The sequence below is a fragment of the Schistocerca gregaria genome, chromosome 3 (assembly GCF_023897955.1).
Source record: "Schistocerca gregaria isolate iqSchGreg1 chromosome 3, iqSchGreg1.2, whole genome shotgun sequence".
Taxonomy (NCBI): domain Eukaryota; kingdom Metazoa; phylum Arthropoda; class Insecta; order Orthoptera; family Acrididae; genus Schistocerca; species Schistocerca gregaria.
Genome location: NC_064922.1, coordinates 37,602,049 through 37,674,137, shown reverse-complemented (window position 1 = coordinate 37,674,137; position 72,089 = coordinate 37,602,049). Strand labels below are relative to the sequence as shown.

Here is a 72,089-nt window from a genome sequence, read left to right as displayed (position 1 = left end):
GCGGATGAAAATCAGTAGTGGGCCCCAAGACCCTTCTGATGAAGGGTAAGCAAAATGTGATGGCACCAGGCCATGTAATAGGCCTTTAGAAGGTCAAAAAACACTGCAACTAAATGGTGGCGCTGGGAAAAAGCCTGCCGAACTGCAGATTCCAAGTGAAGTAAAATGATTGGATGATTGGAAACCGTCCCTCTTGGAAGCCACACTGGTAAGGGGACAATAGATCTCGAGACTGGAGGACCGAATTGAGCCGACGGGCTACCATCCATTAAAGTAACTTACAAACAACATTGGTCAGACTAATTGGCCAATAGCTGTCTACAAATAGGGGGTTCTTAACAGGCTTAAGGGCAGGAACCACGATGCTATCCCTCCACAGAGAAGGGAAGTCGCCCTGGAGCGGATACAGTTAAACAGCTGGAGAAGATGTTGTCATTGTGGAGCACTGAGGTGTTGAAGCAGTTCGTTATGAATGGAATCTGGGCCAGGGGCCGTATCATGAGAAGAAGATAGAACAGAAAGAAATTCCTATTCAGTAAAAGGTTTGTTTTAAGATTCTGACTCACAAGGGGTAAAACATAAGATGAAAGCTTCAGCCACCAGTTTCTGGTGAAGGAAAGCAGCTGGATAGGAGGCTGATGCCAGTGCAAAATGGGTCGCAAGGTAGTCTGCACAAGCTAATGGGTCCGTACAAAGGCCATCTGGGAGGTGAAGGCCTGTGAGGGTGGACTGCCAATGGCAACCTTGGAGAGAGCGAAGTGTAGCCCATACTCGTAACAGAGGGACAGTACTACCAAGGAAAGAAACGAATCGTTCCCAACATATCCACTTGCTCTGTTTGATTCAATAACGTGCTTTAGCGCAGAGGCGTTTAAAGGTAGTAAGTCTGGCTACGGATGGGTGCCCCTTAAGGTGTTGCAAAGCTCGACAGCGATCACGGATTGCAATGGCAATGGCTGTACTCCACCATGGGACTTGCCGGCGACTTAATGGCCCAGATGAACGCGGGACAGCAGGGCTAGCAGCGCGAACAATCGCGTCAGACACGTCATGTAGGACGTCATCAATACAGCCCGACAAAGAGGGAGAAAACAAGACCTGTTTAGTTTATAGAGGGCAATCGGTGCGTTGGAAACACCAACAAGGTAACGTGTCATTTGGGGAGCGGGAAGGGAGAGAGATAATCAACTGGAAATGGTCACTATCACAAAGGTCGTCGTTTGGCGACCAGTGAAATGAATGGAGGAGAGAGTGCAAAGAAAAGAGAAAGATCAATGGCATAAAAGGTATCATGACCGGCACTGACATGAGTAGGAGAGCCATCATCAAGAAGGCACAAGTCGTGGTCTGCAATAAACTGGTCTATGAGAAGACCTCGTCTAGATGGAAAGGCACTGCCTCACAAGGGATGATGAGCATTAAAATCCCCAAAAAGGAAGAAGGGAAGACGATGTTGCTGAAGGAGGGCAGTTAAGGCAGCAGGTGTAAGAGTCCTGTCAGGAGGGAGGTAAAGATTGGAAACCGTGACCTCAGAGTCTAGGTGTACCCTAACAGCAACAGCTTCCAATATAGTTTGAAGAGGAATCCACCTGCTAGCAATGTCTGTATGGACCAACGTACAAACGCCACCAGAAGCCCGTGAGGGTCCGACCCGATTTCGACAGAAAACACTGAACCGACAGAGGGTCTGTGAGTGATCATCAGTAAAATGAGATTCCTGTAGAACCACACAAGGTGCAGAGTAAGACGAAATAAGGGATTTCAATTCTTGAAGGTGATGGTAGTATCCATTACAGTTCCATTGGATAACCACTGAACAATGATTTCAATGGAGGTTGAACAGGCTAAAGCCAGTCATACCACCCAGTCACCATCTGTCACCGACAAGGAGGGGGCGACATCCATGAACGACAGAATCCGGATGGGACCTCTGCTGATTGGTTGGTTGGGTGTGGGATTGAAGGGACCAGACTGCTAAGGTCATCGGTCCCTTGTTCCACGATAAAATCACACGAAATAAAAACTGTCAGTCGTTAAAAACGGAGAACTGAGACAAGGGACGACACAATACGAGAAAGACAGACAAAGACCAGACAAACGGAACTAAAATCACACCGAGTGTGAAGGTGGTTGGCCGACCATGAAAATAAGGAAAAGCCAACCACCAAATGACATTAAAACCCACAGTTTAAAACCACAGGCGAAAGGCCCAAGTCAATACAGGAAAGAAAAGGACAAACACTCAAATCATACGATAAACCCCCCCCCCCCCCCCCCCCCGAATAAAACTCAACACGAGGACCTCTGCTGACACCAGAGGCTCTTTGTCTCGGACTTTTGTTTCTTCTTTTCTCTTTGAGATCTAGGAGGGCCGTGTGGCATAAAGGAGCAAGCTGCTGCAATATCGCGAACAGAAAGACCGGGCAACCTGGGGGCCGACAGACCGCGGCTCTCGCGGTCGTCACGATGCAGCAGACCTTTGGCCTGGAAGGTGCTGGGAAGGGGCATCCTGAATAGGCGCCCTTGACCGGCAGACGCCGAAGGAGTGGGACACTTTTCCGGCTGGAGAGGGGAGCACCGCCCAGAGAAGAAAGTGCTGGAGCTGCAGGGGAGGGGGGAGGCGAGGGGTCCGAGATGGGGGTGAGGAAGGGGTGAAGATGAAACCAAAGCATAACTAGATGTCATGGACACAGGCTGAAGACCTGGATACTTCTTACGGGCCTCTGTGTAGGTTAAACAATCGAGGGACTTATACTCCTGTATCATCTTTTCCTTCTTATATACTGGGCAATCGGGTGAACGTGGAGAATGACTACCATGACAATTTACACACACAGGAGGGGGAACACATGGAGTGGACGTCCACAGTCACCACAGAGAGGGGCCTGTGAACAGCAGGAAGACGTGTCCAAAACGCAAGCTCATAGGTGGTGGGAAGTACGGCTTCACATCACATCGATAAAACATAATCTTAACTTTTGCAGGCAGGGTATCCCCTTCAGGGTCCAAGATAAAGGCACCAGTATCAATACGACTGTCTTTAGAACCCTTCTGAACACGCCGAACAATCTGAACACCCCGCCATCCGAGATTGTCCCGAAGTTCCTCATCAGTTTGAAGGATGAGGACCATGTGAAAAATACACATTGATCCAAGATGGGTACAGGCACAAAGGGCCATAGATTGGGCAAGTGAAGCAATTTTGATCAGCAACAAACCCGACCTCATCTCGATCAGGGAGTCCACTTCACCAAAATTGTCTTCCATGTGTTACACAAAAAATAAAGTTGGTATTGGTGAAAGTATCCCCATCAGTCCTGGTGCAAACTGGATAACGGGGGAAGTGCGTCGCCAGTAGCCAACGGGCCTGACCCTCTTCCCAGGGGGTAGTCATGGAAGGGAAGGCCGAAGGGGGCAAGAGAAGAAGCACTTTAAGAATCAGTTCTACGCTGAGAGACAGCTGCAGAAGAACAGCCAGAGTTCTGGACCCATATGCATTTCATTTGCATAGCGTCCGCCCTGATACCACCAACTCAGATCAGGGGCTCTCCTCACAGGTGCCACCTAACCACAGCAAGGGCCATCTGGCATGGCCGACATTGCCAGGAGTTCCGATGCTCCAGCAGGACGAGCAAACACTCCAAGGCATGCATTAGGAGGTCACAGCTCAGGTATCAGAAGTGTAATCCCTGTGTGTTCAGGGGTCTCAACCAAAAGGGTACATAGCGACCCCACCACATGGGCTGGCTACCGTGCTGGCTATGCAACCTAGTATCAGACAACGACGTAAAGGAGAAGGTGGAATGTACTAGGAGGGCGCAGATCGGAGACACTAGGTAAGGTGCTCTTCCCCAAATGGTTCACACTATGGAGCAAAAATTTAGGAATGGGGGTCAAACCCCAGAGGGGGACCAGGGAATGCCAATAGGAGGAGCTGATTATGCAACAAAGCCAAATTGTAAAACCAACAGAACCAGGAGGTTAGCAGGGGCCAACTTAAGCAAGGACGCCAAGAGAGGGAGAGGAGAGGGCGAGGGGAAAGAAACAAGGAGGGGAAAGGAGGGGAAGGGAAAGGAAATGCAGCCCTGGAGAGAAAGAAGGCTGCAATAGCTCAGGGCCCCTTGCTCGCCACACACGTATCCACAAAAAAGTTGTGGACCCCATAGGGGGGCAAGAAAACTGTCTGGGTCATTACAAGGTCATAGTCGACCTTTTTCATGACCCTATGGACAGCTGTCACGCTCTGCTCAGCGAGGAAAGACTGAATCTCCTCGTCAATCAATCCATCAAGTGATCTAGTAGATACCACACCACGAGATGAATTCAAAGTGCAGTGAGCCCCCACCTGGACAGGGAACGTGTACAGGAGTGTGTCGCGAAGGAGTTTTTGTGCCTGAAAGGCGCTCTCAGTTTCCAACAACAAGGTACAGTTACGCATCCTGGTGCAAGACTTGTCAGATCCACCTATGACATCTACGCAATTATGAATAACGAAGGGGTTGACAGATGAAAAATCTTTTCCATCCTCAGATCTAGAAACTACGAGAAACTTTGGGGCAGGCGGCAGTACTTTTGTCACTGGTGGCCAGTCATGTTTCCGTTTTTATGGCAGAAGTCGAGAGAGGAGAAGGAGAAGAAGAAGAATTCATTGCGGATGAATCCTCTATGATTGCCACCATCTCAGATGGCGTGCTCCTTCCTTGTTGGGACCCTCCCAGAGGGTGCTCCTGCCTTAGGTGAATGTTTACACCTCAGGTCACACTTCCCGAGAAACGGACTGAGGGAACAATCGGCATAGTCAGAAGGTGTCAGCTCAGGCGATCATCCCTACCCGGGCCTGGCCTTTACCAGGGGGTACGTGTGAACCTTACGTGCCTACCCAGGGCGCGGAATTACGCATTACGCCGTCACCAGCTATGCGTGTGAATGCGTGGGTCGGCCTTCAGGCACACACAGGGAGGAAAGAAGAATAGAAAAAAAGGGAGAGAGGGAGAGAAAGGACAGACAGTTTTAAACGCTGAGCTGGAGACAATAGGGCGGACAAAAAGGTAAGGAGGAGGCAGGGAGGGAGGAGAATTCGAGGATGAGGAAGAGGAGGAGGAGAAGAAGTCGAGGAAGGGAAGGGCAAGTCGAGGAAGAGGAGGAGGAGGAGGAGGAGGAGGAGGAGGAGGAGGAGGAGGAGGAGGTGATGATGAGGAGGAGAAGGAGGAGAAGGCGAGAAATAGGAGGAGGAGGAGGAGGAGGAGGAGGAGGAGGAGGAGGAGAATGCAAGGAAAAAAGGAAGGAATACAGTGATGGAGGGAGAAGGACAAAGGAAGGAAAAACAAAGGAAGGAAAAACAAAGGAATGAAAAGGAATGGAAGGAAAAAGAAATGAAAGAAAAACAAAGAAAGGGAGGAAGAAACCAGAATAATCCAAAAACAAAAATGACATCAAATGTAAGTCGTTGAACCGTTCGTCTCCGGACACAGTCGCAAACTACCCCTTGAGGGGGAGGGACTCCTTTTAGTCTCCTCTTACGACAGGCAGGAATACCTTGGGCCTATTCTGACCCCAAACCCGCTGGGGTTGAACGAAGCGTAGCTCCAAAATTCGGTATGGAAGAAATGCAATCCTTAGTCGTACTTTATGTGGGTCGCAGGAGTGAAATAAGTAGCTTTTTAATCTTCAGGGCATTGTAGCCTGAATAGCATGCAACACGTGACAAGAACTTGTCAGAACGTCGTATAGGTCTCAGTATTAAAAAGATGTAAACGCCAGATGGCAAATACAGTCGTGTAATTTCCCGTTTTACGTTAGCCAGAACTGCACCCTCAGATTGTCGGATTTTATTAGACCCTAATCACACCTCTGCTGGTGTTGAAAATCATCTTCCGTTATCCGAAAGTGAGTCACGTACGAGTCTTCGGTACAATATATTCTCGATGATTCGTGGTAACCTTTAACAGCAAGATTACAGTTAATGTTTTGCCGAATTTATTTGATGTTGTGCTCACCTACAGACTGAAAAATGAAGAAACACACACATCTGAAACCCCTTCATGCAACCATCACACTACCGACATAGCCCCAGTTGGTAGCAGTAATAATAATAGCTATGCAACTTTTGTCCACTTATCACAGCCCAAGACATATCCACTAAAGCAACTAACCGTGAGATGCAGCATCCCTCTCTAACAGATTCTTTGACGTTAAAAAGTAAAGTTACACTTACAATTCCCGATAATGATTTATCCTACGGGTGGTTTCCGACAAAGCTGAGATTTCAATCTATTGATACCAAAATATATCCCGATGACTTTTCATTCACAAAATGGCACAAACGCCTTTTACCGATCTGTTTCTTGCAGTCTGCTTCGTATAATGTCGGCCGATATGCCAATAAAAACATATGAATTTCAGCAATTATCCGAAATGTGCACGATCGTGCGGTAACATCGGCTACCCTGTGACCGCGCACGTAGCGACTTACTGGTTTGGAAAGATCTTCGGTCGATGTAAAATGCACAGATACCGTCGTCGACGTGACCGCAGCCTTACAGGAATGTCTTACTGCACGAAGTCTTTAGCAGGCATACAGGCCACCGAGCTTCCCATATTGCTGACCCATTTTCTGCCATTTGGTAAAATTATCTTTTTCCATACTGAATTCACTCTTCCCTCTAGCCTCTTAGCACTTCCACGCGCTCGTTGCCATGTCTACGTGATTCCTCTTCGTTGCTGCTATCGCTGCACAGACCCTCTCCCGCGAGAAGGGAATTTTGGTATCCTGTCAGTACGACATATGGTCAATCTGTCGACCCAGTGACTCAAACCCCCAGTGACACAAAAGCCAACAGCACAGTGTCAACAGAGCTCACATCTGTCCACTTACTCACTTACGAACTAGAGTTTCAGTTGGCAAACCAACTCTTCAGGGCACCAAACGGGCGATCCAGGTAGTTCGTATGTGGGTCTACGTGCGAGATGCGCCTATTTTCTCACAGCAGGGCCACGAAAGATTGGAAAACTTCACCGCATCGATCCCGGATCCTGTAACGGTCTGTTCCAAATCGTGACTGCTGTACACACTATTCTGATAACCTCTTCGGCAAAGTGTGTTCGCTCTGTCGTGTAACGCATCCTGTTCTTATCGGTGACGATGTCCACAAGTAACTTACTGTTATGAAGAGTTTGTAGCACTTGTTCAGCTCTCCACGAGTGCCTGAGTTCATTATCAAGCAAAGGTAGCCAAGTATTGCGACACAAAACAGATTCTCCATTTGTTCCAGAATTGTTAACAGGGAGGATGGAAGTTCATGTTCCTTGTTACAACGAATAGTCTTAGAACGATGTCCGAATTTCAGTATTTTTCCGCTGTTGCCTTCTAATATCAGCATTCCGCCTTCTGTTCTCTACGTAAGTGAATTTCATTTCGTTCGATTCCCAGAGACCGATGATACGCTGTTCTTGCTCTCTAAACTGGTTTCCTTATCTTTCGAATTTGTCACTGTCTTACACCGTTGTTGCCGTAGATACCGACACAAAGCGACCTAAGTCTGTGTTGTGAAGTTGTGGGACCTTTTGTCTCTCAGCATCGTCGAGCAATTTTGTTACTGAAATGTTATGCCCCGTCCTTCGCGTTTTATGAACATTGGCTGCATAACACTTGTGATTACCCTTTCCGGTAATATTCAGTATTCCTCTTCCATAATTTCGATGTACTTTCTGACTGCCAAAACGAACAGGTTTTCCACTCGATCACAGAGCTGCATGTTTTGCTTTAGCTGCTTCCGCTACTGCTGTCGTGCGTGTAGAAGCAAACTGTTGATCACAGCCCACTGAAACTCGCGTCGCGCCAGTAAAGGGTAAACTGTGGCACCCACCGACCTCCAACGGATTGCAAAAATAAATTAATTCTTTTCCGAAACTGTTACTCCCTTCACCGCCGCACCTCCCCCTCACAAAAAGTATAAAGGTAAAAGTTTCACCACCTCTACATCTCGAATGTTGGCTTCCTAAAATTCCTCGTCATGTTATATTAATTTGTACTTCAGTGTTACTGGCTATTAGCCAAAATGTTTCCTCACGTTATCGACGTGTACCACTGAAGCTGAGTAGACAAGTATGTCGTACGACACAGGTTAGGAGACGAGACGTGGTAAACGGCGAGTATCGAGAAAAACCAACTCCTCCTAAAAGCTTAAATGCTTCTGCATTTCCATAGCATATTTTAAATGAATTAAGAAAAGGTGTTAGAGAGTAGTTGTCGTATCGCTATCATGCACAGTCGTCTAATTATAAATACCACTATAACGTAGCAAATTATTACTAGTTGTCATCTTGTAATGATTGCGTCGCCAATAGGAATTCAGTATTCGCCGCGCCTTTGATTAGGCTTTGCGCCTTAGATCTAGGAGACGATATAGTCGCCTTGGAGCCGTATTCCGGTTAACGTTTGTTAAATCTCAAGAATCAAATTTGTAGTTGAAAATTATTAAATTCGCGCAGTTGATCGGTTCTCTCATTGCTGACGAAAAGCGACTGCAGTGCTGAGTATTTTGTGGAAGTTCGAGTTTTGTGAGTGGCTTGATGTAGGAGATATTCGTGTGCGAACCTTTCAACATGAATTCCGCTTGGCATGTTTCTTGCAGATTGCTACACATTATGTTGACCACTTCTCTATAAGACGCCTACTGAAAACAATGCATTGACTCAAGTAGTCGTGGGTCAGCGACTTTTTCGGACTCAGAAAACTGCCATCAAGCCCGTATTTAATATCCGGACTTTATTTACGCCATATCGCTGATTTTCCGTTAAAAGTTCACACCTGAAAGCAGCCCAAGATATTTATTCCGACCCGATATTTTCAGTGTTATGGAGACAAAACAACTAGAAAGAAATTTTAGACTCTCCTGAACGAGACATGCAAGAAACCCGAACGCTCGGTAGTTTAACTTTCGGTTTCTGCCCATGGACTGGAGTTGTGGCTTTTTCGTGGTGGGCACTTAGCCGAATTTTCGCCAACGCTATTTCTGTTGGCTAATCCAGTATCTACCAACACACAGTGAGTGTGCAGAAAACCTGAAGACTATAGAGGTAGGTGGACGTTCTCCAAAGGACAGTGAGAGCAACACGCGCCGCCACTTTTTTTCTTTTTTTTTTTCCCCGCACCTTGGTAGACGTTTCACGCAGGACCACGCAGCCAGCATCACACAGAATGACGCAACCGTATTCCGCAGCACGCTGCAACACGTTTCTGCACCCAAGGAAACGTGTCTTAGCACGAGAGGCGGATGTCACAGGCGAGCAACTGTCACCGCGCACACTTCACCTTTCCCAAGACGGCAGAATAATGCGCACCGACCGGTACTTCGGAATAACTTCTGTAACATACATAATATTTTCTGGCTGTTCTCTACTTTGAAAAACACTAATTCATTATCAGTTTAGTACAACAGACTAAAATGGTTAATTTATCATCAAATTACGATTACATTTCTACGTCTAAATGTTTCCACACTGTTGACTTGCGCTTCGTTAATACACGTAATGTGAAATCAAAGACGTCACTTCATCTGCGTTACAAAATTTCTTCTGCAAAATTACAATAGCAAAGGAATACGCAGCAGTGAAGACAACGATTCATACAGAAAACCCGATACCACTGGCTGCGCGCTTGCACGGAAGTTTAAAGGTAACATCCTGAAAATGAGGATTTCGGAAATATTCCGGGAATGAAATTTACGTTAAGCAAGAGAATTCTTTCAACCTGTAAAGAGAGGCCACCTAGCTCCGAACGATATATGTGTCAACTAAGTATGAGTTGAACTCTACAAATATTCAACGCGAGTTATTGAGCCTTTAATATTGTAAAGGCGTCTCTTTTGATTTCGACGGCACGAGAGCAATTAGCCTACATCTAAGCCCTCGATGGCAATGTGAACACAAATTCTCTACCTAAACTACAAGCAATGAAATGGTTTTTAACAATAAAGCAATGTAATCCTACGTAACAACGTCATACTTTCATTTTCCGCTATCAGCTCTTACTGCAAACACTTCAGAAACACTAAACGCTAAAAAATTTTCGGTTCTTTTCATTTAACCTCTATGCTGTGCTACATTTGCAGATTTTACACGGACGAGGAACTCCGATGAAACTTGCGTAACATATGGATAAAATTTTCCGTTGCTTGTGTATAATACGAGAGCGTAATACACATCCAAATGGTCTAAAAATATTCATTCTTGTCAACCACTTACTACAGGTTTCCTCCATTTAGGTTGGTTGGTTTGAAAGAGGGGGGAAGGGACCAAACTGTGAGGTCATCGGTCTCTCGTTCCCAACAAAATTGTTACACAAGGGAAATAAAAGAGATGTACAGCACGGTAACAGGAGAATGGAGGAACCAGGAGAAGAACAGGACAATCAACACTACCATGGACAAAACAGGAAAAGAAAGCCACAGAGGAGCAAGAAACAAGATAGAACAGATAAAAACATGAGCAGATGATCGTGGCTGACCCACCACGAGAACAAAAAGGAAAAAGCTAGCCACTCTGCGACACATGAAAACATCCACCACACAAGCTTTAGAGCTGAAACTTACAAAGAATGATAAAACCCACCCTCACGAATAAAACTTAAACCTAAATTAGCCAATGAGGCTTTTTCAGTTGAAATTAATGGCAACTAGTCCGGCAGCAAACCCGAAGAGATTTTCAAGACTTATTACGCCGGGAAAGCCTACGAAGTCACAACTAGTCCGGTAGCTGAAGAGTCCGTCACAGGGCAGCCAAAGGAGGACAGCTCACCAAGATATGGGCCACCGTCAGCCGGGCGCCACACCGAAACTGACTGAGGTGGGTAATCACGGTGCAGGAGGCAGCCATGTGTCACACAAGCGTGGCCAATGCGGAGCTGGCAGAGAACCGCAGAGTCCATACGAGAGGCCCACATGGAGGATTGCCACACATTCGAAGTCTCCTTAGTGGCACGCAGTTTGTTGTGCATGCTGAGGTTATGCCTTTTCGTCTCCCAAGCCGAAAAACCTTGCGGCGTAGTACAGCAAGCTTGTCAGTTGCAGAGAAGCCGATCTCCATGAGTGGTTTCCACGTAGCCTGTTGGCCAATCTCTCAGCAAGTTTGATGCCTGGGATTCCGAAGTCACCAGGGGTCCAGAGAAACACCAATGAACGACCGAACCGTTCCAGGGCGTAGATGAACTCCTAGATGATCGCTACCAACGGATGACGAGGAGAGCACTGGTCGATACCTTGTAGGCTGCTCAAGGAGTTGGCACACAGAAACGACTCCCCAGAGCATGAACACATCAGCTCAAAAGCTCAAGATACAGCCAACAGCTCCGCCGTGGAAGAACTGCAGCCATCGGGAAGGAATGCTGTTCATTATGTCCTCCATGGACATACGCGACGCTGACGAGAGCATCAGCCATCGAGCCATCAGCGTAAACCAATTTGTCGCCTCAGTACGTGTCAAGAATAGAGATGAAGTGACAGTGGAGAGCCGCAAGGTTAATGGAGTCGTTAGGGCCACGTGAAAGGTTTAGACAAAGCTGTGGCTGAGGCTTACAACATGGAGATGTACGTGAATGGACCTCGAGGAGAGGTAGAACAGGCAAGGACTCCAGACAGAAGCAATCGAATGCAAACCGTAATCATTAACCCCCTGATCTGGGTTGCTGTTGTGGGGGCTGGAATGCCGTGGAGAGGATAATTTGTATACTCAGGAGAACTACAAATGTGTGCAATGTAACTGGCGAGCAATTTTGCACGTCTAATTTATAATGGAGGGATCCCAGCCTTCACCAGTACACTGGTCACCGGACTCATCCTACACGCTCCTGTCGCTAATCGAACCCCACAGTGGTGCACAGGGTCGAGTAAATTCAGCACTGAGGGCACTGCCGAACCCTAAATCACACTCCCATAGTCAATTCGTGATTGGACAAGGGCTCCGTAGAGCCACAGCAGCGTAGATCTATCTGCACCCCAGTTGGTGTTGCTCAGGCGTCGGCGGGCATTGAGGTGCTGCCAGCACTTCTGCTTAAGCTGACGAAGATGAGGAAGCCAAGTCAATCGAGCAACGAAAACCAGTCCTAAGAATGTGTGTGTCTCCACTACAGTGAGTGGATCGTCATGAAGGTAAAGTTCTGGGTCCAGATGAATGGTACGACGCCGACAGAAGTGTATGACACACGACTTTGCGTCTGGAAACTGGAGGCTGTGGGCTATAGCCCATGCCTGCACCTTGAGGATGGCTCCCTGTAGGTGATGCTCAGCAACACCAGTACTGGAGCAGCAGTACTAAATGCAGAAGTCGTCTGCATTCAGGGAAGGTGAGATGGAGAGTCCAACAAACAGCTGCTCGTAGATCGTTAAAGGCCACTAAAAATAGAGACACTAAATATAGAGACACTCAATACAGAGCACTGTGGAACTCCATTCTCCTGGATATGGGTCGTACTATGGAAGGCACCAACTCGGACATGGAGTGACAAGAAGTTTCCGATGAACATCCAGAGTGGCCCCAGAGACACTACTCATACAATGTGACAAGGATGTGATATCGCCAGGTCGTGTCATATGGTTTTCGTAAATCAATGGAGACAGCAATCAGGTGTTGGCGTCATGAAAAGGCCGTTTGGATGGTAAACTCTAGGGACACAAGGTTAGCAGTGGTAGAGCGACCCTGGCAGAAACCACCCCGACATGGAGCCAGTAGGCCATGTGACTAAAGGGACCCAACAAAACCGCCCACATACCATACATTCCAGCAGCTTATGAAGAACGTTGGTGAGGCTAATGGGCCGACAGCTAACCATGTCAAGCGAGTTTTTACCGGGTGTGAGCACTGGAATGATGTTGTTCCTTGCATTTGCAATGGAAAGACGCCACTGCTCGAGATCCGGTTGAACATGACGAGATGATATCGCTTGTAGTCAGATGAGAGACATTTAAGTATCTGGCTGTGGATCCGATCATGTCCAGGAGCTCTGTCAGGGCAATATGCAATTGCACTGAGGACCTCCCACTTTAATTGCGGCTGGACGAGAACATCACCTCAGTCAATACACGCCACAGTGAACCCTATAACGCCGCATTTATAGTGTGTGAAAGGCTGGGGGTAATTTTCCAGGGTAGAGTGCTCGGCAGAGTGCTCGGCAGAGTGCTCGGCAGAGTGCTCGGCAGAGTGCTCGGCAGAGTGCTCGGCAGAGTGCTCGGCAGAGTGCTCGGCAGAGTGCTCGGCAGAGTGTTCGGCAATCGCGTTTGTGTCTGTAGATAACACGCCATTTACGCTAACACCAGTAACACTTGTTAAGGTCTGGTACCCAAAAAGATGATTGATCTTTGCCCAGACGTGGGAAGGTGACGTATGGCGTCTAATGGTCGAGATGTATCTCATCCAACTTTCCTGCTTCCGTCGCTTGATAAGTTGCCGAACGCGGGCACAGAGCTATTTAAAGGCTACTGTATGAGGTGCTCCATGGCAGGGTGCTGCTTATGCCACTGTAGAGATCTCCGGCGCTCCTTAATTACTTCAGCATCTTCCGGCGACCACCAAGGGACTGCCTTACGCCTTGAGCACCATGAAGAACGAGGGATTGAGTTTTCTACTGCAGAAACAATTGCTGTAGTAACTTGCTCAACCATCACTTAAATGTAACTGTGTGGGGGAAATTAAACGGTGACAGCAGAGGTGAAAGATTCCCATTCCGCCTTGTTTAAAGCCAATCTGGGCAGCTGTCCATGAGCATGATACTGGGGCAGTGACAGAAAGATGGGGAAGTGGTCACTACCACACAGGTCGTCACGTGTTCTCCAGTGGGTTGATGGGAGAAGTCTTGGGGTTTGAAGTGACAAATCGATGGCTGAGTAACTACCACGAGCCACACTGAAATGTGTAGCAGTCCCAGTATTTAAGAGGCGGAGGTCGAACTGAGACAAAGATTCGACATCTCTGTCTTGGCAAATAAGCACAATGACAACCCACAAGGGGTTATGGTTGATTAACTCCCTAAACCTTTGCCACTTTTCGGAGATTTTACCAATCAGTGCAGCTAATACATCTAGGGGTTCGACACCATCTGGAGGAAGGTATATATTGCACAGTAAGATCCTCCATCGTCCTTATTCTGATAGCCACAGCTTCAAGGGGGATTTGAAGGGGCACAGGTTCACTACAGACAGTTTAGGACATAAACGAAAACTCCACCTGACACCCTATTATAGCCGCTACAGTTACTGTAATATCTGTTTAGCCATGGAGGGCTGAGGGTCCGCATTGTCAAAAACCAGCTTTCCTGGAGGGCAATACAGATAGCAGGTGTAAAGCCCAACTGTTGCCGTAGCTCATCCAGGTGGTGGAATAAGGTCTGTAATTCCACTATAGAATGACGTCATCGTGACACTGTGAAGGCATGGAACATTCAATGAAGTGGTTTATGCCTCAGGCAATAAGCCGGTGGCAGCATGTGACTCTGAGCAGTCTATAACCGTCATGTCTGTGTGTGTGTGTGTGTGTGTGTGTGTGTGTGTGTGTGTGTGTGTGTGTGTGTGTGTGTGTGTGCATGGGATGGTGATTTATGCATTTACTGAGGACCTATATCCCGCCAGACCCTCCCACACCCACACACACACACACACACACACACACACACACACACACACACACACACACACACACACACACACAGCTTGGTCCTAATGGTTTTATTTTTGGATTTCTCTCACTGCACCTTGGGTTTCCCTGGCTGGGAGAACTTCACTGATTCAGTCTCCAGGACTGAGAATGAGCGTGAAGCCCTTCTACAAGCTGCTTTTGGGCTCTTCAGTCACTGGCAGGTGTCAAATTTCCCACTAGGAGAAACCTGGGAAGGGGACCCCTTCCTAGCGAGAGAAGCGAGGAAGACTTCTGTTCCCTTCCAAGATGGAGAAGCATATGTCCCCGATGGTTGGAGGAGTGTTGCTTCCAAAGTAGGTGGTGCAGGAGCAATAGGGAGGGAAATGCCCTCCACCATCAAGGAACATCTTTCGGCACTGAGAGGTGGCTATGATTGGCAGAGCTGATCGTATTACGCCGATGTTACAACAGTCGTGGTACAATGTCACAGGCACAGGATGCAGGCATTCAAATTTTCTCTTCGCCCCAGTGTAGGTCATTCTGTCCAGTGTGTTTTAGTCCATGATTTTCCTTTCTTTCTGGAGAATCCTGCAGTGTAGTGAGCAAGGCGAATGGTGCTCTCCACAGTTTGACAGATTGGAGGCGGGGCACATGTAGTATTGGGATGTGAAGGGCATCCAGAATCTTGACATGTGACGCTGGATGTACAGCTGTATATGTCCTAACTTGCAGCTCTTAACGCACCGCATCGTGTGAGGAACATTGGGCTTTACAACACAGCAACACAGTATTAGACCGTCACGTTGACCTTCTCTGTCAATGTATCACCCTCGAAGGCCAAGACGAAAGCAGCGGTGGCAACCTGATTATACCTCGGACCCCAGTGGACACGCTGGACGAAATGAACACCGCGCCGCTCCAAATTTGCGCGCAGCTCATCGTCAGACTGCAAAATAAGGTCCCTGTGAAATATGATACCCTCGACCATATGTAAGTTCTTGTGGTTACAGAAACATCCCCAGCTTGTCATAAGCGAGTAAATACCTTGACTGGGCATACATGGGGAGTTAATGGCACAGGCATCAGGGGGTGTGGTCAGAGGGCTACAACTGACAGGGTATATAGCGGCCCCACTACAATGGGCAAGCTACCGTGCTGGATGTCAGGTGCAACCAAGCGAACAAGTCCATTATAATCGTCGGTATAGAAAACGATACTGCACAGTTTATGGAAAAATACGCACCCAGGAGGGTGGCCTCGCCCAACAGTAGGAGAATGAGCAGAAGTGCAGATCCACGTCGACAAAGGATACGGTAAGTCTGAGCACATGAATGCTATACTCCATGTAAGGCGTCCTTCCTAAATTGGCTCGCTCTTCGGGAAAATTTTGAAAAATTAAGGTCAATTCATAGAGTGGACCACCACATATAGGCCAAAACGTGAGACTCCTTTTAGTCGCCTCTTACGACAGGCGGAAATACCTCGGGTCTATTCCAACCCCTGGACCTGTAGTGCGGGGGGGGGTCTCCATTTACCTCGAAGTTTTGGTTTTTATGCTAACTACGACTAAAGGTGTGTAAATATGGCGCGAACGGGACTGGGCTGCACTGAAAATCGTTCTGCTAAGGCCCCTCCACACGCATTATTATATCTGTCGGCCGACCGACCAACGGACCAATTTCGTAACCGCTTGCACAACGCAATCACGGTGCCTCATGTGATTTGTTCGTATGATAAATATCTACCCGATTCCGGTTGGTTTTACAAAGGAAAAGAAACTGGAGTTTGCCAGCATTTATCTAGGATTTTCTGGCCTTGTTACTCAAAGCCAAGGCAAAGATGCGACTAATTGCAGGAATGAAATTTAACTACGTTGTTACTTAGACGGTAGCTAATGATATTCGTAATTATTTAAGAACTGCTGAGCATCAAACCGTTTTTAACCAAAAATGAATTCATCATAGGTTGTAAGCTCCGAGGAGAAACATCTCGCTACATTACGATTTCTAGCCAATGGTAGGGTTTGAGCGCACCTCAAATTCAGGGCTGTTGTATCCCCACAATTGACTAAAATGATTCATTTCCCTGCAAAGCGATTTATACATGACTGAAGAAGTACAGCACGGTTAAGCAAAATAAAAGACGTTGACATAAACGTTATCAATTCCAATAAACAATGCGAAAGTAACTTACATACTTCGTAAGACAAATTACTACAGCAATTGTTATAAACAAATGCAAAAAGTATTTAACAGCTATACATTCATCAGGATATAATACTTATTAATACACCCTCACACCTTTTTATAAAGTTCTATCCTGCAGCCCTTTTTCCTGGGCGTAGACCGGTGACGAGAGATATGGAATCCTGTCGATTTGATTTCGGAGTTCTCTTCTCTACAGCCAACACAGTGATGCTTGACAGTGTCATTTGTCATTGTGTTGTGGAAGTAGGCTTTAACGCGTTTCAACGTACTCACGCTTGTTTTGCAAGACACGGTGGTTCGTGGAATTGCAAGAAGCAACGACAGTCATTACACTCCTCCGGAGAACACGTTTTTTAAATCAATTGTTTACAATGGACTGAAGGATGTCATGAAGCTCCAGACATTTATCCTCACTGCTGTAAATAAAGTTTCTTCTCTTCAGTTTCTCATTGTCAAAAGATACATTTTAAGTAGCTTTTCAACATTACGTATAGGGAAATTGTTTCACGGTAGTCCTGGAATCTAGTTTCCGTGTTTACTATTACTGTGTCGATTACCTCTAATACTAGCCTTCTCCATTTCTAAATACATATTTCTGTTTCGTTACACTAGTTCAAATACTCCTGCTGAAATTGTAAGGCTCTTTCTTACCTTCCACTTTGCGTTTCATACATATTAGTCTCTCACTAGCCTTAATGCAGTTTTCTATTTCAGGCTTACAGATTTACTTTGCAAAATGTAGAACAAGATACTGGTATGCTGGAAAATCTATTTGTACACCTGCAGTAGAAAAAGAGAAGTCTGGTGATCAAGTATACAATTTAGCCCAATTGGTCGATGTAAAGAAATATAATCCCAGTCTTGCTTGTATTTCACATTCAATGCTGCTCATGTCCGTGTAGTGAAGAAAAATGGTTTTAACAGCGTGTGAATGAAAATACCTTGTTTCGCAAGGACCTTATAATTTAAATCCCCCTTCCCCCTGAAGTTAACTTGTTTTACCGCAGCGGCTAAGATTCGTGAAATACTGGTTTGCTATAAAAAATTTTAATTGCGTAATTTTTAGAAGCACAGAGGATGGTCCAACTGATGTGCACAGCAGTGGATACAGACTGCACGAGGGTGTGCCTCTTTCACTATAGGATGTACACAATTTTTCCGTGTTATTGCACTACAGCCGTCTTATGTTTGCGATACTAGTTTGTTTTTATCAATATTCTAACTGCTTAGCACTTGCAGCTAAACAGTGGCTATGCCTTGTGCACACCAGTTTTTAGCTAAGTCATAAAACCACATCCATCTCATATTTCTCCTTATTTGCAAAACGAAAAATTACTAATAGCTTACTTCAGACATCCGTTATTTCGTTTGCTTGTACTGACAAAGGACTTAATTTCACTTGAAACTTGCTCTAGAGGATTATTTTAACTTCACTTGAAATCTGTTCTTTAACAACATCCATAATACAAGTTGTTAAATGATTGTCAGAAAGTGGCTTCAAGTACTCCATGATGCTAAATAATCTTTCGTGAGTGTTCGTATCCAGCGAAGAATTTCAGAAGTTCTAAAAATTTTATTCACTCATGCCTCAGATTCCTCACGAGTTCGGAGACAACTTTTGCCATGCTGAAAAGCAGATAGTCGTAATGCATCTATTCCGCTTCTGTTTCTGTAACCTTCTCGTTGTGTTTCAATGTTCCAATCGTGCTGCTTGTGAAAGAGCATGGACAATTCTTACTGTGCTTAGCTGATTGTATTTAACAGTTGCTGTAACATGTGAAATTGAACCTTGGTCCTTTTTAGCATTCGAAATAAAATTTTGATGCCTCTTCGCCTAGTCCCCACTTACGCGATCAACCGTCAACCATTCCAAATAACACAAAGTAAGAACAAAAGTTGTTCCTTACAACGCTGCCACTTTACCACCGTTTTGAATTTTACTATTGTGTTTGAAAGCTTCTTACAAATTTTCCCTAAAATTTGATAGACAAACTGCGTCAGCTTTCTTTCTTACACTCTTGCAAACACCACAATTGCATTGTGTGTGTATTTGGAAGAAAAGCGGTAGAGAAACAGTAAACACTTGAATGAAGCCCTAGGTATTACGTCAAGATAGTAAAAGAATTCAGCAAAATTTGTTACGAGAGCTACAAGAGGAGGAATTCAAGTCTTAACATATAAATTACTTATGAATGGATGAGATTATTTCAGTATTTGCTCAGTAAAGTGGATTCTCATGTTACAAAACAGAATGTCTTCTGGACATACAGCATTTCTAAGAATAAACTGTGTCACTGCGATTTCTTGATACATGAGAGCTACTCTGGTTTATGACACGGCACATTAATATCACATTGTAATCAAACAAAATAATTTCAGAAACGTGTCAAGCGATTTATAAACCGATGAAGGTGGAATATGTGAAGGTAAATAAACGTTTAGTACACTTTATGGGGACTATAAGAACAATTTTTAATTTTAAATAGTGTTACCACAACGGCAAAATTAATACAAAGTTCGAAACAGATGAAGCGCTTTTTAATTTTTCGCATCCAGAATCTAAAAACAGACAAAGTAGAAAGGAAAGCTAAGAAAGAATTTTTGAGTGTGACCACATCCTCTATTCCGGCTTGCTGCATGTATGTTTCCAGATGTAGGGATGGATGGCTGTAGCTGTGATTGTGGACATGAAGTCGAGTGCAGTGTATTCCACCTCCTATCAACACACAAATGATAGCATGAATTATGCCCCTTGCCCCCCCCCCCTCCCACCCATAGCCCAAGCTACTTTATTTTTAAAAATTCGACGAAACTTACTTTGAAGCCATATTTACAAACACACTCCAGACACGTCCAACAGCTGTAGAGACGCCAGCGCTCGAAGGTGAAAAGAAAGCCTCACGCCACAAGCCCGAAGTGCGGCACTCAATGTTACGAGCGTTAATGGGTAACATCGTGTGACAGATACCACGTGTAATCTACTCTAGCGCCCTTCGTACCAGCAATCGACGTGGATCACTTCTGGATATTAGACAGACTCACAATCTACAAGTCGACAGAGAACTCTCAGGGCGGACTTTCCAGCAATTCGCTGGGATAGGGAAAACAGTTTCAGTTAAGCTATCAAGGAAATTTAATAAACGCGATATTCCACTTCAGCGAGAAAGATGGCACACTAGCGTCCACTGTAACGTTTCTTTCCTTATGGGTAGTTAAAAGTGAGAGAAATATTCAAATAAATGAAAAAAAAAAATAATCTGCGCATAATTATGAGTTTAACCCCACCGTGGCATCATATTTGTAAAGTGTCCTTCCTGTGGCAGTATCCGTACGCGCATATATATATATAATTAACCTTTGTAATCTACTGGACCATTACTATTATTTACCCTCTATGCCAACACTGTTACATTATTTCAATGTATGAGATCGTGGTGTTAATGAACACCATCGTCAACCGCTGTTTTAAGGCTCGTTGACTGCACGACACTGCTGTCAATGATCTACTGGTCTTCCTGAAAACAGGCCTTCAGGTCCGACCTATGGAGAATAATTGCTTATCGCAATGTGCCGCTTAAGTATGTCGTTCATCTTGCTTTCAAATAACGTGACCACAATTTCGTGATACATCTACCTAAAAAGTATAAAATCATTTAAGTAGTTCAGTGCGGTAGTATTAAAAGGTTCACTACAATAACTGCAGAGACCGATATTTATGAATGATAATCTTATTATTCCATAAAAAAAATAAGACGTAGGAATTTCGGCAACCCTCCTCTTAGTACATCGAATGTCAAAACAGAAGTGAATCATAAGAAGAGAAAGTCTTCGTTTCTTTACAAAATCACTTGGTTTTTTCGAAAACTTAATTTGTTTTTCCTACAGAGGTCTCCTTTTACGTTTCATACATACAAGCTCTGAGTTCTCATCAACATCTGTTACTAAATCAATTGCTTTATATATATTATTCGTGACACAAGAGTTTTTAATATTGGATAGTTCCTCTTTTTTTTTTTTTTAGATACACTTCAGTAACCTTCTGAATTCTGGAAGCTACTGTATAACAGTATCTCATTCTAGCATTCAGGTAAAATTGGAGTGGTTACTTGACTAGACTACACACCAATTCCTTCCTTCACACATACTTGCAAGTTAACAAAAAATGACTATTTTGGGCAAAACGTTTGTGCCTTCGTTCCAGAAGTGTGGAAATATTTTGTCCTTGTTCCGGACTGATATATTGGTTTGATCACAAAGTTGTTGAGAAAATCGGACCTAAAAAACCAATCTGAACATTTGGACTTACTTAATTTCAATGTGTCTGATTACTTGAATTGTACTGCTTCTTACAGTCTATTACATCAACTTAGAAACTTCTTCTGTGTTCTACTATGGTGCTTTTAGTGTTTCCGCATACCGCAGCACGCAACATAGTTTTGCAGACGATAAGTGAAACTGTTTCATAGAGAAGAGAGGACAAAGAGACGATCTGGCTTTAAGTCGATTCGATAGCATAAGACCAAAACGGGCGGATTTCTCAGGTTTTTACTACATATGAACACTTTTCACGCTCTCCCGTGCAACGTGGCTGGTAGACCTCCCTTCATGCAAAATCGTAAGGTCTTAGCTCATGTCCAAGGCACAAAAGCCGGCTTAAAACTCGATAATCGATAACTAAAGCTTGAATTGTACTGCTTCTTACTGGCTATTACATCAACTTAGAAGCTTCGTCTGTGTTCTACTATGGTGCTTTCAGTGCCTCCGGATACCGCAGCACGCAACATAGCTTTGCCAACGATAAGTGTAACCGTTTCAGGCCAGACAATCGTGTGGTTCCTGAAGAGTAGTTGCAGGGGCAACAGTCTGGATGATTGACTGATCTGGCCTTGTAACATTAACCAAAACGGCGTTGCTGTGCTGGTACTGCGAACGGCTGAAAGCAAGGGGAAATTGCAGCCGCAATTTTTCCCGAATGCATGCAGCTTTACTGTATGGTTAAATGATGATGGCGTCCTCTTGGGAAAACAGTCCGGAGGTAAAATAGTCCTCCATTCGGATCTCCGGGCGGGGACTACTCAAAAGGACGTCGTTATCAGGAGAAAGAAAACTGGCATTCTACGGATCGGAGCGTGGAATGTTAGATCCCTTAATCGGGCAGGTAGGTTAGAAAATTTAAAAACGGAAATGGATAGGTTAAAGTTAGATATAGTGGGAATTAGTGAAGTTCGGTGGCAGGAAAAACAAGACTTTTGGTCAGGTGAATACAGGGTTATAAATACAAAATCAAATAGGGGTAATGCAGGAATAGGTTTAATAATGAATAGGAAAATAGGAATGCGGGTAAGCTACTACAAACAGCATAGTGAACGCATTACTGTGGCCAAGATAGACACAAAGCCCATGCCTACGACAGTAGTACATGTTTATATGCCAACTAGCTCTGCAGATGATGAAGAAATTGAAGAAATGTATGATGAGATAAAAGAAATTATTCAGGTAGTGAAGGGAGACGAAAATTTGATAGTCATGGGTGACTGGAATTCGTCAGTAGGACAAAGGAGAGAAGGAAACATAGTAGGTGATTATGGATTGGGGCTAAGAAATGAAAGAGGAAGCCGTCTGGTAGAATTTTGCACAGAGCTTAACTTAATCATAGCTAACACTTGGTTCAAGAATCATAAAAGAAGGTTGTATACATGGAAGTATCCTGGAGATACTAAAAGGTATCAGATAGATTATATAATGGTAAGACAGAGATTTAGGAATCAGGTTTTAAATTCTAGGACATTTCCAGGGGCAGATGTGGACTCTGACCACAATCTATTGGTTATGACCTGTAGGTTAAAACTGAAGAAACTGCAAAAAGGTGGGAATTTAAGGACATGGGATCTGGATAAGCTGAAAGAACCAGAGGTTGTACAGAGTTTCAAGGAGAGCATAAGGGAACAATTGGCAGCAATGGGGGAAAGAAACATAGTTGAAGAAGAATGGGTAGCTCTGAGGGATGAAGTAGTGAAGGCAGCACAGGATAAAGTAGGTAAAAATACGAGGGTTGCTAGAAATCCTTGGGTAACAGAAGAAATATTGATTTTAATTGATGAAAGGAGAAAATATAAAAATGCAGTAAATGAAGCAGGCAAAAAGGAATACAAACATCTAAAAAATGAGATCGACAGGAAGTGCAAAATGGCTAAGCAGGGATGGCTGGAGGACAAATGTAAGGATGTAGAAGCTTATCTAACTAGGGGTAAGATAGATACTGCCTACAGGAAAATTAAAGAGACCTTTGGAGAGAAGAGAACCACGTGTATGAATATCAAGAGCTCATATGGCAATCCAGTTCTAAGCAAAGAAGGGAAGGCAGAAAGGTGGAAGGAGTATATAGAAGGTTTATACAAGGGCGATGTTCTTGAGGACAATATTATGGAAATGGAAGAGGATGTAGATGAAGACGAAATGAGACGTAAGATACTGCGTGAAGAGTTTGACAGAGCACTGAAAGACCTGAGTCGAAACAAGGACCCCGGAGTAGACAACATTCCATTAGAACTACTGACGGCCTTGGGAGAGCCAGTCATGACAAAACTCTACCAGCTGGTGAGCAAGATGTATGAGACAGGTGAAATACCCTCAGACTTCAAGAAGAATATAATAATTCCAATCCCAAAGAAAGCAGGTGCTGACAGATGTGAAAATTTCCGAACTAATCAGTTTAATAAGTCACAGCTGCAAAATACTAACGCGAATTCTTTACAGACGAATGGAAAAACTGGTAGATGCGGACCTCGGGGAGGATCAGTTTGGATTCCGTCGAAATGTTGGAACACGTGAGGCAATACTGACCTTACGACTTATCTTAGAAGAAAAATTAAGAAAAGGCAAACCTACGTTTCTAGCATTTGTAGACTTAGAGAAAGCTTTTGACAATGTTGACTGGAATACTCTTTTTCAAATTCTAAAGGTGGCAGGGGTAAAATACAGGGAGCGAAAGGCTATTTAAAAATTGTACAGAAACTAGATGGTAGTCATAAGAGTCGAGGGGCATGAAAGGGAAGCAGTGGTTGTGAAAGGAGTGAGACAGGGTTGTAGCCTCTCCCCGATGTTATTCAATCTGTATATTGAGCAAGCAGTAAAGGAAACAAAAGAAAAATTTGGAGTAGGTATTAAAATTCATGGAGAGGAAATAAAAACTTTGAGGTTCGCCGATGACATTGTAATTCTGTCAGAGACGGCAAAGGACTTGGAAGAGCAGTTGAACGGAATGAACAGTGTCTTGAAAGGAGGATATAAGATGAACATCAACAAAAGCAAAACGAGGACAATGGAATGTAGTCAAATTAAATCGGGTGATGCTGAGGGAATTAGATTAGGAAATGAGATACTTAAAGTAGTAAAGGAGTTTTGCTCTTTAGGAAGTAAAATAACTGATGATGGTCGAAGTAGAGAGGATATAAAATGCAGACTGGCAATGGCAAGGAAAGCGTTTCTCAAGAGAAATTTGTTAACATCGAATATAGATTTATGTATCAGGAAGTCGTTTATGAAAGTATTTGTTTGGAGTGTAGCCATGTATGGAAGTGAAACATGGACGATAACTAGTTTGGACAAGAAGAGAATCGAAGCTTTCGAAATGTGGTGCTACAGAAGATTGCTGAAGATTAGATGGGTAAATCACGTAATTAATGAGGAGGTATTGAATAGGATTGGGGAGAAGAGAAGTTTGTGGCACAACTTGACTAGAAGAAGGGATCGGTTGGTAGGACATGTTTTGAGGCATCAAGGGATCACAAATTTAGCATTGGAGGGCAGCGTGGAGGGTAAAAAATCGTAGAGGGAGACCAAGACATGAATACACCAAGCAGATTCAGAAGGATGTAGGTTGCAGTAGGTACTGGAAGATGAAGCAGCTTGCACAGGATAGAGTAGCATGGAGAGCTGCATCAAACCAGTCTCAGGACTGAAGACAACAACAAGTGTATCCGTGTCATAGAGAAGAGCGGCCGAAGAGACGATCTGGCATTAAGTCGATTCTATAGCAAATGACACAAAAGGGCGGATTTCTCAGGTTTTTACTACATATAAACACTTTTCACGCTCTCCCGTGCAACGTGGCTGGTAGACCTCCCTTGATGCAAAATCGTAAGGCCTTAGCTCATGTCCAAGACAGCAAAGCCGGCTTGGAAGTCAATAATCGATAACTGAAACTTGAATTGTACTGCTTCTTACTGGCTATTACATCAACTTAGAAGCTTCGTCTGTGTTCTACTATGGTGCTTTCAGTGTCTCCGGATACCGCAGCACGCAACATAGCTTTGCAGACGATAAGTGTAACCGTTTCGTAGAGAAGAGCGGCCAAAGAGACGATCTGGCTTTAAGTCGATTCGATAGCATAAGACAAAAACGGGCGGATTTTACAGTTTTTAGTACATATGAACACTTTTCACATTCTCCCGTGCAACGCGGCTGCTTGACCTCCTTTCATGCAAAATCTTAAGGTCCTAGCTCATGTCCAAGGCACCACAGCCGGCTAAAAAGTCCATAATCGTTAACTAAAACTTGATTTGTACTGCTTCTTACTGGGTATCACATCAACTTAGGAGCTTCTTTTGTGTCAAATTATTATTTTCAAATCAACAGCTCATTGCATGCACTCCTTACTAGAAACATGAATAATCTCCACAAAAATTTGGAAGTTAATTACTTTGGTGCAAGAAAGTCTCGATCATTCAGGAAAACGAATTTTCAATAACTTGTCAGCAGCCATACAAGTTCTACTACTGTCAAAATTCAGTTTAAGAGCAGCCTAAAGGATTTATTTAACCATCTCCTCCGACACCATTAATGTATTGAATTTTTTAGTAGAACTAGGGCGTGCGCGATTGAGAGTGAGTGAGGAGTGAGTGAGGAGTGCGTGAGTTAGAAAAAGAGAGAGAGAGAGAGAGAGAGAGAGAGAGAGAGAGAGAGAGAGAGAGAGAGAGAGAGTGGGGGGGGGGGGAGGGTGTCAAATAATACGAGTACGATCAGAAGTACGTTTAAATTTTCATCCCTCATTTCACGTCGATGATCAGTCCACTTGCGATCTGTGGAAGGTAAATTAGCATATTAGTTTCCCACTGAGCATCTCCTCATTATGGATCATTTGCAACAGAAACTACATATAGTCTAATCTAACCGTCTTGTCTGTCCTATCTCTGTTGAAGGGTACACATGAGACAGATGCCTTCTTATTGTTGTTGTTGTGGTCTTCAGTCCAGAGACTGGTTTGATGCAGCTCTCCATGCTACTGTATCATGTGCAAGCGCCATCTCCCAATACCCACTGCAACCTACATCCTTCTGAATCTGCTAGTGTATTCATCTCCTGGTCTCCCTCCTCGACCTTTACCCTCCGCGTTGCCCTCCAATACTAAAATGGTGATCCGCTGATGCCACAGAACGTGTCCTACCAACCGATTCCTTCTTGTAGTCAAGTTGTGCCACAAAGTTCTCTTCTCCCCAATACTATTTAATACCTCGTCATTAGTTAAGTGATCTACCCATCTGATCTTCAGCATTCTTCTGTAGCACCTTATTTCTAAAGCCTCTAGTCTCTTCTTATCCAAACTCTTTATCGTCCATGATTCACTTCCATACATGGCTACACTCCATACAAATACTCGGATAACACACTTCCTGATACGTAAAGCTATACTCGATGTTAACAAGTTTTTCTTCTTCAGAAACACTTTCCTTGCCATTGCCAGTATACAATTTATATCCTCTATACTTCGACCGTCATCAGTTATTTTGCTCCCCAAATACCAAAACTCCTTTACTACTTTAAGTGTCTCAGTTCCTTATCTAATTCCTTCAGCATCACCAAACATGTTTCGACTACATTCCATTATCTTATATCATTCTTTCAGGACACTCCACTCCATTCAGCTGCTCTTCCAGGTCCTTTGATGTCTCTGACAGAATTATGTCATGAGCGAACCTCAAGGTTTTAATTTCTTCTCCATAGATTTTAATTCCTACTTCGATTTTTCTCTTTTTTTTCCTTTACTGCTTGCTCAATAAACAGATTGAATAACATCGGCGATTGACTAGAACCGCATCTCACTACCTTCCCAACCACTGCTTCCCTTTCATGCCCCCTGACTCTTGCAACTCTCATCTGGTATGTGTACAAATTGTAAATGGCCTTTCACTCACTGCATTTTACCACTGCCACTTCAGTATTTGAAAGAGTTTTCCAGTCAACATTGTCAAAAGATTTCTCTAAGTCTACAAACGCTAGAAACGTAGGTGTGCCTTTCCTTAATCTAGCTCTTAAGAGAGGACGTAGGGTCAGTATTGCCTCATGTGTTCCAGTATTTCTACGGAATCCAAACTGGTCTACCCCGAGGTCGGCTTCTACCAGTTTCTCCATTCGTCCGTAAAGAATTGGCTTTAGTATTTTGCGCCTGTGACTTACTAAACAAATAGTTCGATAATTTTCACATCTGTCAACAACTGCTTTCTTAGAGATTGGAATTATTATATTCTTCTTGAAGTCTGACGGTATTTCGCCTGTCTCATACATCTTGCTCATCAGATGGTAGAGTTTAGTCAGGGCTGGCTCTCCCACGGGTGTCAGTAGTTATAATGGAATGTTGAATACTCCCGGGGCCTTGTTTCGGCGTAGGTCTTTCACTGCTCTGCCAAACTCTTCACGCAGTATATTATCTCTTATTTCATCTTCATCTACATGCTCTTCCATTTCCAAATTCTGTTTTCAAGCACATTGCCCTTGTATAGATCTTCTATATACTCCTTCCGCCTTTCTGCTTTCCCTTCTTCGCTTATAACAGGGTTTCCATCTGAGCTCTTGATAAGCATACAAGTGGATCTCTTTTCTCCAAAGCTTATATTTTTTAATAATTTATTGTTCCGTGGGACCATATTAAGGAGAAATCTTCATGGTCATAGAACGAGTCAATACATGAAATTATAACACGATAGTAGAAACAGATAAAATGAAATATAAAAACATATTAAGGCGACAAGTCGTAAGTTTAAATAAAAAAAATTAACTACGTAACACTGAAATTTGCATAATTTTTTAGCTCTTCCAGGAGCTCCTCGATTGAATAGAAGGAGTGAGCCATGAGGAAACTCTTTAGTTTAGACTTAAAAGATTTTGGGCTACTGGTAAGATTTTTGAGTTCTTGTGGTAGCTTATTGACAATGGATGCAGCAGAATACTGCACTCCTTTCTGCACAAGAGTCAAGGAAGTGCATTCCACATACAGATTTGATTTGTGCCTAGTATTAACTGATTGAAAGCTGCTAACTGTTGGGAATACGCTAATACTGCTAACAATAAACAACATTAAAGAAAATATATGCTGTCAGGGCAATGTCAGAATTCCCAGACTATTGAATAGGGGCCAACAAGAGGTTCTCGAACTTACACCCCATATAGCTCGAACAGCCCGTTTTGAGCCAAAAATACCCTTTTTGAATCAGAAGAATTACCCAAAGAATATAATACCATACGACCTAAGCGTATGAAAATATGCGAAGTAGACTATCTTCCATGTTGAACTGTCACTAATTTCAGATACTGTTCTAATGGTAACTAAAGCAGCATTTAGTTTCTGAACAAGATCCTGGACATGGGCTTTCCACAACGGCTTACTATATATCCGATCGCCTAGGAACTTTAACTGTTTCGTCTCGCTTATAACATGCCCATTCTGTCTGATCAAAATATCGGTCCTTGTTGAATTGTGAATTAGAAACTGCAAAAACTGAGTCTTACTGTGATTTAGCATCAAATTGTTATCCACAAGCCATGAACTTATTCCATTAACTACATTATTTGATACTGTTTCAGTATTACACACGAGATCCTTCACTGCCAAACTGGTGTCATCAGCAAACAGAAATATTTTTGAATCACCTGTAATACTAGAGGGCATATCATTTATATAAGTAAGAAACAGCAGTGGGCCCAGAACCGACCCTTGGGGGAATGCCCTCTTAACAGAGCCCCATTGCGAATGATTATCACTACCACTCTCAATATCGCAGAGAATTACCTTCTGCTTTCTGTTCTTAAAGTAAGAGGGGAACCAATTGTATGCTACTCCCTTACTCCATAATGATCCAACTTGTGCAGTAATATTTTGTGGTCAACACAGTCAAAAGCCTTCGTTAAATCAAAGAAAACACCTAGCGTTCGCAACCTTTTATTTTATCCGTCCAAAACCTCACAGAGAAAAGAGAATATAGGATTTTCAGTTGTTAAACCATTTCTAAAACCAAACTGTACATTTGACAGCAAATAATGTGAATTTAAATGCTCCAGTAACCTTGTATATACAACCTTCTCGAAAACTTTAGCAAACACCGATGGCATGGAAATAGGTCTAAAGTTGTCAACATTATCCTTGTCTCCCTTTTTATGAAGTGGCTTCAGTAGAGAGTACTTTAATCGGTCAGGAAACCGACCACCGCTAAAGGAAAAGTCACAGATATGGCTAAGTACTGGGCCAACATACACAGAACAATACTTCAGTATTCTGCTAGATACCCTGCCATATCCATGAGAGTTCTTGGTCTTTAGTGATTTAATTATTAACTCAATCTCCCTCTTGTCAGTATCATGGAGGACCGTTTCAGGTAACAGTCTCGGAACACTTTTTTCTAAGAGCGCTATATGATTCCCTGTTGGGGCTAGGTTTCTATTTAGTTCACCTGGTACATTCAGAAAGTGATTATTAAGTACTGTACATATATGCGACTTATCAGTAACACGAACATTCCCACTACGCACTGATTCTATATCGTCGACCTGTCTCTACAGACCAGCCACTTCATTTACGACTGACCATATGGTTTTAATTGTATCCTGAGACGTAGCTAATCTATCTGCATACCACTTTGCCATACCAGTTTACATATGATTATATGAATTAAGGAGATCTACCAGCATCCTTTTACTTGCACAATCACTTTACAATTAATATTGAAATCACCACATATAAATAATTTTTTGTATTTCCTACAAAGTGTACCAAAAACCTCCTCTAGCTTTAGCAAAAATGTTGTGAAATTGGCGTCTGTGGCTCTATAAATAACAATTAGAAGTTTAGCTCCATTAAATTTAACCATACCATCACAACATTCTAACACCTTTTCAGTGCAGTACTTAGAAACATCAATTGACTCTAATGGGATGCTGTTTTTCACATACATGGCTACTCCCCCACACCGAAAAGAGCTCCTAGAAAAGCTGCCAGCCAACCTGTATTCTGGTAAAGGAAGCCTCTGAATTATCTCCTTATTTAAGAAGTGCTCAAATATACCAATAATTTCAGAGTCAACATCTATAAGCAGTTCACTAACTTTATCTCTAACATCTTGTATATTTTGATGAAATATACTAATTGTCTCATTACTTGGATACTTAAGCTTTGTCAAAAGTGGATCTTTTGTTAGAGAGACTTCCCTTAAGCAGGAACACCTATCAGCTGACTGGTGCAGTTCTAACATCAACTACTGCAGGAATTTTCCCATGAGTGATCCCACCACCTCGATCTATGCTGTCACTTTAATTTTCCTGTAGGCGGTGTCTATCTTACCCATGGTGATTTTCGCCTCTACATCCTTACATTTGTCCTCTAGCCATCCCTGCTTAGCCATTTTGCACTTCATGTCGATCTAATTTTTGAGACGTTTGTATTCCTTTTCGCCTGCTTCATTTACTGCATTTTTATATTTTCTCCTTTCATCAATTGAATTCAATATTTCTTCTGTTACCCAAGGATTCCTACTAGCCCGCGGCTTTTTGCCTACTTGATCCTCTGCTGCCTTCACTACTTCATCCCTCAAGGCTACCCATTCTTCTTCTACTGTATTTCTTTCCCCCATTCCTATCAATTGTTCCCTTATGCTCTCTCTGAAACTCTGTACAACCTCTGGTTCTTTCAGTTTATCCAGGTCCCATCTCCTTAATTTCCCACATTTTTGCAGTTTCTTCAGTTTTAATCTACAGTTCATAACCTATAGATTGTGGTCAGAGTACACATTTGCCCCTGGAAATGTCTTACAATTTAATACCTGGTTTCTTACCATTATATAATCTATCTAAAATCTTGCAGTATCTCCAGGTCTCTTCCACGTATACAACGTTCTTTCACGATTCTTGAACCAAGTGTTAGCGATGATTAAGTTATGCTCTGGGCAAAAACCTACCAGGCGGCTTCCTCTTTCATTTCTTACCACCATTCCATATTCACCTACTACGTTTCCTTTTCTTCATTTCTCTACTATCAAATTCCAATCACTTGTCACTATTCTATTTTCATCTCCCTTCACTATCTGAATAATTTCTTTTATCTCATCACACATTTCATCAATTTCTTCCTCATCTGCGGACTACTTTTAAGATTATGGTAGGTGTGGGCTTCATGTCTATCTTGGCCACAATAACGCGTTCACTGTGCTGCTTGTAGTAGCTAACCCGCATTCGAATTTTTTTTTTTATTCATCATTAGACCTACCCATGCGTTAGGTTCATATTGGCCTTCCTAATACTTAAATCTATATTCGATGTTAACAATGACGCCGGTGGATAGACTATATGAAATTACTGATCGTCGATAAAGTCGCGAATATAACCGACATGCTATTGGGCCCTTCGCAGGGAAAGGGTTTTCGCCGCAAATAGCGGGAAACTGGAATCCAGCAAATGAGTAAAAAATATATATTCAGTGACAAAAAATTAGTGTACGTACACAACAATAGTCTGGGATTTCTGTATTACATAAAACAGTTTTTGTGATTGTATCTTGCAGCTTTAGTTATTTTTAATTAAAAGAGATTTTAAAAGGACAGAAAGAGCGTTTTGGTCTACGCTACACATCGTTCTGTTAGTATAGTCTTGACTTCGTAATCACTTTCGTGGACTTCTGCAACTCTCAATCAAAATCTCCAACCTAATCGAGACAATACGCTACGATACAGCCGACATGATGACAAGAGAATGGGCTACATCAAACTCGAAGTAATTTTATATAGATAAGGATCTCAATGACCTGTGTACGTCTAATATAAAAGATCTCCTAACCATTCTCCTCAAATAGATCGCCATCTTCACTTGACCTTTAACTGAAACTGTTTCAGAATGAAAGACTGAATTCAAAGAAAATTTGGCTTCCAGTCACAAAACTAGAAAAATAAAAATAATAAAAGTGAGAATGTGAAACAGGTTAGCAATAACCACAAACAGGAGATTCTACAGAAAATCAAAGTGAGAAAGGAAATTATTAATATTATCGACCGTTTAGGAACTCTATGCTACGAAAGGGATGAAACCACATATAGAATAACTGGTGGAAAAGTTAGTGTGTTTTAAGATTAAATCCAAACAACAATTAGAGAAAAATATATCGAAGCTAGGCCTATATTACGAAAAATTGCTAAATCTCGAGGCAAATTGTGTCCTCCAGTATTTGATGAAGTGTTTGTGCCCCTAGCACGGATAAAACAGGATCTACAGCATCAACAGAAACTTCGGATATGTGTTTCATATTTCATCCAAGCCTACAGTCTATAAACACTAAAACAAAATACCACTACAGGGAAACTACCTACGAAGAAGTTCTTGGTAAAACTATGTAGCTGTAGTTGCCTTGGACTAACGACGTGTGATTATCAATGTAACCTGTACAGACTGTACGCTTTCCAAAGCTGTTATCCATGAAAAAGCTAAACGAGGTTTCGTGAACAAAACACAATTTAAGACCGGACCACTAATAAAATTATCTGACAATAGGCACTGTTGAAAATTTGTGCCAGACCAGGATTACCTCCCGAGTCTCCTGGTTACTAGGGAGAGGCAATGATCACTGTGTCCGAATTACGCAGTGGTCAACATAATAGCACGAACTGCCCGAGCATGCCGTTCGTCAGATCCAAATTCTCAATTTCTCCATAGACTGCTAATGCAGTGCTCCTTGAACATTATCCTCCTCGCCTTAATTAAACAGACACAGAATATATACAAGCTTGGCCTTACGAACATTGCAGACGCCGTCTATGCAACACGCGTCACACTTCAAAGAGTTTACCAATACATTGCATTGTTTACTATCGACCACGGATCAAGCAACGTAAAAAGCACTGCGTCTACTGAGATCATGATTCAGAGTTTTTTTTTTTTAAAAAAAAGAAACTAATAAGTCGCCTACATATTATAGTTGCTGCCGAAAGAGGAGAATCACTATTTTCCCACAAACGGAAATATAGTTAAAATTACGCTTCTAATTCGGCTAGTTTCGGCGGTTACTAAAATTTGTAGTGAAAGTTACATAGGGAACTCTCCCGTCCCCCCACCAGAAACGTAGTTTTCGTCGCTGTTGTGCGACTTTTGTACACAGCCAGAGAAAGTGTGTTAAACATGGCGCGGACGGAAACACTAGGCTACGCTACAAGGAAATCTGCTTACACAACGTTTACTCGGCATTAATAATCGTTGGCGTAAACATCTCTCAATCAAATTACCCCCTTCCAACCTAACTTAGATCTCGGGCTACACTGCCCATAGGCCTGTCATCACAACCAAAATTTCAGTGTGTGGGGGATATCCTGTATTTCTCGCTAATCTCTCTCTAGGCAAAAATGTCAGTTATTGTAGATTGGTGGCAGTCTCAACTACAAGATTTACTAATGATAAACACTATTGAGGCGGCTCGTAATTTTAGAATAGTTCTCTTCGTCTTACTTGGCATAAATTGTTCGCTGGCGTCCCAGCAGCTAGCTCCTTCAGTGTCTGCTTCTGCCATCGCACCACGCCAGTCTGTTGTTATCCTAGCAGACAGAACGCACCGCACATCCGACAACTTCGGAACCACTCAACTGGCCAGTTAGCAACTGAGCCGAACACTGTTTACACCGTCAAAGGAAAACTATGCAAAGATGTACACTCGAATGGCACGACTGAGTAGTACACACACACACAAACACACAAACAGTAATATCTGTAGGATGTCCATCGACACGCGCAGAACGAAATTCTTCTCGCGAACGTACAGCGTCTCCGAAAAAAATCTAGTGACTATATTCCGGCATTACGGCCAGGTTCTCATTCAAATGAGCAAAAAATGTTATATATTTTTTTTGAGACAGTGAAAATACACTTGAAGGATCTGTTTGGGAGTTACGAGTGATCATACTATGAGCTTTATTTTAGATTTTCAGTAAAAAAAATGGCGCCCGCAATTATGATTTGATCACGCGGACTGCGTGCAGTGTGGCCTCTCAGATGTTACCTGAAATCAAAAATGGATGACATCAGTTGATACTAAATTACTTCTCTGAAATTGAAAATGGAAAACATCAGTCGATATTACATAAAATTTATGGGAGCGCATACCTAACCGCAATGAAACAACCGTAAATTTAACGATACGGTACTAATTCGAACTCTGAGTTCGATTTTTTGGGTGGTTTATTTCACTCCTTATGCCTTCACAAAAATTACTTAATATTAATCAGTGTCATATATTATAGGTATAAGCTCCTAAGAAAAGTGTTTACTTTTCTGGGTCAGAGGTAGAAGTTAAGAGATTGAACCATTTTTAGTTAATGCTGCATGCCGTTCTGAGAAAATTGTTTCTCCAAAAAAAAAAAAAGTTCAACGTCTAGGGAAACCTTTTAGTTATATTATTACTTCGATTTGCATGAACTGAGGGTTACACGTATATTTTTAATGTCGCTGAACACGAATCTGCAGTAAGATTTTCAATATTCAAAACGGCTAATGCAATACGGAGAGCACAGGATTATGCTTTGTCCAATTTTTACCAAAAATGCATTTTCGTTATTTACGTTTAGTGTGCAATCCAAGGAGCACTTTTCAACCCTTCCTCTGGCTGGAATTGTTCCTAGATAGCAACTCCCTGTTCTTCTTGGCAGGAAAAGCCGATCTGTCTAACCTGGATATGCAGCACTCGTTATTCGTCAGTGTTATCGGCGAGTATGTTTGCAGTATGAATCATTTTGTGCACGTGCGTCACGGGACGAGCTTTGATCTACATCTATATGGATACTCTGCAAATCACATTTAAGTGCCTGGCAAAGGGTTCTTCGAATCCCCTTCACAATTGATAGTTAATTGAAACCCTCAGCTGCCGACAGGTGTTGTTGATATACTTCGATGGGGACAGCTGAAAATGTGTGCCCCGACCGGGACTCGAACCCGGGATCTCCTGCTTACATGGCAGACGCTCTATCCATTTGAGCCACCGAGGACACAGATGAATACCGCGACTGCAGGCATTTATCCCTTACACGCTTCCCGTGAGACTCACATTTCCAACCGGCCACAATCCACAAACGTAATGTACGTAATAGGTGTTTGCCCATCCACTCAATACTGGCCCACACTAAGGTGACGATTCCCGTAAGATTTCGGGCAATCTGTGCGCATTCGCACAGACGAAGGTCAATGGCTGGGTAACGTTTAACCATATATATGAAGATAGTAACTGTTCTCGAAAGAACAGGCGCCACTGACGACCGGGCAGCTTCTCTAGAATACATGGTAGACCGGCCTATGTGGCCGAGCGGTTCTAGGCGCTTCAGTCGGGAGCCGTGCGACAGCTACGGTCGCAGGTTCAAATCCTGCCTCGAGTATGGATGTGTGTGATGTCCTTAGGTTAGTTAGGTTTAAGTCGTTCTAAGTTCTAGAGGACTGATGACCTCAATTGTTAAGTCCCATAGTGTTCAGAGCCATTTGAACCATCAGTCCCTGTGCTTACACACTACTTACATTAACTTATGCTAAGGACAACAAACACACACAACGATGCCCAAGGGAGGACTCGAACCTCCAACGGGGGGAGCCGCGCGAACCGTGACAAGGCGTTTGAGACATGGCGCATACCCCGCGCGGCTCATGGCAGTCGTGACACTGCTTCAAACAATGGGCTGTAGAAACTTTTTTAAAGCACGGATTAAGAAAAAAACCTTTCCGTTCCAAGAGTCTGGACAAGTACACCTTAAAAAAATGCAACTACAAAGAAATTGAATTTTCGAACTTTTTGGATGAGAACCTGTCCCTATGGAACACCGTTGATAAAATGTCACAGGGATTATGTACTCAGGTTTCACATGTGGATTAACAATTCCTAATCGAGGAATTTGCATCTCCCACCTTGGAATTCTCAGTACAGAATTTTTATCCATTACGAGATTCTCAGCCACTTGCAGAAGTGATTTCCCGTGATTCTGCAAAACTTTTCCGTTAGCCAATCGTAGCAACTATAATATTTGGTTCCTGGTGCATGACATGTCTCTTAACTTAAAGTGACCAACTCATTTGCATAAAGAGCTAACTTATCATCCGCTTCTTTACTTGCGTAGACCGTTTATGGTCTTCAAAGATTTTTTTTTTCTTTAATCGTTTTTTTATGTCATTTATAAACTGCAACACTTTCTAAACTTAACGCCATTGAAGCATGGTCTTTTACTGAATGACCAAGAAACAATGCCGACAGCTGGAGTCGAAGGTTTTTGTTAATCAAGCCGTTTGTATTCTTGTGGTGATATCTCCATAGAATCTTTCATTCCGCAACACATATTTCTTTTATATAACTGAGAAGTGAAATACCTGTTTTCATAGATGCAGATTTAACATATTTTAATATAACGCAATAAATATTTCATTAAAATTTTCATCCCCTTACTATCGAAGTTCCAAAACCACTGAAACACATAGTTTTTAAAAATTCTAACAGAGGAGCCGAATACGAATTGTCAGATATATTTAGTAATGCTTTCATAATGAACCATTTTGAGAAACATCTCACACCCTTTAGGAGTTAGGTTTTCAAAAACAATTAAACATGTATTCTTCTATTTAGAACCAAGGAGCCAAATTCAAATCTTCATCCATTTAGTTCTAAAAATGCTTTCATAGTGAAATATTTCATAAAACTTTTCATCCCCTATTTCACTCTATTAATGAGTTAAATTTCCAAAATCAACGAAACACATTTTTTTACATCCAACTGAGAAGTCAATTACCTATTTTCATAGATGTAACTTTAACAATGCTTTAGTAGTTCTTTAATAATGATTTATTTTCAAAAAACCTTCACTATTTATTCTATCCCCCCCCCCCCCCCCAATGAAAGAATTTCGGAAAATGATAAAAACCTTTTTTTTTGTTTCTGGCTGAGAAACCAAATGTCAATTTTCGTAGTTTTGTAGTTCTAGCTTCAACAGTGACATAGGGACATATTTTTTTTAAAAAAAAAACTTTTCAACCCATATTTCACCCCCTTAGGAGTGGAATTTCGAAAAATCTCTTCTTAAATGGTGCTTTCAGCGTAATATTTACACCTTCATCAAATTTCAAGTCTGTATACTTTGCAGGTTGGGCTGGAAGGCGATGAGTGAGTGGATACATGTGCCCCTATCGCATCTCCTTGGAGGTTGTAGTTCCAAAAACAGTGAAACACGTATATTTCAATAACAGAATTTCCATAGATTTATCTTTAAAAATTCTTTCACACTGAAATATTTTCATAAAACATTTCATCCTATATTCCCCCTCCTTATGAATTGAATGTATCAAAAACAGTGAGACATGTAATTTTTTTTTTATTTTTACTTCAACCGAGAAGCCAAATTCAGGTTTAAATATATTTAGCTTTAAAAATGCTTTCATAATTAAATATTTCATGAAACATTTCATCCTCTATGTAATGGGATTGTGGTAGTGACACACCAAAATCACAATAGTAATCCGTTGTAGTTGCTACACATTTTATTACAATCAAAAGCATTATAAAATCACAATCACAAAAATACAAGAGATTGCCTTATAAGGCCAGATCAGATGGACAAATAATAAATAAATTTCTTCACGTGGAACAAGACCCGTTAAACTTCAAATTTGGATATGACTAGGTAAATATACTTAGGTAAGGCTTTACTTAAATAGTACAAATGTGCATAGAATGTGCAGCAGAACTCTCATTACTTCCAATCAGCAGAGAAACAGATTAAGCCTAAGAAACAGATTTTTTAACGTTTGGCTACTCAACTTTCCATAACAAAACTATATACAAATGATTAAAGCAATTAAGGAGGTACTTTATTTTTGACCAAACCGACCTTCAAATTTACTTACTCAATTGATTAATCAACAATATTCTTAGAATGATTACAACTAGAACATGACCATATGACAATTCCCTTAAAATAAGGTTGCTTCAATATTTCGTGTGAATTGGCGATAGACGCGAGCAGACCAAGGATTCAAATCAATGCGAGAGATCCACGAGACAGGGAGTGACATAGAAATATACTCAACTTGACAGTGCAATTGAACTTTGGATGCTATAGTTCTCCACCGGAACGATGGAATCACGCGAAAGTGACAACATAACCGAAGATGTAAAGGAGAGGACATGGCCTTAAACATCTCTCTGCCGCCGTGGTGCTCTGTTCCCAGTATGCTAGCGTCGACCGCTGCCAATTATCTCTAACACAACACACATCAAGGGTAGAGAGTTTTCTGAGACATATACTACACAACCTTATCTGGAGAACAGGTGAGCATTACAACTGAACTGAAACAAATGAGCCTCCGTCAGTTACTTGCCCAGTGCCAGCCCTTAAACTTTGATTAATAAGTTCGCTAAAAGTCATGCCGAAGTTAAGATGACAAGATTTATCTCCAGGTTCCGCATATTAGGGGCAGAGACAATGAATTGGCGACGCTCTTAGCCGTATGTTCGCGGGAGAGTCTGGGGAAGGCAAGGGCCACGTGGAGCCGGATCTTTCAGCGAATTTCCTTCTCTCTGAGACACCCGGTTTCTTCTGCGACTCAGCCGGCAATCAGGCTGTGGACCCCAGGTGGGGACCGAATAGGCAGCAGTAGGCGGATGGCGACGTCGTTACTGGCTGTTGCCCTGTTGCCTTCGGGGGGGCGGGGGGCTCTTGTGTAAAGGGGGAGACAACCGTGGTGAAGTGAAGGTCTCTATTCCACAGGAACGAGTTAGCATGATATATCCACGATTCGGTGGTCGGGGGTCATTTGGCGCTATACAAGACCTAGAACCGAGTTCGGGAACACATGTTTTGGCCCAACCTATATCGCGATGTCAGGAGATTTGTTGGCAACTGTGTCCAGTGTAAGCGCGGTAAGCCCGATGTGGGTCCGTGCAGAGAACTACTACAGTCGCTTAGGGAGCAGTGTCCTCTGGACCGCGACTCAAAGATCGAAGCAACGATCGATGGAAACTGGCGCCAGAAACGCACCAGCTCACTCTATTTCATCCCCTTAGGGGTTGAACTTCCAAAAACACTAAAACACGTATTTTCTTATTTGTAACCTTGAAGTCAAATACCAATTTTCGTAGATGTAGCCTTAAAAATACTTTCATAGTTATTCCATAATTATTTATCTCAAAATAAAATGTTCACCCGCTATTTCACCTCATTCCCAGTAATAATGGAACACATATTTCTTTATTTCTGACCTAGAAACCAGATACAAATTTTCGTATGCCTAGCTTCAAAATTACCTTAATAGCTACATGTTTCAAAAATCCTATAAATTCCTGTGTCTCCCCCTTTCAGTGTAGGAGGGATAGTGTCGTACAAGAGACAGTATACTCAGTAGACAACGAACTGCTAGTGGTGAAATCAGCGACATAGGAACCGAGACTGACACAGAAGGTGCTGAAGGTGAAGCACACTAGACTCGTGTCTACCACGGCTTCTAATAATATCGATTTACCATGAACGGAAGTTCCGAAAAGTGAGCAAGTAATTTTACAGTAAATTCAGTACCGATGGAGAGGATATACAACGAAAAACATTTCTATAAAATTTCAGAAATAATGAAATATTCCACTCAAGTCGCGCGGCAGAACACGCAATGGATATGCTTGCACTTAAGACGGAAAGCCCCACGTGCTTACGCAGGCTTACGACAGATCTCAAAATTCGGCAGTAGGCGTAAGCCAACCTCGTGTGCTGCTACCTGTTGTTGATGCCAGGCATCAAGGTCTCAGTAGTACGGCCATGCACTGGAGAGTAGTTGCTTTGTAAGCACTCCGTCTTCAGTCCACGAGTGGCCTACTGGGACGGGACCATCCGACCGCTGCGTCATCATCCGTGGAGGATGCGAACAGGAGGGGCGTGGGGTCAGCACACTGCTCTCCCCGTCGTTATGGCGGTTTTCTTTGACCGGAGCCGCTACTATTCGGTCGAGTAGCTCCTCGATTGGCACCACGAGGCTGAGTGCACCCCGAAAAATGGCAAGAGCGCATGGCGGCCTGGATGACCACCCATTCAAGTGCCGACCACGTCCGACAACGCACTTAACTTCGGTGATCTCACGTGAACCAATGCAACCTCAGGGGCAAGGCCGTTGCCGCAGATATTTTAGAGTAGTTGCTAACGTTTCATAATTATCTAGTTTACGGGGAAAATGTAAAAATGGCGATTGTCACCGAAGCTACAACTAATCTGAATTTCTGGTTAGTTATCAAGTGGTCTTGTGTGCGAGCCTGAATTTTTCATCCTTTGCGGTGGGAATGATTCAAACCTGTCATGTTCTTCTTATGAAGTGTTCTATTTATTTTACACACAATGATCATTTGTAGTTGTGTTGAGTTACTACCTTGATAAATTTTTGGATGGCGCACGTATCATAACTGAGATCTGCGCTTGCGCTTAATGGCTGAAGGTGAATTAGCGTAATGAGTAGTAGCGAATGTTATAGTAACATGTTTGTAAATTATTTCAGGTAAATTACGTTAGTCGTGTAATATTATCCGTATACCAGTACAGTATGTGGGCCAATTACGTTAGTCATGGAATACTATCCGTATAAGACTATGTCACCTTGATGTCCCGGAATTTGCTTTAATTTTGGAATCCACGAAAGAACTGGAAATTTTCCTTTACACAGCTTTCCATATAACTTCTATTACAGTGATTCAGTCTTGTCTGTCACTCGACTTTTCTGATCGGGAAAAAATTCTATCGCTCAGATGCTTATTACCTCTTCGTGTTTCTATTTGCCGATATTGCTCATAAACACTTGCATATCTCAAAGTTGCTATGGACAGTGATGGAACGACACACTTTTCTATGGCGACACTGCAGTTTAGAGATAGAAAAACCGATCGGTTAAAACGATATGGGTATTTTAGTTCTGAATAACCCATGTCTTTCGGTATTTGTTTGCTCTCGGTTATAACAAGTATCTTTTTTTTCCTGATAACCACGTAAAAACAGATATATCGATTAGCCACAGCAGCCGCAGTAAAATTTTTAGTTTTCAAGTAAACCTTTTTTTAAAAAAGACGAGTAATTTTTATTCGTAAGATTTCCATAGCTCTGAAATACTGCGTTATTACAGAAAAATGGGAAAAGTGATGTATGCCACTTTAATAACACTGCTGACAGAAACGAGCAACAAATGGATTGGTCCAGCATTGCCGAGACAATATTGTGCCTGTTATACAAGCAGTGCGCGAGACTGGACGCAGTTTCTCGCTGTTGTCGAACGTCAGTTGTAACACAGAATGGCACCATCTGGAAGTCTGGAAGTATTTTACGATATGCGGTAACGAGTGAAGCACATGGGTTGATTTGGTCGACTTGAAACATCATACAAGGAAAAAAGTTAAAATTTCCGGGATAAAAATAGAAAGTGCCTGATCTGCTGCCTGTGTCTACGTAGTATGCCGTTATCTGCTTGTAGCCCTTGAAAACAGAGAAATTAAAACGAAAAAGAGTTCTCCAGCCGAAGTGTTCACCCTTTATTGCAGGACTATACGTAACTCCCGCATAGTGCTGTGATAACCGATTACAATATAATTTTTGAGCAGAGCTTCTAAAAACTAAAATCAGTAGGAGAATACTGGCAGTTTTCTGTAGTACGGAAGCACTCGCCATATTTTGAGAGAAGCAGCGAACAGCTGACAAAGTTTTATTTGACTATTTATTTTAAATTATGTCCGAAAGAACAGACACCATATCCATATACGTATATGGTTCTGGCAATACCAGCCATGACCTTCTTCTGTGAAGATGCACACGTATTCCCCGAACTGTTACGGCACTTGGTAAGAATGTCTTCCACGAGTAATGAGTGTGTTGGTGTGGGACACTACGAATGTAGTGTGTGCACATACTATGTGAGTCTCGCGGGAGGCCTGTGCGAGATAGTCCCTGCAGTCACTATCGTCTGTGCCCTCGGTGGCTCAGATGGACAGAGCGTCTGCCATGTAAGCAAGAGATCCCGGGCTTTAGTCCCAGACGGGGCACACATTGTCACCTGTCCCCGTTGATGTATATCGACACCCGAGAGCAGCTGACCGTATTAATATAATTCTAATTTCGTTCTGGACGGCTGCAGGTCATCATAAAAGTATTTAATTTTACGTGTTGATTCCATTTATCAAGAAACTGAGAAAGTCAAATTTTTTAAATCTTTGTAGGATTCCTACGTTTACTAGAGGAAATAATGTAAATAAAAGACTGAAAATCGGTTATTACAAGCACTGGAATAGTGACGGGCTTTAACAATTAGGTTAAAGTGAGCCGAAAACCAGTTGTTTCAGCGATAACCGACATTCCCACTGGAGTTCTGCGTGGTAAGATTGACGCGCAATTGACGCATGGTGCACGGAATGGCAATTGAATCTCAATGTAGACAAGTGCAATCCGACAACAGAGGAAGTGGGTTACAATACGCTTGTTCGCCCACTGCTTGAATACTGCTCAGCAGTGTGGGATCCGTACCAGATAGGGTTGATAGAAGAGAGAGAGAAGATCCAACGGAGAGCAGCGCGCTTCGCTACAGGATCATTTAGTAATCGCGAAAGCGTTACGGAGATGACAGATAAACTCCAGTGGAAGACTCTGCAGGAGAGACGCTCAGTAGCCCGGTACGGGCTTTTGATAAAGTTTCGAGAACATACCTTCACCGAAGAGTCAAGCAGTATATTTCTCCCTTCTACGTATATCTAGCGAAGAGACCATGAGGATAAAATCAGAGAGATTAGAGCCCACACAGAAGCATACCGACAATCCTTCTTTCCACGTACAATATGAGACTGGAATAGAAGGGAGAACCGATAGAGTACCCTCCGCCACAGACCGTCAGGTAGCGTGCCTAGTATGGATGTAGATTTAGACATCTAGAACAGTTTTTCAGGAAGGTTACTGCAGCTCTGATGTTCTCAAAATGAACGGGCCAGCCATTGGCGTCCTCGAGGGGGAGGGGAGGAGGTGGGGAGGGGAGAAGAGGCAAAGGGGCACTTTCACCCATAGCCCCCAACCCTCCCTGGAATCTGGAGTAAAGAGGTTTTATTCGTTACAGTATACTCATACTCTTCCAGATAAGAGTTCTCCACAATACTGCTAAACCTTAGCTTTGACCAGTTGTAGCGCTTATAGAGTTAGGGTCTTGCAGCTTGTTGCATCTCGTAACTGACCAGCTGATTTGTACACACAGTGCCAGTTTCAGAATCATGCACTCCAGCCCCGACGCGCCTCCCGCACTCCCCTCCACTGGAAATATTTCTGCAGATTCCAGTCTGCCACTGTGCATATGTTTTGATAACATCCTGGTTTTAATAGCATCGAAGGAACAGCATTGTGCAGTAAAGGGTAGACCTAGCACAGAACACACCATTCACATTGAAACGCATCACTTAGTAGATGGTGAAGTACTCTGAAGCTAGCCAGATAGAAACAGAAGTTCCTGGCACTATATTTGACCCAAATTCTAATCTTACACTAATCTCTTGTATCTACCTACCACGCCCTCAAAAAGCCAACGATTTACTATTATCAGAAGTTCCGAAAAATGAGGAAGAAATTGGCCCACACTTTTTTCCGTTGTGTATTATTTCGATTCCCCCATAAAGGGAATGGACTTGTAGCCACAGGTTACACAAGCGATAGATGGCTTAAAATACATAAAAAGAGATGACAATAAGAGACGATTTTTAAAAACACAATGATACACGGTATTTTCGATTTTTACAGGAAAATAATGGATGACAAAATAAAGGTTTTTGAAAAATACGCTGGTGGACAATATTGGGGATTTTTTATCTTTATAGATGACTAGCGGAAAAGCATGGCGTTGACCAGGCATTTATTTACAGCTGTGCGTCCACGCCCGTACAATGCAGCGTCTGGCCTTGTCCTGAATTTTTATAACGTATCTCCTGAAACATGTGTCGTACAATGATATAATTTTGTAGGTACGTTCAGCGTCATATGCGGATACTGTCTGCGAAATTTATTGCGAATATAGTAGCAAAGAAGTAACAAATTTAAATGTCACGAATGCTGTGATGCCCACACACTTGGTTGCAACTAATGTACACGGAATGCTTGGCACGATCATTATAGCTACCATCACCTATGGTCGAAATTGGACCATCTGTGTCGACGTGGTGAAAATATAAATGTGCATAACATGGTAAACGTCCATTCTTTCGAGCCATCGGACCTGATCTACGATCAAAAATATCTTGTAAATGTGGTAGGGGCCACGGCCTTGCCGCAGTGGATACACCGGTTCCCGTCTGATTACTGAAGTTTAGCACTATCGGGCGAGGTCGGCACTTGGATGGGTGACCATCTGGGCCGCGATGTGCTGTTGCCATTTTTCGGGTTGCACTCAGCCTTGCGATGCCAGTTGAGGAACTACTCGACCGAATAGTAGCGGCTCCAGTCAAAGGAAACTACCACAACGAGTGGGAGAGCCAGCTCCTCCTCCACTCTCAGTGAGGATAACGTGGCGGTAGGATGGTCCTGATTGGCCACATGTGGCCTGAAGACGGAGTGCTTTTTTAAAGTAGTGCTGCCTAGATAAAACTGACAGTCTAGGCTCAGGGACTGTCCACGGTAAATGCTGCATTGGACCTACGAATACTATTAAAATAACAGTTTGAGTTCTCTTTAATTGTCCAATCATCTGAAGTGAGTCCTTATTACAGTGAGCTGAAAAATAGATTTTACGTTAATGGAAGATAAATTTTATGTTTCCAGAATGAGATTTTCACTCTGCAGCGGAGTGTGCGCTGATATGAAACTTCCTGGCAGATTAAAACTGTGTGCCCGACCGACACTCGAAATCGGGACCTATGCATTTCGCGGGCAAGTGCTCTACCATCTGAGCTACCGAATCACGACTCACGCCCGGTACTCACAGCTTTACTTCTGCAAGTATCCGTCTCCTACCTTCCAAACTTTACAGAAGCTCTCCTGCGAACCTTGCAGAACTAGCACTCCTGAAAGGAAGCTGTGAGTGCCGGGCGTGAATCGTGCTTCGGTAGCTCAGATGGTAGAACACTTGCCCGCGAAAGGCAAAGGTCCCGAGTTCGAGACTCGGTCGGGCACACAGTTTTAATCTGCCAGGAAGTTTCATATCAGCGCACACTCCGCTGCAGACTGAAAATATCATTCTGGAAACATCCCCCAGGCAGTGGCTAAGCCATGTGCCCGCAATATCCTTTCGTTCAGGAGTGCTAGTTCTGCAAGGTTCGCAGGAGAGCTTCTGTAAAGTTTGGAAGGTAGGAGACGGATACTGGCAGAAGTAAAGCTGTGAGTACCGGGCGTGAATCGTGCTTCGGTAGCTCAGATGGTAGAGCACTTGCCCGCGAAAGGCAAAGGTCCCGAGTTCGAGTCTCGGTCGGGCACACAGTTTTAATCTGCCAGGAAGTTTCAAATTTCATGTTAATGGCGGCAAATTAACTTTACCCTAATGACACACAAGGTCAATGCCGTTCTATCACATAAAGTATTCTCAGATCGAAATGTTTAGCATTACAAAATCTGCAATGTAGATTCATCATGCCACAATTATAATTCTCAAAATAATTTGGAGCTACGTTCAATGCATATTTAAATGCATCTTTCAAAACAATAACAGAATTCTCATTAGATCATCATTACCAGTGGCTAGAGAATTCCTATTATTTCGTCTACCAAAAACCGCGTCTCACTATGGCTACTTCAGTACAGTTTTGTTTTCCACTGCTGACAATGGAAACGATCTGGTAGATGTGGCATTGTAGATGCCCAGTATGCGTGTCTTAATGGAAATAAACCGTCTGGAACGTTTACCCTTGAACGTCCCTGGAATGGGATTTCATGGAACGTTATTACTTTCCTGTGTCCATTTCTATCACACCAGCTGATCGCCATGACTGGGGAGGGGGAGGAGGGGGTGAATTTAAAGTTGGCAGCACTTTGAGTGGCAGAAAAACCGAAGAAAACCTAACGTTTACGTCATTTGTTTGACGTAGTGCCAGTTCGTCACATAGGACGCTTTTCTTTCGGAAACGTTTACATTCATCGTCTGGCAATCAATGTCGCCTGCCGAGGTATGCAGTCGCACCACTCTGTACGAAATAGAAGCTTAAGTTGATGGAGTCGACAAGTAAGCAGCAGTGTCTGTCTTGTTTTAGATATGGAAAATTCAATTATAGGCCTTATTTGCTGCCTTGTAGTTGACATAGGACCTTGCGATTTTGCACGACCGAGGTCCGGTAGCCACACCACACGGGAAAATGCGAGGAGTGTTAATGTGTAGTAAAAACCGAAGAAAAACTTACGTTTTCTACATTTGTTTTCCTAATAACGAAATGGGAAATCGTCAGAATGAACGCCTTTCTCTCAGAAACGTTTACATTTATCGTCTGGCAATTAATGTCGCGTGCTGAGGTATGCAGTCGCACCACTCTGTACGAAATACAGTAGGTTCTAAGGTGATGCAGTCGACAAGTATGGTCGCAATATATTGTCACCTCGAAATACATCGACACCTCGAAATAAATCAACACCTCGAAATAAATCGCCACCTCGAAATAAATCGCCACCTCGAAATAAATCGCCACCTCGAAATAAATCGAAACCACGAAAGAAATCGAGACCCAGAGATAAATCAAAACCTCGATATAAACCGACACATCCAAAACAACCGACACATCGAAATGAGTCGAAATATCGAAATGTATAGACATCAAGATGCATTACGACGTACGAAATGGATCGATAATTCGAAATAATTCGAGGTCTCGATATGATGCGTGGTCTAGAAACACATCCATATCTGGAAATATATCGATACCTCGTAATACAAAGATTTCTCTAAAAAGAGGGATATCTAGAAATTTATGGTTACTTGAGGTATAGAGATATCTCGAAATATATCGATATCTCGAAAGAAATCGCTATCGGGAGTACACCTATACATGGAAATATATAGATACCTCGAAATATATAGACAACCCGTATTGTGTCGGTATATCAAAATAAATCGATATCTCGACATAACCGGATACATTGAATCAATCGATATCTCGAAATACGTCGACTACTCGATATAGACAGATATATAGAAATAAATCGACTGCTCAATACAAAACTGGGACTCGAAATAAAATGGTATATCGAAATGAATCGATAACGTGATATGTATAGATGTCTCAAAATAAATCTGACCTCTAAGAAAACGATTCACGAAATAAATAAATAAATATCGAAATATATCGCTAACTCGATAAATAACGATATCTAGTGGTCAGATATATGTTTCAAGATGACAACACATATCAGTATAGTTCGATATACATCAAAATAGTTTCGATTTTCAATATATCGATAGCTTCCTAGACCTCGGGAAACAAAACGCCGATCCGACCTCGGGACAAAAACGCCGACCTCGGGGGAAAAACGCCGACCTCGGGGGAAAAACGCCGACCTCGGCGTTATGACATGGTCATAACAGAAAAGACCCATTATTTAGAAAGTTTAGAATGAGATGTTCTAAATATTACAGATAATCTATTTACAATAATCTACAAGTACTGCACAATGAGAAGAGACTTTGAAATAGTGCACAGCCAGGAAGACAGAGGTTGCATTGCTGTTTCTAATCTTCTGGTGTTTGAGATTCAGAATCTAGGATTGCCTATAATGAGAACAGCAGGAATGAATGTCCTGCACCAGTATAGAACATACTCTGAAACTCCATAGAAAATCACATGGCACAATTATTTTACATCATTCTCAGCAAGCTACAGAAGCCTCTAATGGACATAACAACGTCGTCACCTCCTTCACCAGTGAAAGATCTTAGTAGCTATTGAGTCATGACTAGGTGGCCAATTAATAATTTGTTGTTCAAAGCTAATTTCAGTATAAATGGGAATACTCAGTGGACATCTATTACAGTCATATTTTACTGTCTAAGATATATCAACTTTCCAGACTATAAGTATAAGCAGAGCTCGGTCTTTCCCATTCCGAGTTTGTTTAGAATGTATCAAGGGAATCTGATCCACTGGGCATTTAGAGCAATCTGCTTTAAACAATATGAGCAGGCAGTAGACACAGACACGGAATTTTTCATTTCTCTCTGAAACGGTTACCTTCATCGTCTGCAAACTTATGTTCCGTGCTGCGGTACGTGGAGGCACTAATAGCAATAAGGTAGAACACAGAAGAAGCTTATAAGTTGATGTAATCGGCCAGTAAGAAGTAGTACAATTGAAGTTTAGTTATCGATTATTGACTTATTAGCCAACTTTGGTGCCTGGGACATGACCAACGACCTTAAGATTTGGCATGAAACGAGACCTGGCAGCCACGTTACACGAAGAATGTGAAAAGTGTCCATATGTATTAAAAACCTGAGAAATCCGACCGTTTCCGTCATTTGCTATCGAATCGACGTAATGCCAGATCGTCACATTGGCCGCTCTTCTCTCGAAAACGGTTACATTTATCGTGTGCAAAGCTATGTCGCGTGCTGCGGTATGCGGAGACACTAAAAGCACCATAGTAGAACACAGAAGAAGCTTCTAAGTTGATGTAATAGACAGCAAGAAGCAGTACAATTCAAGGTTTGTTATCGATTATTGACTTTTTAGCCGGCTTTGGTGCCTTGAACATGAGCTATGACCTTACGATTTTGCATGAAGGGAGGTCTAGCAGCCACGTTGCACGGGAGAATGTGAAAAGTGTTCATATGTAGTAAGAACCTGAGAAATCCACCCGATTTCTTCATTTGCTATCGAATCGACTTAATGCCAGATCGTCACATTGGCCGCTTTTCTCTATCAAACGATTACATTTATCGTCTGAAAACTTATGTGGGATGCTGCGGTATGCGGAGACACTAAAAGCACCACAGTAGAACACACAAGAAACTTTCTAACTTGATGTATCGGTCAGTTAGAAACAGTACAATTCAAGTTTTAGCTATCGATTATTGACTTATTAGGTGGATTTGGTGCCTTGTACATGACCGACGACCTTAAGATTCTGCATCAAACAACGACTGGCAGTCACGTTGCACGAGAGAATGTGAAGAGGGTCCATATGTAATAAAACCCTGAGAAATCGCACCGCTTTCTTCATTTGCTATCGTATCGACGGATTGCAAGATCGTCACATTGGAAGCTTTTCTCTCTCAAACGGTTACATATATCGTCTGCAAACCTATGTGGCGTGCTGCGGTAGGTGGACACACTAAAAAGACCATAGTAGAACACAGAAGAAGCTTCTAAAATGATGTAATCGGCCAGTAAAGAGCAGTACAATTCAAGTTTCAGTTATCGATTATTGACTTATTAGGTGGCTTTGGTGTCTTGGACATGACCGAGGACCATAAGATTTTGCATGTAACTACGGCTGGCAGCCACGTTGTTGTTGTTGTTGTTGTTGTTGTTGTTGTGGTCTTCAGTCCAGAGACTGGTCTGATGCAGCTCTCCATGCTACTCTATCCTGTGCAAGCGTCTTCATCTCCCAGTACCTACTGCAACCTATATCCTTCTGAATATGCTTAGTGTTTCATCTCTTGGTCTCCCTCAACGATTTTTGCCTTCCATCCTGTCCTCCAATACTAAATACGTGATCCCCTGTTGCCTCAGAACATTTCCTACCAACCGATCCCTTCTTCTAGTCAAGTTGTGCCACAAACTTCTCCTCTCCCCAATCCTATTCAATACCTCCTCATTAATTACGTGATCTACCCATCTAATCTTCAGCAATCTTCTGTAGCACCACATTTCGAAAGCTTCGATTCTCTTCTTGTCCAAACTAGTTATCGTCCACGTTTCACTTCCATACATGGCTACACTTCATACAAATACTTTCAGGAAAGAGTTCCTGACACTTAAATCTATACTCGATGTTAACAAATTTCTCTTCTTTATAAACGCTTTCCTTGCCATTGCCAGTCTACATTTTATATCCTCTCTACTTCGACCATCATCAGTTATTTTGCTCCCCAAATGGCAAAACTCCTTTACTACTTTAAGTATCTCATTTCCTAATCTAATTCCCTCAGCATCACCCGACTTAATTCGACTACATGCCATTATCCTCGATTTGCTTTTGTTGATGTTCATGTTATATCCTCCTTTCAAGGCACTGTCCATTCCATTCAACTGCTCTTCCAAGTCCTTTGCTGTCTCTGACAGAATTACAATGTCACCGGCGAACCTCAAAATTTTTATTTCTTCTCCATGGATTTTAATACCTACTCCGAATTTTTCTTTTGTTTCCTTGACCGCTTGCTCAATATACAGATTGAATAACATCGGGGAGAGGCTAAAATCCTGTCTCACTCCCTTCCCAACCACTGCTTCCCTTTCATGTCCCTCGATTCTTATAACTGCCATCTGGTTTCTGTACAAATTGTAAATAGCCTTTCGCTCCCTGTATTTTACCCCTGCCACCTTTAGAATTTGAAAGAGAGTATTCCAGTCAACATTGTCAAAAGCTTTCTCTAAGTCTACAAACTCTAGGAACATAGGTTTGCCTTTCCTTAATCTTTCTTCTAAGATAAGTCGTAAGGTCAGTATTGCCTCACATGTTCCAGTGTTTCTATGGAATCCAAATTGATCTTCCCCGAGATCGGCTTCTACTAGTTTTTCCATTCGTCTGTAAAGTATTCGTGTTAGTATTTTGCAGCTGTGACTTATTAAACTGATAGTTCGGTAATTTTCACATCTGTCAACACCTGCTTTCTTTGGGATTGGAATTATTATGTTCTTCTTGAAGTCTGAGGGTATTTCACCTGTCTCACACATCTTGCTCACCAGATGGTAGAGTTTTGTCAGGACTGGCTCTTCCAAGGCTGTCAGTAGTTCTAATGGAATGTTGTCTACTCCTGGAGCCTTGTTTCGACTTAGGTCTCTCAGTGCTCTGTCAAACTCTTCACGCAATATCGTATCTCCCATTTCATCTTCATCTACATACTCTTCAATTTCCATAATATTGCCCTCAAGTATTTCGCCTGTGTACAGACCCTCTATATACTCCTTCCACCTTTCTGCTTTCCCCTCTTTGCTTAGAACTGGGTTTCCATCTGAGCTCTTGATGTTCATACAAGGGTTCTCTTATCTCCAAATGTCTCTTTAATTTTGCTGTAGGCAATATATATCTTACCCCTAGTGAGATAAGCCTCTGCATCCTTACATTTGTCCTCTAGCCATCCCTGCTTAGCCATTTTGCATTTCCTGTCGATCTCATTTTTGAGACGGTTGTATTCCTTTTTGGTTGCTTCATTTACTGCATTTTTATATTTTCTCCTTTCACCAATTAAATTCAATATTTCTTCTGTTACCCAAGGATTTCTACCAGCCCTCGTCTTTTTACCTACTTGATCCTCTGCTGCCTTCACTACTTCATCCCTCAGAGCTACCCATTCATCTTCTACTGTATTTCTTTCCCCCATTCCTGTCAATTGTTCCCTTATGCTCTCCCTGAAACTCTGTACAACTACTGGTTCTTTCAGTTTGTCCAGGTCCCATCTCCTTAAATTCCCACCTTTTTGCAGTTTCTTCAGTTTTAATCTACAGGTCATAACCAATTTATTGTGGTCAGAGTTCACATCTGCTCCTGGAAATGTCTTACAATTTAAAACCTGGTTCCTAAATCTCTGTCTTACCATTATATAATCTATCTGATACCTTTTAGTATCTCCAGGGTTCTTCCATGTATACAACCTTCTTTCATGGTTCTTAAACCAAGTGTTAGCTATGACTAAGTTGTGCTCTGTACAAAATTCTACGAGGCGGCTTCCTCTTTCATTTCTTAGCCCCAACCCATAATCAGCTACTACGTTTCCTTCTCTCCCTTTTCCTACACTCGTTTTCCAGTCGTCCTTGACTGTTAAATTTTCGTCTCCCTTCACTACCTGAATAATTTCTTCTATTTCATCATACATTTCTTCAATTTCTTCGTCATCTGCAGAGCTAGTTGGCATATAAACTTGTACTACTGTAGTACGTGTGGGCTTCGTATCTATCTTGGCCACAGTAATGCGTTCACTATGCTGTTTGTAGTAGCTTACCCGCATTCCTATTTTCCTATTCATTATTAAACCTACTCCTGCATTATACCTTATTTGATTTTGTGTTTATAACCCTGTATTCACCTGACCAAAAGTCTTGTTCCTCCTGCCACCAAACTTCACTAATTCCCACTATATCTAACCTTAACCTATCCATTTCCGTTTTTAAATTTTCTAACCTACCTGCCCGATTGAGGGATCTGACATTACTCGCTCCGACCCGTAGAACGCCAGTTTTCTTTCTCCTGATAACGACATCCTCCTGAGTAGTCCCCGCCCAGAGATCCTAATGGGGGACTATTTTACCTCCGGAATATTTTACCCAAGAGGACGCCATCATCATTTAATCATACAGTAAAGCTGCATGCTCTCGGGAAGGATTACGGCCGTAGTTTCCCCTTGCTTTCAGCCGTTCGCAGTACCAGGACGGCAAGGCCGTTTTGGTTATTGTTACAAGGCCAGATCAGTCAATCATCCAGACTGTTGCCCCTGCAACTACTGAAAAGGCTGCTGCCCCTCTTCAGGAACCACACGTTCGTCTGGCCTCTCAACAGATACCAATCCGTTGTGGTTGTACCTACGGTACGGCTACCTGTATCGTTGAGGCACACAAGCCACCACACCAACGGCAAGGTCCATGGTTCATGGGGGGGGGGGGGGGGGGGGCGCAGCCACGTTATGCGAGAGAATGTGAAAAGTGTCAATAAATAGTATAAACGTGAGAAATCGAACCGTTTTCGTCATTTGCTATCCTATCGTCGGAATGCCAAATCGTCACATTGGAAGCTTTTCTCTCTCAAACGGTTACATATATCGTCTGCAAACCTATGTGGCGTGCTGCAGTATGCGGAGACACTAAAAGCACCAGAGTAGAACTCGCAAGAAATTTCTAAGTTGATGTTATCGGTCAGTAAGAAGCAGTACAATCAAGTTTTAGTTATCGATTATTGACTTAATAGCCGTGTCCATAAGTAGTAAAAACCTGAGAAATAGCACTGTTCTCGTCATTTGCTATCGTATCGACGTAATGCCACATCGTCCCATTGGCCGCTTTTCTCTCTCAAACGGTTACATTTATCGTCTGCAAACTTGTGGGGCGTACTGCGGTATGCGGAGTCACTAAACGAACCCCAGTAGGACACAGAAGAAGCTCCTAAGTTGATGTAATCGGCCAGTAAGAAGCAGTACAATTCCAGTTTTAGTTATCAATTATTGACTTATTAGCCGGGTTTGGTGCCTTTGACATGACCAACGACCCTACGATTTTGCATGAAACAACGACTGGCAGCCACGTTACGCGAGAGAATGTGAAAAGTGTCCATAAGTACTAAACACCTGAGAAATCGCACCGTTTTCGTCATTTGCTATCGTATCGACGGAATGCCAGATCGTCACATTGGCCGCTTTTCTCTCTCAAACGGTAACTTCTATCGTCTGCAAACTTATGTCGCGGAGACACTAAAAGCACAACAGTAGAACACAGAAGAAGCTTCTAAGTTGATGTAATAGCCAATAAGAAGCAGTGAAATTCAAGTTTTAATTATCGATTGTTTACTTTTAGCCGGCTTTGGTGCATTGGACATGAGCCAGGACCTTAAGATTTTGCATGAAGGGAGGTCTAGCAGCCGCGTTGCACGGGAGAATGTGAAAAGTGTTCATATGTAGTAAAAACCTGAGAAATCGCACCGTTTTCGTCATTTGCTATCGTATCGATGTAATGCCAGATAGTCACATTGGAAGTTTTTCTGTCTCAAACGGTTACATTTATCGCCTGCAAACTTAAGTGGCGTGCTGCGGTATGCGGAGACGCTAAAAGAATAACAGTAGAACACACAAAAAGCTTCTAAGTTGATGTTATCAGACAGTAAGAAGCAGTACAAATCAAGTTTTATTCATCAATTATTGATTTATTAGCCGGCTTTGGTGTCTTGGACATGATCGAGGACCATAAAATTTTGCATGTAACAACGGCTGGCAGCCACGTTACAAGAGAGAATGTGAAAAGAGTCCATAAATAGTAAAAGTCTGAGGAATCACACCGTTTTCGTCATGTGCAATCGTATTGACGGAATGCCAGATTGTCGCATAGGAAGCTTTTCTCTCTCAAACGGTTACATATATCGACTACAAACCTATGTGGCGTGCTGCGGTATGCGGAGGCACTAAAAGCATAACAGTTGAACACACAAAAAGCTTCTAAGTTGATGTTATCAAACAGTAAGAAGCAGTACAATTCAAGTTTTAGTTATCGATTATTGACTTATTAGCTGGCTTTGGTGACGTGGACATGACCAACGACCCTAAGATTTTGCATGAAACAACGACTGGCAGCCACGTTAAACGAGAGAATGTGAAAAGTGTCCAAATGTTGTAAAAACCTGAGAATTCGCACCGTTTTCGTCATTTGCTATCGTATCGACGTATTGCCAGTTCGTCACTTTGGCCGCGTTTCTCAGTAGAACGGTTACATTTAACTTCTGCAAACTTATATCGCGTTCCGCGATATGCGGAGACACTAAACGCTCCACAGTAGAACACAGAAGAAGCTTCTAAGTTGATGTAATCGGCCAGTAAGAAGCAGTACAATTCATGTGCTAGTAATTGATTATTGACTTATTAGCCGGCTTTGGTGCCTTGGACATGACCGACGATCTTTCGATTTTGCTGGAAACAACGACTGGGAGAAACTTTACAGGAGAGAATGAAAAAAATATCCACATGTAGTGAAAACCTGAGAAATCGCACCGTTTTCGTCATGTGGTATCGAATCGACTTATACCCGGGCCGTTGAAACATTGCACTTGACGTTTGCGTATGAAGTTGGCAGCGTAACAGAGTAACAAGTGAAGAACGATAGGCACTAGACGTTCAGCGTGGGGCGCCAGCCAATCACAGCGCAGTGAGCACTGCTGTTACTCACGTGCTGTGACGTTAAAGTTACCGCGTTGCCGGCTTTGTTTAGTGAATGTGTATACAACGTGAGTTGTGTGTTGTTTACCGCGTATTTTCGTTGTACTGTGTGCTATATCGTTGTGACTTTTGTTACGTTGTGAGTTTACGTACTTGGAAAATGCCACCGAAAAGACTTCGTTCACCTAGTGACAATCCTTTGCGTCGAGGGGTGCCGCTAAACAGCCAGGCACTGGAGTTGCTACGCAGAACTCGTGAGTTTTACGAGCAGGAGAAAAGCTACGTAAGCATTCATGGACAGCCATCAATTCCTGCCGACAAAGTGGTGGAACGTACGTCGAAAACTCTTGGTATTAGTGCAAGAACGGTAGTAAGTAAGGGAGTATTACTACAAAACTTTGAAGATACTGAAGTGAGCCGTAACGACTCCGAGCTGTCTGGATCAAATAATACATTTTTATCAACCCCGGGAAAGAAGAAAAAGCGGCGTAGTCCTATCACAGATTTAGATTCTTTCCAGACTGATGCAGTTCGTAGGCATGTTTATGCTTACTACAGCAGAAAAGAGTATCCGACTGTAGCTAAGTTATTAATCTCTTTAAAAGAAAGTGAACTCTTCAGGGGTGGTAAAACATCACTAAAATTTGTGAAAAAAAAATATGGGTTTCCGTTACAAAACGCTAGACGGACGCAAAGTACTGTTAGAGAGGGCACATATTGTTACCGCTCGTAGCATTTTCTTGCACAAAATTGTGGGCAGAGACATTCATTCCATAATTTGCATAGACTAAACGTGGGTTAATGCCGGGGAAGCTGTCAGTAAATGTTGGAGGGATAACACACCCAGCAGTACCGGCCATCAGCCGACGGGAAGAGGAGCTAGATTAATTGTGGTCCATGCAGGCTCCTCCAGTTGATTTGTCCCTGACGCACTTTCAGTTTTTAGATCAAAAAAGACTGGTGATTACCATGAAGATATGGATCACGCACGATTTGTTGAGTAGTTCAGGAACCTTTTAAAACAATTTCTTGTCCCTACAACAATTGTAATGGACAATGCTCCATATCATTCGGTGATACAGAACAAAGCCCCAACTACAAATGATCGGAAAGAAATTATGGTGCAGTGGTTACAGGCTCGAAATATTGCAGCGGATATGGGTATGACAAAGGTTCTGTTATATTCTCTTGTTAAAGAAAATAAGCCTACGACACCTACATACGTAGTAGACGAAATTGCCAAGGAGCAGGGTCGTACTGTAATAAGGCTGCCACCATATCACTGCCATTTCAACCCTATTGAGTTAGTATGGAGCGACGTAAAAATGTATGTAAGGAACAACAACAAGTCCTTTACAATAGCAGAGGTGGAAAAGCTGTTGCGTGAAGCTCTTGTGACTGTGGATGCAGCCTCACGGAGAAAAAAAGTAGAGCACGTCGAGAAGCTTATACGAGCAGCACAGACAATAGAAGGCATTATCAGTGGCCTGAACAATTAATGATTTGTCTTGCCGATGACGACGATGAAGACGGTTTTAGCGATGAATCGGACAACAGTGACGATGGCGAGCTGGATGGAATTGAGCCATTATCGCTGTAAATTGGTGAGTGAAAAAATTCTAATATTGGTTATTTATTGCAATCTCGGTTATTATTTATTTTGTAAACTACGTACATTATTGATTTTAAAGTACCAGTCGTCAGATGCTTGTTTTTTGTATTTCTATGCTCCGTTATCGAAAGGGTGCGCATTGTTATGCTTTTACATGCATTATTATACGGTTGTTTACTTCCTGTCATTGTAGTACAACTAAAAACGAGTTTTTATACACATTGCAATTGCTCAATCGCTTGCATTTACGAGACGGGACGGAAAACTGTATCGTCTGCTGTGTGTATAGAGGCTGCTGTTGCAACATCGCTATTACAGTATAGCCAACCTAACTAGACAAAAAGCGAACTGTCAAGTGCATTGTTTCTCCGGCGGGGGAATAATGCCAGATCGTCAGTTGGCCCGCTTTTCTCTCTCAAACGGTTACATTTATCGACTGCAAACTTATGTCGCGTGCTATGGTATTCGGAGACACTAAAAGACCACAATAGAAGACAGAAGAAGCTTCCAAGTTGATGTAATCGGCCAGTAAGAAGCAGTACATTTGAAGTTTTAGTTATCGGTTATTGGCTTATTAGCCGGATTTAGTGACTTGGACATGACCGACGACCTTAAGATTTTGCATGAAACAGCGACTGGCAGCCACGTTACACGAGGGAATATGAAAAGTGTCCATATGCAGTAAAAACCAGAGAAATCGCACCGTTTTCGTCATTTGCTATCGTATCGACTTAATGCCAGATCGTCTCTTTGGCCGCTTTCCTCTTTCAAACGGTTACATTTATCGTCTGCAAATTTGTGTGGCGTGCTGCGGTATGTGGAGACACTAAAACACCACAGTAGAGCACAGAAACTTCTAAGTCGATGTAATCGGCGAGTAAAAAAGCAGTACAGTTTAAGTTTTAGTCATCGATTATTGACTTATTAGCCGGCTTTGGCGCCTTGATCATGAGCTAGGACCTTGCGATTTTGCATGAAACGACGTCTGGACGCCACGTTGCACGGGATAATGTGAAAAGTGTTTATATATGGTAAAACTTGAGAAATCCACCCTGTTTCACCTTTTGCTTTCGAATCGACGTAATGCCATATCGTCACATTGTCCCCTATTCTCTCTGAAACGTTTACATTTATCGTCTGACAACTTATTTCGCTTGCTGCGGTGTGGGGTGACACTACAAGCAACAAAATAGGAGCTTCTTAGTTGATGCAATCGGCCAGTAAGAAGTAGAATAAGTGAGATTTTTGTTACTCATTGATGAATTATTGGCCGGCTTTTATTGCCTTGCATGTGACCGAGGACCCTATGCTTTAGCATGAGCCGAGGTCAGGCAGCCACGTTACACGCAAAAATGCGAAAACTTTTAATATGTATTTAAAAACTGTAGAAGAGCACCCGTTTGCGTCACTTGCCTTATCACGTATTGCTAGATAGTCACATAGGTATCTTTTCTCTTGGAAACGTTTACATTTATGGTCTCGAAACCCATGTCACGTACTGAGGTATCCAGTAGTAACACAAGGAACAAAATAGAAGCTTCTAAGTTGTTGCAATTGACTAGTAAGAAGTAGTACAAGACTAGTTTCGGTTACGGAATGTCAATTATTGGCCAGTTTTGGTGTCTTGCAGTAGATTGAGGACCTGGGAACTTATCTGTCTACTTACGCTCCCCCCTCCCCTCCCGTCCGGAAGATTTCTGTCTACCTATCGCTCTTCCGCTACCGCTACTCTCGTATTAGGTCTGCCTACCTACCACCCCATGGAAGATCTCTCTCTACCTACCCCACCCATTGGAAGACATTTGTCTACCTACTCCCCTCCATGGAATATGTCACTCTACCTTCCTCCCATCAGAAGATGTCTGTCGACCTCCCCCTTTCCAGAGATGTCTGATTACCCACCCACGCAATCGGAAGATGTTTGTCTTCCTACCCCCTTGGAAGATGTCTGTCTACCTACCCCATGCCAGGATGTGTCTATCCCCCCCTCCTTGGAAGATGTCTGTCTACCCCCTCTTGGAACATGTCTTCCTACTCCCCCACGGAAGATGTCTGTCTGCCAACCCTCCCCACAGAAGATGTCTGTCGACCTTATCCCTCACTCGGAAGATGTCTTTCTACCATACACACTGCTTTGGAAGATGTGTGCCTATCTACGCCCTCCCCCCTCCCGTCTTGGAGGATTTCACTCTACCTACCACCCCTAGGAAGAAGGCTATCTAACCAACTGTCGGAAGATGTCTCCCCCCTCTCGGAATATGTCTATCTACCACCCTCTCAGAAAGTATCTAACCCCCTCGGAAGATGTCTACCACCACTCGGAAGATGTCTACCTACCCTCGGAAAATGTCTCTCTACCTACCCCCTTCAGAGGATATCTGTCTACCTACCTCCCATCTGAAGATGTCTGTCTACCTACCCGCACCCTTGGAAGACGTCTGTCTACCTACCCCACTTGGAAGATATCTGTCTACATACTCACTCTCTATGAAGATGTATGTCTCCCTACCCACCCCTCGGAACAGGTCTGTCTACCTACCCCTCCCCCCCCCCCCCTGGGAAGATGTCTGTCTACCTACCCTATACTTTGAAGATGTCTGTCTGCCTACCTCCCCTCGTAAGGTTCTGACTACCTTTTTGTTTAGCCCATCCAGTACTTCACAGAGAAAAGAGAATATACCATTTTCAGTTGCCAAACGACTTCTAAAACCGAACTGTGCATTTGATACAAATCGTGTGATATAAAATGATCAACTAACCTTACATGCACAGCCTTTTCGGTAACTTTTGCAAACACTGATGGCATAGAAATAGGTCTAAAATTTTCTACATTATCCCTTTCTCCCTTTTCATAAAGCGGCTTTACAGCTGAGTACTTTAATCGCTCAGGAAACTGACCGTTCCTAAAGAAAAATTACAAATTTGGCTGAATACAGAACTAACATGTGCAGCACAGTACTTTAATATTATGCAAGACACTCCATCATAACCATGAGAGTCCTTAGTATTCAGTGATTTAATTATTGACTCAATCTCCCCCTTGTCTGTATCACAGAGGAGTATTTCAGACATCAATCTCAGAAAGGTATTTGCTAAGAAATTTGTATGATTTCCTGTTGAAACTAAATTTTTATTTAGCTCGCCAGCAATGCTCAGAAAGTGATTGTTAAATACCGTACATATATCTGATTTATCACTAACGAAAATATTATTACTTAGAACTAACTTTATATCATCGACCTTGTGCTGATGACCAGTCACTCCCTTCACAACTAACCAAATGTCTTTAATATTATCCTGTGAATAAGCTATTCTATTTGCATATCACATACTTTTTGCCTTGCTAATAACATTTTTAGGCACCTTATAATCCTGTTTGTAAGGGGTTATGGTAGCTCGATTGTGACTACTTCTAACATTTTGATGTATTTCCCGCTATGTTCTACATGATATCCTTATCCCACTAGTCAGCCAACCGGGCTGTCCATGACTGCTAGTACCCGATTTAGAATGTTCTAATGGAAAACAACTCTCAAAGAGCATGAGAAATGTGTTATGGAAAGCATTGCATTTATCCTCTGTATTATTGGCACTATAAACATCTTGCCACTCTTGTTCCTTGACAAGTTTTAAAAAACTCTCTATTGCTGTTGGATTGACTTTCCTATGTTCTATGTAACTAAATATGACATTGGTTGGAGTAAAAAAACCTTTTAGTGTTAAAATTTGTGCATTATGGTCTGAAAGGCCATTCACTCTTTTACTAACAGAATGCCCATCTAGTAATGAAGAACGAATAAAAATATGGTCTATGACTGTGCTACTTTTCCCCTGCACCCTAGTTGGAAAAAAACACAGTTTGCATCAGATCATATGAATTTAGGAGATCTTCCAACATCATTGTTCTTGGGACCGAGCGAGGTGGCGCAGTGGTTAAGACACTGGACTCACATCGGGGAGGACGACGGTTCAGTCCCGCGTTCAGCCATCCTGATTTAGGTTTTCTGTGATTTCCCTAAATCACTTCAGGCAAATGCCGGGTTAGTTCCTCTCAAAGGGCATGGCCGACTTCCTTCCCCATCCTTCCCTAACCCGACGAGACCAATGACCTCGATGTCTGGTCTCCTTCCCCTAACAACCCAACCCCCCTTTTTCTTGCACAATCATATACAAAATTAATATTGAAGTCCCCACATATAACTACTTTCTGGTACTTCCTACAAAAGTGAATCAAGAACCCTCTCTAGCTTAAGCAAAAATGCTCTGAAGTTGGAGTTAGAGGCCCTATAAACAACAGCAATTAGAAGTTTAATTTCACTAAATTCAACAAATGCTGCACAACTTTCAAATACCTGTTCAGTGCAGTGTCGCGACAAGTCTATGGACTCAAATAACATACTGTTTTATTATGTACAGAGACACTTCCCCACCCCGCAAGGAACTCCTTGAGAAACAGCCAGCTAATCTGTAGCCTGGTAAAGCAAGCCTATAAATTATCAATTTATTGAAGTGGTGCTCTGATGTACCAATAATTTCAGCATTAACATCTATTAGCAGTTCACTAACTTTATCTCTAATAAATCTTATATTTTGATGAAATATGCTAATTCCTTCTTTACTTGGAAACATTACATCCTCTGGAGGAGAGCCCTTAAAGGCACTTCCTTTAAGCAGGTATACCTATCAGCTGACTTCAGTATTAAAAAGGTGCAGCTCTAACAGCAACTACTACAGGAACTTTTCCATGAGTGACACCACTACCGCCACCACCACCCACTACACTGTCACCTATAAGCTTAGGTAGCCTCCCCTTCGCATACCTATTGAGGTGCAGGCCATGCCTAGTGAAACCCAATTTACTGATAGACCCAACTGGTACCACTGAGATGTGATCCATGCCCTCTGTCATCAGTGCACCCTCCAGCCCCACATTAACGCGCCTAACTGCCGCATTAAGGTGTGGCCGATCATGATGCTGAAACAGTTTCACGAAAAGCACATTAGTGCCACCAGTTTGAGTAGCTATCTTAACCAAGTCACCACTGACATCATACCCCCTGTCCCTATTGCGACTGCTCCCAGCTCCATCCACTATCACTACCTTATCCTCCTTTGTAAAATTCTTACATAACTCCCCTACGCTTTCAGCCACCTGAGCCAACCCTGCACTAGGCTTCACAATGCTTGTGACCTGGTACTGACTCCACAAAACTTCCTGCAAATGCTGGCCCACACCTCTACCGTGGGAACTACCTAGCAGCAGAACCTAGGCCTCCTAATTGCTGAGGACTGCTGCAAGTTACCTACATATACAGCTTCACGAGGCTCCTCTCCGCTCTACTCTGACAGTTTGTCGTATCTATTGCATGTATGCAAAGTAAAACTGTCTGACTACCTCCTTTTCCTAGCTATCTTCCTGCCAACTGCCAGTTCCCATTCCCTAGCACCTTTCACCCTCCTCAACTTATCTAGTTCCTTCTTTGCGCATTGTAACTGCACCTGAAGGGCACAGATCTTACACTCCTGCTCCTCTATTAACTTGTTTCTACTACAGATTCTACATTCCCAGGACAGGATCACCCTAAAATTACCACTGGCTTCCCCAATGCATTTCCCGCAATGAAAACACTTTGAACAAATCCCACAGTGTAATCCACTACTCACAAACCTACGACAGAACCCACACTTCTCGCTCATGATAAAATTTTACAGTTACTAAAAAAAACTATACGTCTACGTTAGCAAAGTTCAGTTACAAAAGCAGCACTGTTTAAGAACTAACAACTATGGTCTCGAAATTCTCTAACTACTAAGAAAGCAGCTACTTGTATTAATACTACTACAACACAGCCGATATCAATACCAGCAAAACTTCACAAAATTATTGGCTAAAACCAAAAAATTAAAACTAAACGCCAGTTCAAAACTAAAGCACGAAATTTACTGAAAACTCTATAAAACACAGCGAGCGAACGATTACAAAAGTTTATTAAGTCATTATTTCACCACAAAAGTCAAGCAACACCACTGTAATCCATTCAATTTAATAACTGTATTACAGAGCACAAACAAGTTCGTCAGTACTTAGCTTATAACCGCTACAGATGCAGTGAACGCCGCAAAATGTAAACACACTGATGAGGCGCGAGGCTTAGACGAACCACGAAAGCACACTCACAAATAATAGACCACTCGAGTCAATGCAACAGGAAGAAAGACGGAGGTAAATGAATATCCACTAATAAGTTGCTTTTACGGCTAAAATAATAACACAAACAAACTATAAAATACGTAAATGAAGCCTAAAAGTTACAAAACATTAACAAGCTATTTCAACAGCAGTGCAGCTCACTTGACGTCACACCCATGATGATCTGCCCCCCCCCCCCCTGGGATGGTGCCTATCTACCCCACACTCGAAATATGCCTATCTATCCCCCTCAGAAGATATCTGCCTAGCTACCCCCCCCCCCCCTCGGAAGATATCTGTCTACCTACCCCTCCTCGGAAGATCTATGTCAACCTGCACCTACCTCCCCACCCCCTCAGATGAAGTCTGTGTACCTACCCACACCCTTGGAAGATGTCTGTCTACCTAACCCCCCCCCCCCCAGAATATGTATGACTACCTACCACTCCCCTCGGAATATGTATGTCTACCTACCCCACCCCTCGGAAGATATCTACCTACACCTCCCACATCGGAAGATGTCATTCTACCTCTCCCTCATTGAAAACTGTCTGTCTCTCATCGCCCCACCACCTAATATGTCATTCTACCTACTTGCCTCCTTAGAAAATATCAGTCTACATAACCCCCCCACAGGCGATGTCTGTCTACCTGCCCCGTGAAAGACGTCTATCTACTTAACCCCCTCGGTAGATGTCTGCCTACCTCAACCCCCTAAGGAAGATGTTTGTCCACCTACCTCACCCTCTGAAGATGTCTATCTACATCCCCCAGAAAAACTTTCTCCCCACCTCGTAAGATGTCTATCACTCTGGAAGATGTCTCTCAACCCTCCCCCCCCCCCCACTCGCTACGCAGATGTCTATCTACCTACCTGCCCTCTCGGAATATGTCTGTCTACCTATCCCAACCCCCATCCAGCCCCCCGCTCAGAAGTTGTTTACCCCTATCATGGAAGATGTCTAGAGACCCCCAAATTTCAGAAGGTGTCTTCCAGCCCTCATCACCATTCGAAGATGTCTACCCCCTTGGAGGATGTCTACTCCCCCTGGAAAATGTCTGTCTACCCATGTTGGATGATGTCTGTCTATCTACTCAGCCCCCCTGGAAAGATGTCTGTTAAACTACCACCCCTTGGAATTTGTTTATCTATTATTACCAGCACAAAAGATGTCCATCAACCTACAATCGCCCTCTGAAGATGTCTGTCTACCTGTAGCTCCCGCTTGGAAGATGTCTGTCTACCTACAACAGCCCTCAGAAGATGTCGGTCTACCTATCCCCACATCAGAAAATGTCTGTCTCATCTCCCCACCCTTGAAATATGTCTGTATACCTACACTCCCCGTCGGAAATGTCTGTCTACCTAAGCTCCCTCAAAACATATCCGATTAGCTATCCACCCCAAAAGATGTCTGTCTACCTACCCAACCGCCGGAAGATGTCTGTTTACCTACCCCTCCCCTTCGGAAAATGTCTGTCTCTCATCCCCCCACCAGAGGATATGTCTGTCTACTTACCTGCCCTCCCTCGGAAAGATCTCTGTCTAACTAAACCCACCCCTCAGAAGATGTGTAACTACCTACCCCTCCCCTTGGAAGATGTATGTTTTCCTACCCTCCCTTCAGAATATTTCTGCCTACCTATCCTCTACCATGAAGGATGTCTGTCCATCTACAATTCCTTTAGAATGTGTCTGTCTACATACCCACCCACACTCGGAAGAAGTTTGTCTACCTGCCCACCCCCTCAGGAAATGTCGGTCTACCAACCCCCTTAGAAGATGTCTGTCTACCTGTAACCCTCTGATGACGACTGTCTACCTAACCGCCCTCTGAAGAAGCCTGTCTACCTAACCCCCTTGGAAGATGTCTGTCCTCCTACAACCCTTCAGAATATGTCTGCCTACCTACCCCCGTCTTGTGAGATATCTGTCTACATACCCCCCCCCACATGATCTGTCTACCTACTCCCCTCCCCTGTCATAAGATGAATGTCTACCTATACTCCTCAGAAGATGTATGCTTATCTACCCCCCCTTCAAATGATTCGATTTTATCCCTCCTGTGGGAGATGTCTGTCTCCCTACCCCTACCTCTGAGGATATCTGTCTACCTACCCCCCCTTTCGGAAGATGTCAAACTTCCACTCCTCTCCGAAGATATCTACTCCAACATCAGAGAATGTCTACACCCCTCTTGGTCTGTCTACCAAAACGCATACTTTGAAAGATGTCTCCCTCCCCTTGAAAGATGTCTGTCTAACAAGGACACCACTCAGAAGATGTCTGTCTACTGAACTCACCCTCAGAATATGTCTCCTCCTTACTTACCCCCCCCCCCCACCTTGGAATATGTCTGTCTACCTACCCAATTCCCCATAAGATGATGACTGTCTACCTTATTCCCCTCAGAAGGTGTATGTCTACATACCACCCCTCGGAACATGTGTGCCTACCTAAAACCCTCGGAAGAGGTCCATCTTCTCCCATCTTGGAAGATATTTATTTACAGCCCTCTTGGAAGATATCTACCCCTGTCTTGGAGGATGACTACCTCCCTCTCGGAGGATGTCTACCCCTCTCTGAAGATATCTGTCTACGTACCCTCCTCTCGAAAGGTATCTCTCCTCCGTCACATGATGTAAGTCTATCAACCCTCAAATGGAAAATGTCTGTCCTCCTAATCCCCCTCGGAAGATGTCTGTGTACCTACCCACCCATGATGTCTGTCTACCTCCCCCTTAGGTATATGTCCGTATACCTACACCCGTTTGGAAGGTGTCTGTATACCAAACACCCCTCCGAAGATGACTATCTACCTACCCTGCTTCAGAAGGTGTCAGTCTACCTAACCCCTCCTTGGAAGATGCCTGTCTACAAAACTGCACTGGGAAGATGTCTGCCTACCTAACCCTTTCCACAATTGATGTCTATTTACCAACCGCTCTGCCTCGGAAGATGTCTGCCTTCCTACAAATCTCACAACAGAAGAGGTCTATCTACCTACTTACACCCCTTGGAAGATGTCTCTCTACATAGCCCCAGTCATAAAATATTGTCTACCAACCCATACCTCGGAATATGTCTGTCTATCTACCCCCCAGAAGATGATTGTCTGATTACCCCCTCATCTGAAGATGTCTGCCTACCTAGCCCCCACTTGGAAAATGTATGTCTATGTACACCCCTCGGAAAATGTCTGTCTACCTACGCCCCCTCAGAAGATGTCTGCCTACCTACGTGAACTTTTGTATGATGTCTATCTACAATGCCTGCACTTCGAAGATGTTTGGCTACCTACCGCACCCATTGGAATATGTCAGTCTACGTACCCACCACCCATCGGAAGATGTCTGTCCACCTACACATCCCCCTCGGAAGATGTCTGTCTACCTACACCCATCAGAAGATGTTGTCTACTTACCACCATCGGAATATGTCTCTCTACCTATCCCCTCTTGGCAAATGTCATTCTACACCAACCCTCTGAAGAGGTCAGTTTACCTACAACCCCCCAGAAGAAGTCTGTCTACCTACCCCCCCTCTCAAAAAATGTCTATAGTCACCCTACCTCGGACAATGTCTCTCTACCTATGCCCCATCATGGAAGATGTCTGTCTACCCACCCACCCATCAGAAGAAGGCTGTCTACTACCATCCCCTCACAGAAGATGTCTGCCAACCAACCCCCTAATGGAAGATGTCTGTCTACCTACCCCACCCCACCTCTGAAGATGTCTGTCTACCAACCCTCCACTTGGAAGATGTCTGTCCTCCTACAACCCCTCAGAAGATGTCAGTCTACCTAACCCTCTGTCAGACGTTATCTGCCTAAATACCCCTCCTCAGATGGTTTCTGTCTACCTACACCCACAACCCCTCATAATATGAATGTGTACCTAAACCCCTCAGAATCTGTATATTTACCTACCCAACGTCGAATGATTTGTGTCTATCTTATCCCTATCTCGGAAGATGTCTGTCTCCCTACCCACCCCCTCTGAGGGTGTCTGTATACCTACCCCCCTTCTCAAAAGTTGTCTCTCTACATTCACCACACATTTGAAGATGTCTATCTATGTACCTCCTCTCGAAAGATATCTATCTATTGCCACCATGGAAGAAAAGTATCTCTCCCCTCTCGGAAGATGTCAGTCTACCACTCCTCTCAGAAGTTATACACTCCCCATCTGAGAATGTCTACACCCCTCTCGGAGGATGTCTGTCTACCAAACTACATCCTTTACAAGCTGTTTCCCACCCCTTGGAAGATATCTGTCTTCCAACACCCCCCATCCCCCCATGGAAGATGTCTGTCTACCAAACCCAGCCTCAGAAGATGTCTCCATACCTACCACCACTCAGAAGATGTCTGTCTACCTACCCACCCCCATCAGAAGATGACTGTCGATGTTATCGCCTTCAGAAGATGTCTGTCTACATACCCTCCCTCAGAAGATGTCTGCCTACCTAAGACCAGTGGATGATGGACAACTACCTCCCTCTCGGAGGATGACTACCTCCTCTCTGAAGATATCTGTCTATGTACCCTCCCCTCGAAAGATGTCTCTTCCCCCTCAGATGATGTATGTCTACCAACGCCCACATGGAAAGTGTCTGTCCTTCTAACCCCTTCGGATGATGTCTGTGTACCTACCCACCTGGAAGATGGCTGTCTACCTACCCCCAATCGGGACATGTCTGTCTACCTTCCCACCTAGGCATATGTCTGTATACCTACAGACGGCCATGGTGGTCTCGCGGTTCTAGGCGCACAGTCCGAAACCGTGCGACTGCTATGGTCGCAGGTTCGAATCCTGCCTCGGGCATAGATGTGTGTGATGTCCTTAGTTTAGTTAGGTTTAAGTAGTTCTAAGTTCTAGGGGACTGATGACCATAGCAGTTGAGTCCCATAGTGCTCAGAGCCATTTGAACCATTTTTTTTATACCTACAACCCTTTCGGAAAATGTCTGTCTACCTACCCCATCACCTCAGATGATGTAATTCTACTTACCACATCTCGGAAAGTGTCAGTCTACTTATGCCCCACCCTCAGAAACTGTCTGTCTACCTTGCCCCTTTGGAATATGTCAGTTTACCAACCCCACTCAAAAGATGTCTGCTTACCTACTCTCCCATCCAAAGATATCTGTCTACCTACCACCTCTCGGAGGATTTTGTCTACCCCCTCTCTGAGATGTCTTCCTACATCCCCTTGGAAGATGCCTATCTAAACCCCTAGGAAGATATCCCTCCCTCTAAAAATGCCTACCTAACCCCTTCCACATCGGAAGATGCCAATCTCGCCCCTTAGGTTGATGCCTACCCACACCCACCTCATAAGATTATCTATCCATTCCCTCCAAAGATGCCAATCTCCCTCCTCGGAAGAGGTCTATCTACACCCCTCAGAAGATGTGTATCTACCACTAATCTTGGAAAATGTCTATCTACCCCCCTTAGAAGCTGTCTCCCTACCCCCCATGGAAGATGTCTAACCCCTTCTGAAGATGTCTATCTACCCAGCCCAGGCGGAAAATATCTATGTATCCCTCCACTCGGATGGTGAAAATCAACCAACAGCTTGGAAGATGTCTATCTACCCCACCCTCAGATGACATCTACACCCTCTGGAAGATACCTATCCCGACCTCAGAAGATGTATATCCCCCAGGAGGATGTATATAACCCACCTCATGAAAGATGCCTGTCTACCAACCCCCTCCTCTTGGAATATGTCTGTCTACCTACCCCACCCCTGTAAGATTTCCATCTAGCCCCTCCCCTCAGAGGACGTTTATCCTACACTCAAAAGATTTCTACAGCCTTCCTTCATTTGGAATGTTTCTACCGCCTATTCTGAAGATGTCTGTCTACCTCCAAATTCTAGGAACATCTCTGTATGTCTGTCTTCCTCACAAACTCGGGAAAAGGCTATCTATCCCCCCTATGGAAGAAATCTATCTAACCCTCTCTCGGAAGATGTATACCTACCCTCCTTGCCGAAGATATCTACACCCCATCTTCGAGGAGCTCTATCACCCCTTCACGGAAGATACCTGTTTATCTACCAGAACCCATCGGAAGATGTAAGTGTACATACCATCACTCCCCACAGAACATGTCTGTCTACTTACCGACCATTCTTGGAAGATGTCTGTCTACCCCCCTCCCCCTTTGAAGATGCCTGACTACTCACCTCCCCCCATGGAAGAATACTATCTCCCCCCCTCCCAGAAGACGTCAATCTACCTCTCGAAAATATCTACCTCCCCCCCCCAGAAAAATGTCAACCCTCTCTCTCGAAGGATATCTGTTTACCTATCCTCGAAAAATGTCTCCCCCTTGGAAAATGTCTGTCTACCAAGCTCCCTCCTGGAAGACGTCTGTCTAAGAAACAACCACTCAGAAGATGTCTGTCTATGTACCCCTCCTCGGAATTGTTTGTCTACCATTATCACCACAGAAGAGGTCTACTCCCTCCCCCCTTGGAAGATGTCTGTCTACCTACCACCCCCTCAGAAGATGTCTGACCACATACCCTGCTTCGGAATATGTCCGTCTACTTACCCCTCGCAGAAGATGTGTGTCTTCCTACCTCCCCACAGAAGATGTAGGTAAACAGATATCTTTCGAGAGGGAGTAGGTAGACAGACATCTTGCAAGGGAGTGATATGTAGACAGAAATTACCAAGGGGTGGGGAAAATTTAGACAGACTTCTTCCGGGGGGGGGGGGGGGGGGCGTGGGTATACATACATTTTCTGAGTGTATGTAGGTAGACAATCTTCTGAGGGAGTAGGCAGTAAGGCACCTTCCGAGGGGTTAGGTAGACAGACATCTCCCATTGGTGGGTTGGTAGACAGCCAACTTCCGAGGGGCGTACTTAGACAGACATCTTCTAGAGGGGTAAGTAGACCAACATCTTCCAAGAGGGGCGGGGGGTAGGTAGACAGACATCCTCAGAGGATAGGGGGGGGGGGGGGGTAGGTAGATAGACATTATCTGTGGAGGTGTGGATAAACAGACATCTTCTGAGGGGTAGGTAGACAGACATTTTCTGAGTTGTGTTATAGGTAGACAGATATCTTCCAAAGGGGGGTAGGTAGACAGAGACTTCCTTGGTGGTAGTTTGAGAGACATCTCCTGATGGGGGGTTGGTAAAAAGACTTCTTCTGAAGAGGGGTAGGTACACAGACATCTACTGTTGGTGCAGGACAGATAGACACAATTCTTCTGAGGCTGGGGATAATAGAAATCTTCCGAAGGATGGCACATGGACAGATATTTTCCAAGTTGTGCAGGCTGACAGACATCTTCCGGGGGGTAGAAAGACATAGATATTCCAAGGGTGGTAGGTAGACAGACATCATATGTGCGGTGGAAGGTCGATAGACATCATCTTAGTTTGGGTATGTAGACAGGCATCTTCCAAGGGGAGGGGGTATATAGGAAGATACCTTCTGAAGGGGATGATAGACATCTTATGGGAGTAGGTAAACAGACATCATTTGTGTGGATTTGATAGACATATATATTGGGAGGGGGTAGTTAGACATCTTCCGAGTGGTGGAAAATAGACAACTTCCAAGGGGGAAGTAGGCATCTTCCTAAGTGAGGGGGCAGGTTGCCTGACATCTTCCATGGGGTAGGTAGCCAATCATCTTCCAAGGATGGGTTGAGTGGACAGATATATTCGATGGGGGGGAGGGGGGTAGGTAGAGAGACATCTTACATACAGGGGTAGGTAGACTATCATTTTCTCAGGGTAAGATGGGTACACAGACATTTTGTGGGGGGTAGGTAGACCGACATCTTCAAGGGGGTAGGTAGACAGACAACTGGGGGGGGGGGGGTGGTTGTTAGACAGACATGTTCCAAGGAGGGGTAGATAGACAAACATCTTATGGGGGGGGGGGGGGGCAGGTAGACAGACATCTTCCATGTGGGGTACGTAGACAGACATATTCTGAGGGGGTGAGACTGGCATATACCGAGGTTCGTTAGTTAGACAGACATCTTCCAGAGGGGTCCTAGGCAGACATACACCTTACGATGGTAGTGATAGGAAGTCATACATCTTCCAAAGCGGTTTTTTCGGTTGTCAAATGACTTCCAAAAGGGGGGTATGTACACAGACATCCTCCAGGGATGGGGGAGGGTTTGACAGAGATCTTCAGAGGTGGGGTAGGCAGTTAAACATCTTTCGAAGTGGGGGTAGGTAGGCAGACACCTTCTAAATGGCGGTACCTAGGTAGATGGGCAGACATCTTCTTGGGGGGGGGGGGGGGAGGTAGGTAGACAGGTATCTTCCAAGGGTGTGTACGAAGAAAGTCATCTTCTGATGGCGGGTTTGAAAACACGTTTTCCGGTTGAGGGGATAAGTAAAGAGACATCTCAGGGGGAAGTAGGTAGACAGACATCTTACGATGGGGGGTGGTGTACGTAGGCTGTCATCTTACGAGGGGGGGTGGTAGATAGACAGATATGTTCCAAGGTACTCTATCAACTGCAAAACACCAAAACCGACCAATAACTGAATTTTCTATTACTAAAACTAGACTTATAATATGTCTTACTTGCCTATTACATCAACTTAGAAGTTTCTATTTTGTTTCTTGTGGAGTCATCACATACATCAGCAGGCGAGAGAAGTTTTCAGATGATAAATGTAGACCTTTCCGGAAAAAAAGAGATCAATGTGACGAGATGTCATTACGTCATTACGAAAGAAAAAGACGAAATCGTGAGGTTTTCTCAGTTTTTTACTACATATTATCACTTTTCGCATTTTCTCGTGTAATGTGGGTGCCAGACCTCGGTTCATGCGAAATCATAAGGTCCTCGGTCAAATGCAAGGCACCAAAACCGGCCTACAGTTTAATTTTCGATACCTAAAACTTGAGTAGTACTACTTCTTACCTACCTATTACATCGACTTAGAAGCTCATATTTTGTCGGTTGTGGTCCCACCGCATACCTCAGCACATGACGTAAGTATCCAGATGTATATGTAAACATTTCCGTGAGCAAAGCTGCCACTGCGACGATCTGGCATTACGATTAAGCGCGTGAGTGCGTGTGAAATCGCTCTCTAAGTTTTCATACATTTTTAGGTTTCAGATACATATTTTAACGGTTTTTGTGATAATATTTACT

At 43.3% G+C, this 72,089-nt stretch overlaps 1 non-coding gene across 1 annotated transcript; it reads right to left on the bottom strand.

Annotated features, from left to right (window-relative positions):
• Positions 1-35,039: 35,039 nt before the first annotated feature.
• Trnat-ugu (transfer RNA threonine (anticodon UGU)) lies at positions 35,040-35,113 on the bottom strand. Its single transcript has one exon. It is a non-coding gene; the product is annotated as a tRNA-Thr (tRNA).
• Positions 35,114-72,089: the final 36,976 nt, after the last annotated feature.